Source organism: Artibeus jamaicensis, unplaced genomic scaffold, assembly GCF_021234435.1.
Source record: "Artibeus jamaicensis isolate MK-2021 breed Jamaican fruit bat unplaced genomic scaffold, CSHL_Jam_final scaffold_537, whole genome shotgun sequence".
In the NCBI taxonomy this organism is placed as follows: domain Eukaryota; kingdom Metazoa; phylum Chordata; class Mammalia; order Chiroptera; family Phyllostomidae; genus Artibeus; species Artibeus jamaicensis.
Window position 1 is genome coordinate 24,096,053 of NW_026522047.1, and position 72,089 is coordinate 24,168,141.

General features: G+C 39.2%; 3 protein-coding genes across 3 annotated transcripts; 1 reads left to right on the forward strand and 2 right to left on the reverse strand.

Moving 5' to 3' along the window:
- Positions 1 to 1,008: 1,008 nt before the first annotated feature.
- LOC119045726 (tripartite motif-containing protein 75-like) lies at positions 1,009 to 2,433 on the forward strand. The gene has a single exon (XM_037140518.2). The coding sequence runs from the start codon at positions 1,015 to 1,017 to the stop codon at positions 2,431 to 2,433; it is 1,419 nt and encodes a 472-aa protein (XP_036996413.2). The 5' UTR covers positions 1,009 to 1,014.
- Positions 2,434 to 12,701: 10,268 nt separating this feature from the next.
- Positions 12,702 to 24,717, reverse strand: TRIM60 (tripartite motif containing 60). The gene is made up of 3 exons (XM_037140514.2): positions 24,297 to 24,717; positions 21,888 to 21,967; positions 12,702 to 18,733 (listed from the first exon to the last, which is right to left on the reverse strand). Exon 3 carries the CDS (start codon positions 18,727 to 18,729, stop codon positions 17,308 to 17,310), a length of 1,422 nt encoding a protein of 473 aa, XP_036996409.2. The 5' UTR covers positions 18,730 to 18,733; positions 21,888 to 21,967; positions 24,297 to 24,717; the 3' UTR covers positions 12,702 to 17,307.
- A 6,365-nt stretch (positions 24,718 to 31,082) lies between these two features.
- APELA (apelin receptor early endogenous ligand) lies at positions 31,083 to 43,171 on the reverse strand. The gene is made up of 3 exons (XM_037140515.2): positions 42,941 to 43,171; positions 41,529 to 41,618; positions 31,083 to 32,124 (listed from the first exon to the last, which is right to left on the reverse strand). The coding sequence occupies exons 1-2, from the start codon at positions 43,014 to 43,016 to the stop codon at positions 41,530 to 41,532; spliced, it is 165 nt and encodes a 54-aa protein (XP_036996410.1). The 5' UTR covers positions 43,017 to 43,171; the 3' UTR covers positions 31,083 to 32,124; position 41,529.
- Between the last annotated feature and the right edge of the window lie 28,918 nt (positions 43,172 to 72,089).

Here is a 72,089-nt window from a genome sequence, read left to right on the forward strand (position 1 = left end):
GCCTCCACTAGTATCAGTGGCTGATTGTAAGGGAAAACTGAATTCTCTTCTCAAAAATCTTCATTAGATGCAGCATATACAGGTTAATGTGTATATGCTTCCCAGTTTTTTTCTCACATTGAATTCCTGATCTTGAATTGCATTCTGTGCCTTTGATAATCAGTTTTCCTGCTTAGTAAGGTTTTCAGAATAAATCTAATTTGGTCCAAACCCTGTCCACTTAGGTACCCACTTGGGCATATTCTGCATTTGAGAAGCATAAATGAAAAAGAAGTACATTTTGATAATATCATGAATTCAGTGCTATCAGAAATAACTGTTTTAGGCCAAAAAAAGTGCCAAATCTTTTTCTCAGGTTTTTAAAAAGTTTGAAATGATTGAAGTTGGAATGTTTACACTTGTTAGTCAATCTGATTTTCTTAACGTTAGGGTTGTGAAGTGCTTTCTCCAAGTCCCCCAGGTAATAGGTGACTAAAGCTGAAAGCTAACCAAGGGACAGAGGATCTAGTACCAAAAGTACTCACACTTTCTGTGGTCCCATGTAGCCCCCATGTGGCTAATGTGGGTGTAGGTGGACTGTGGGGCTGGGGAAAATAAATCAGTGGTTCCCTCAAAGGTGACAGTGGGCAGAGCCACAAGTCAAATAGTATACTCAAAAAAATTTTTTACATGAAACTATATTTTCTCATCCTCAGGAATCAATAGGTACTTAAGAGTCCTGACTGTTTTCTGACCAAGAAAATTGCTAAACTGGAACTCATATCCTTTGAGCTGCCAAGGGCAGCTAGTTCTCCAACTACTCTGATTGGCTATTGGTGGACAGTAGAGCTCCTCTGGGCACCTGCCTTTATAGCCAAGGACTTTATAGGACACCAAGGGCTGCCCTTAATTGACAAAGAATTTGGACAGGAAGGACAGTGAGATCTGAGTGTGCATCTGCCTCTCACTGGAGAGATCTCACAGAGCCCAGCTTCCTGAAGAAAACCTACTTCAGTCCATCCTATTCAGGACCCAATGGAGGTTGAAGCAGCTTTGGCAGGACTCCAGGCAGAAGTCAACTGTCCCATCTGTCTGGATGACCTGAAAGACCCTGTCACCATTGAATGTGGGCACAATTTCTGTCGTTTCTGCATCCAACAGTCCTGGGCTGATCTGCGGGACAAGTACCCTTGCCCTGTGTGTCGCCACTCGTGCCTAGAGAGGCACTTGAGGAGCAACACCCAGCTGGGAAGGATGATTGACATCACCAAGCTCCTCCAGATCACCAAGAGCAAGAAGCAGCAGCAGGAAGAGAGGCACTTGTGTGAGAAGCACAACCAGGTTTTGACCCTCTTCTGTGAGGAGGACCTGGAGGTGTTGTGTCCCCTGTGCACTCAGTCCCCCAACCACCAGGGCCACCAGGTGAGGCCCCTGGAGGAGGCTGCTGCCCATCACAGGCAAAGGCTCAGCAGTTACATTGAGCCCCTCAAGAAGCAGGTGGCAGACGCTCAGAAACTAATAACCACCCAAGACAGGAAACTGTTGGAACTGAGAGAAGAAGTGCAAAACCGGAGAAGGAAGCTAGCCACTGAATTTGAGCACCTCACACAATCTGTAGAACATGAGCAAGAAGCCGTTCTTTCAAGGTTAGCTGAAGAAGAGAAGGATGTTCAACAGAAACTCAGTGCAAACACAACTGCATTTGCAGACCACATTTCCAACCTGAACAGTCTACTAAAGGTGGTGGCAGAAAAGAGTGTGATGTCAGATGTGAAACTGCTGACTGACATCAAGTGTGTCCTCCACAGTTGTGAAAGCCTGAAACCCCCAGATGTATATTGGGTCCAGTTACGGGGAGAAGGGTGCAGTCTTCCCCCTCAGTATTCAGCCCTGCAGCAAATTATAGAGAAATTTAGAGAAGAAGTTACTCTGGATCCTGGGACAGCACATCCTAATCTGCTTGTGTCTGAGGATAAAAAGTTGGTGAAATTTGTGAGGAAAAAGCAAAGAGTTTCTCGGAATCCAGAGAGATTTATGACTTACCCAGTTGTGCTGGGTTCTCAAGAGTTTGATTGTGGCCGACATTACTGGGAGGTCCAGGTGGATGACAAGCCTGAGTGGGCTGTGGGCGTTTGCAAAGGCTCCCTCACCAGGGAGAGAAAGCAGTCCCCACCAGGACAGAACAGATGTTGGACAATTCAGCTGCAGAGTGGTGACTATGTGGCACGAGGGCCCATTCCCGTCATCCTTATGCTGAAGGAGAATCCCAGAGGGATTGGCATCTATCTGGACTATGAGCTGGGGCAGGTTTCATTTTACAGTTTGAATGACAGGTCTCACATCCATTCTTTCATGGATAAATTTTCTGAAGTGCTAAAGCCTTACTTCTGTATTGGATATGACCCTAAACCTCTTAGAGTCTGTTCTGTAAGAGATTATGAAGATGACCTGTGATTTTGTCTCATTTTCTTGCTATGATTTTTAAACAGTAGCTAGAATTTTGTAAAAACTATTTTGCAGTGAATCTAGCACCAAAAAATTTATTTCAGTACCTCCATGTCTTGAACATGGGATGTTTTCTCTCTCTCTTTTTTTTTTTTGTCCAGTTTGGCTCAATAGTAAGAGATGTGAGAACAAATGGAGGTGTGGAGAATAACTGTAAAGTGTTTCTGAAGGTCTTAGAATGCATGCATTATAATTCATAGTATAGAAAGGGAAATGTGTAATTCACAGTGAAATTTAATAAATTTTTAGTACATATATTAGAAATTTTTGTGCCTGTCAGGCCTGTAAATAAGTTCCTTACATTTCAGGTGGAAGAGAAGGTAGACTTGTGGGTTTCTCTCATTTTTGTATGTGTTGGGAGTAAGGCGTTGATTGCTTCAAACTATTTTTCAGGATGTTGTTACAGATGGTGTCTTCATGGGATTTTTAGGACTCACCCTTCTTGTATCCTCTTTTCCTCACACCTGAGAAAGCTGAAGAGAAAGCCCAGGTGCTCCACCCTTTGCAGGTGGGAAATTCAAACCAAGTAAGCCTTTATTGGTGCCAGCACCCTCCCACTACCATCACCCAGTACGTGCTATTATACCCCAAAGCTTGTCTCCTTTCCCAACATCTGCTCTCCCTGTAAAACTCATTACAGAAATAATAAACCTTTTCATATCCTTCTGGTGTGTGGCACCATCAATCCTGAAACATCCATATTTTGGGTGGGGATCTACCCTGGCTATATAACCTGGTCTTAACTTTTGGAATTAAAGTACCATGTCTCTTTCCAGAGTATGGTAACTTTTCCCCAAGATTACAGTATGAAAAAGTCAGGGAGAGGGAGCAGGAGATGTAACTGTAGAGTGGAGAAGCTTGTAAACACCACCTTAATCAGATGACTAAGGTTCACATCATCAGTGATAGGTTGGTAGCCATTACCTTTGATATGCTGTGATAAGAATGGCAAATATTCTTATGATAGTCTTGTAGTCTTTTCTGGTGTTTGGACATGAAAAATGGAAATTCAGTACACATCTAGTGATTTCTAGTAGTAGTAATATAGATACAGAATAATTTCTTGTAAGTTTTATTACTGGTACAATGACAAAACCCAATAAATTTGGAAAACTATATTTTGGTTGCCTTCAAATCACCTTCCTACAAACAAGAATGCCATCTGCCATGCTTACCAACCCTAGTAAGGAGTATTTTCAAGTTTTACAAATCTTTATAACAGCCTCACATCTCCAACCTCATGCTTTATTACCATGTTTGAACATAATTTCGAACATTGACCAATTCTATCTTATTTTTGTGTCCTTTAGTTTTGAGTCATGTATTGTTTTCTTATGTTGCTGAAACTTTACGGATATGAGTCATAGTCTCAAATGGAAATATTTACTCTAATATTGCAAATTTTTTGGCACTTTCATTTATGTTCAAACTTTTGGCAGTATTTTATCACTTTGGTGTTTAAGATAATGCATAACATCAGAAAATAAATACATTATTTTAAATCTCCCTAAATACCTTTAAGTGTTTTTTATGCTTTAATTTTTAAAGTGGAATTCAGCACTCTGTGAGACATAAAAAATAAGTTATCTCTAAGTCATCTATACAGATTAATTCCTTAATGTTTAATACATCAGATTAAAATCAAAGGGAAAACAAGTGTCAAAATTGAACATCAATTTGAAAGTATATTATGTGCCTAAGCTATTCTAGTTGTTCAAGGGCATATGTGCCAAACGCCGTGATTGGGTTTATTTGAAATGTTCAAAAATCCCAAGGAAACTGAAGGAGCCGTTACCATGGTTTGCTGGTATCTCTGACAGTCTGGGAAATTTAGTAACCTGCTTTAGGTTAGACAAGTGGAGCCTGGAATGGAATGTTACACTTGGAGTGTCTCACTCAAAAAGCCAGTGCCTTTCCTTGACCTTCTTTGGGTGACAAAGGAGACACGAAAGAAGATAGACAGCTAGAGGGGTCTGCTGCGTGGGGGTGGGGGTGTCCACTGTGGTAGTCTGCGACTTACAGGTCGGACCAGGAATCTGCTAGGCTCAGTGGTGGTAGAGAGCATGCGCAGTCTGGTGGGGTGCGGATGGCAGCAGAAAGCAAACAACCAACCATCCTGAGTTAGCTCTGTCACTGTTACAGGAAAATGAAGCAACCAGACACTGAGGGATTCTGGGGTACGAGGTTTATTATTAACGTGCACGGGCCCAGAGGAGTCAGTCTCCAAATTCTGAGCCCTGAACAAAGGATTCTTGGGGTTTATATAGCCTATAGAGTCTTCCTGTCTATGTAGCAAAGCAAGATACAGAAGCAGAATGCGGTAATTAGTTCTATCTACGGGGCAGAAGCAGAGTACAAAGGCTAAATGTGAAAATTAGTTCTATCAGCGGGGGTGCTAGTCCCAGTCCTTGTGACTATCCTGCTGTTTGCTTTTCCCAGACGGCCTTATCACTCTCCCAGGGTGCCTGGGGTTTTGGGTGAACAAAGGTCTTCCAAAGCTTCCCACATCATTCCCTCCTTTTATGCTAAACAACATTAGTGCTTGTTTTAGCATAATAATATTCTTGTAGGAATAAACAAGTCCCCCCTTTTCCTGGATTCAGAGCATTAATGAGGTTTCTTTCCTCATCATTTTTCTCCTTTTGGACTATTATATACTTCTTTGTAGAACTACTTACATAGTTCTAACAAAGCAGTCAAAGTTTAGAACAAAAAATACAGATGGTGTAAAGACCAGGTATTTCCCTTGCTATTACCTATAATTCTAGTTCTATTATTGCAAAAGAGCAGTCAGAAACCAAGTTTTTTAACCTAAAATACTTTCATGTCTTTGCTCTCTACTCGCACTGTCCCAACTCCGGGTACTGTAAATCAGGAAAGAGTACACATCTGTGTTTCAGGTCACTGGCACCGTCAGCTGTATCAGGCAGGATCTCTAGTTAATCTAAAGTTATGTGGCATTCTTTCCCGGTCTACTGGCAAGAGTTCTTTTGTACCAAGTTCTAGTCAAAGTCTCTCTTGCTTTCTAGGCCACACGGCCAAAGGGGGCACCCCAAAGCCACGTGGGCTTCTTCTACTAAAGCTGCAGGGGTCCTCACTCTGCCCTAAACCGAGTGGCTCCTTCTTTCATCTGGGTAGTTATCTCCTCATGTCCTGGAGCTGATCTTTTCTAAGCTCTTATACAGGTCTCCCCCCTCAGGGGCTCTGCTCCTAGTTACATCCTGGGTAAGTGACTTTATTCCCCCAGCTCTAAGCCTGGCTACACTATTTAACACATCCACGAAACTCTGGATGCAAAACAGCTCTCAATGGCCCTGCTCTATTTGTCCCTTTGCCCTGGGGGGGGTGAGGACATCTCAATATTTCTTGGACACCCCGAACTTTGGACCCCATCCTAAATCCTTTCTGGGCCCCCCCCTTGGATGCACCCTGTATCAACAGTCCTCCTTTCAGATTTACACCCACTTTATAATCATATAAAGGAAAATGGACGAAGGTTTCATCTTCTTTTAACTGCTTCCGGCTGGAAATGGACGCTGTCCTACCTACCCTTGGGTCAGGGGTGCCCTGAAAGGGGGTTGCAGCATGGAGGGAGTCCTTCCTGTAAGAGGAAAGACCATACAGGGTCCTGGTCAGTTAGCTGTCACCAGGAAGTCACAGGCTTGGCGTCCAAAGGCTGGCATTACTGGACTGTTGGCATACTGGTCAGGTTGTATTCTGGAAGTGACAGATTAAGCAAGAAATTGGACATACAATTAAATAATAACTATTAATTGAGAAAGGCAGGGACTTCAGTAAAGAATGGCTTGTCTAATGGAAGGTGCACAAGGCATGCTATACCTATCCAAGACTCTTGTGGCTTACTGTACTTCACTTGGGCTGAGGGGAATACATTAAGATTTCCCTCCTTTCAGATTTCTGAGCCCTTTCTCTCCAAGCTATCAAGACAGAAAAGGGAAAATCAGTTCTAAAGTGAAGCCCACAGACTGCCCCAACCTTTTATTAACTTAACTACTTAGTTCAACCAAACTGTTGGTTCTCAGGAGGGTGATGACAAAGATGAGTTCTTTAAGTGAGGCTTATATTGCTACTAATTACTCATAGGCATAGGCAGGTCATAGGCACACGCCCTATGAAAACAGAACATAACACAACAATCTCCAAACCAGTCTCTGCGCCTATGAGACTGTCTTTTGCGAAGACATTCCATTGCAAGGTCCTTTGCACCTCTAAATTGTACATCTTTAGTAATATCACAAACCTGGTTTCAACTCTTTAATGAAAACAAACTTTCAAGACAGTTAGCTGCACCATTCTGATGTCCAATACTGAGTATTGTGATTTTCTTTGAACTACAATTTTTCTCCTTAAGATCACCCTCACTGTTATTACAGGGACTACTTTGGGTCCCACTTTGATTTTGACTGTTCGTTTGCATAAACACACCAAGAGCAGCCTGGATCACTTTTGATCCTTAAGTCTGCTTTGCTGGAACTCACACAGGGAACTCTTATATTGACTTCTCAGTCCGCCCCTCAGAGCACAGAAGCAGAGCCACACATCTGCCATCTGGCTTCGCCTGTACCAGTTGTTTCACTCAAATCCTTGAGCCTCCATTGTGCTTACAGGTTCCTTTTTAGCCATCTTTCAGGAAAGCAACCTTCATTCCTTCCCTGGAAAGACTGGCATGAACTGCACAACCAACTAAAGTACCAGGCTTTTCTCGTGGGCTTTCACTAACTTCACAGGTCAATCCCAGTTCCTCAGGGCTTTCTGGTAATGACAAGAATCTATATATGCCTCCTTCAGGCGTGACATTCCAGTCAAAGTCCTGGTTAACAAAACTACTATTAATAACTGGTCTTACTGGTTTTATGCAAAGAAACCTTACATTATCATTATTCTTTCAGAATGCCAAATTCTGGAGGGATCAGGTAGGGAGAAAACACAAAGCGTGATGGAAAATCCTTTTCCTTCTGATACCTACTGAGATTGCATTTCCATGCCTTATACCTTCCATTACTAACTCCACATAATTTCTCTCCAAAACTTTTGCAAACTTCTACAACCTTTTATATACCCTTTTCTATCTGCACAGCTTTCCACAGACCTTCAGCAACATCCAAAAAACTTTTACATCCTTTCATATACTTCTTTATTTACAAATCTTATACTTTCTATTGTTGATTTTCTTACAGAGTATGACGTTTCAAATTTTTCTGGAATCCTCAATTTCCTTTCTCAGAGTAGATACAGAGCAAAACCCGAAACACAGAGTTCTGAAACAATATACAGGTAGAGGCATTCTCTTGCACCAATGCATCCACTGGTGCCTCACAGAGACATGCTCCTTCAGGCCCAGTCTCAGGGCAGAGACATGCTGCTTTGCCTCAGGCTGAAATACTTATCAGCCCCTAATGACCCTTCCTGGGTCCCGAGTGGCAAAGGCATCCTTTCCAACCGGCTACAGTGACCTTTTCTAGGTCTTCAGGTACACAGGGTTTCTGATCAGAAACAACCAATGGCAGAGAAATTCGCTCTTTTCCCACAAAACCAGAAAACAAGTAGTTGAGGTTTCCTTTACTCTAGGTTTAAAACTTTCATATCCTTTATATATATTTCTACTCATCTAGATTTAATCATTCTCATTTAATCTTGGTTCCTTTCCCACACTGGGAAAGACTATACTTAAACTCAGTGCTTAAAAACTCAGTATGTGGCAGCTAAAAGTCCCTAGCACTTTAAGTATCTTCTGCTAAAAGTCCCTAGATTCGCAGGGACATTTTGCACCTTTCTGAAGCTTAGACATTGTAAATACCCTATAAATCAGGTGGTCACTCTTGGACCTCAGTTCATGACTTTCAAAACCACAGCCATTACTATTAGAACCAGTTACACAGAGAACTTGACTGCTGCAGTGCCCACACAGCAGTAGCATGCAGCCTATAATCTAAAGAGAAGCCTTATCCAGGTCCAAGATGGCAACGCCCGTGCATGCTCTGTCCTCCAGGTGGAGCGCTCATGTGGCTCATCTATTTTACCTACAATGGCAGTACCCTGACTCTGGTTCCACTTACCTGGGAAGGTCTCAGGACTCCGGTTTCAGGAGCCCAGGAAGCCCCCAAGGCCCTTTCCACCGCAGGCCTGGGGGCACCACAGAGCTGCCCTCCATCCACTGGGGGTGGTGCACTGAGGCTGCAGTCACCAAAGCAGCTCCTGGCAACCCCTGCTGCAGTGGATGAGGAGAGCCTACTTGCAGAGGCTGCAAATCTATGGTAGAGACTTCTCCCACTTGCAGGGCAGGAGAAGCCATAGTGGGCCTCACCTCCCTAGAAAGCAGTGTCACCACGCAAAGTTCCTGCTGTCTGGGGTTCCCCATTATCTATTCTGAGGATGGGAGGAGGTGTCCTAAAGACTAATTCACACGGGGCACAGCCCGAAGGGCTAGGGGCACTCCCAACCCTAAGCAGTGCCAGCAGCAGCAAATCAGTCCAGCCTCCCAGTGGAACCCAGCCAGAGCTTCCCCGAAAGTCCCGTCCACGCACTCCACCCTTCCCGAGCTCTGGGGTCAGCACGCAGTGTGCCCACCCTGCCCCAACCTGTGCCCCTTCTTCATGGGCACTCAGCACCCTGTCTTCATTAGCAGTTCAAACAGCTGGCAAGGGCCTTCCCAGCACCGGTCTCGGGTTGGTGCGGCTGAAAGGTTATCTACACACCGATAACACTGGGTCAGTCTCCTTCTCGGTAAATGATTTTAGATCTCTGGCCAGGGCCTCTCCTAGGGGAGTGGGAGAGTTTCTGAAGCCCTGTGGCAGTCTGGTCTGGGTCTAAGCCAGCTAACCTGAGGACTGTAGGTGCTTGTAACCCTGGTCTTTGTCACCCACCAGTGGGCTTTTCTTCTTTCCTTTTGGGGCACTCTCTTTTCTAGTACCCCTTCTCTCTGCAGTAGGTGCACTGGTCTCCTTCCGTGCTCCTGTGTGCCGGTCTATTTCTTTTCTTAGGCAATCTGGTGGCTCCCTGCTCCCGAGAGGTATCTGGTTTCTTAAAGGACCCACTGCCAGGGCCGCCAGCACAGGCCCAGGAGGCCTTCACAGCTCGTTCCTGGCTCAATCACGGGGCTTGGATGGGGCAGCCCTGCTTGTCTCCCTGTCAACCCCTGTAGCAGGACCAGGTGCAGGGGGCCATGTGGGCCTCAGCCACCTCCTGTCCCTCCAGCGGAGGGGGTGGGTCATTGCCTCTGCCTCACTGCTCTGTTATACTGGGGCATATTTTAGAGAGGCCGACCCCTTTGAGCAGGGTCTCTACTCTGCCGCCAGAGACCAGCAGGAGCCGGAATCTTGGTCGCAGATGAGAGTCTTTGCTTCCCCGGGTCTGGCCAAGAGTTTCCAGAGCATATAGGGGAGGCAGACTGATAGACGGCTCTTCCTCTGGCTCTCCTTTGAAAATGGGGGGCAGCGTGTTCCTCTTGACCGGGTGACTAAAACACTGGATTGCACCACTTTTCGCCTACCGCCAGCCTTTCCCATTGTCTTAGGCTTCTGACCTGCACCCTGACAGCATGTCCTGCACTAATTCCTGCCAGTGGTCTATATAAACATACTGACTGGGGTGTCCTGGCTTGCCTGTTACTAATAGGTGGACTGTCCTAATTATACCTAAGTTTAGTGTTCCTTCAGGGGGCCAGCCTACTCCAAATGCTGGCTACTCAGAGGTGCAAAAGACCTCTAACTGACCGGCATCTATGCTCGGTTCCTGGCCCCGGAATCAGTCAGAGTTTTGCAGCATGCAATCTAACACAGTGGAAGGTCCCCCGCACATGGTGATCCTCCCAGAACGACGCAGACAAACAAAGGGAAGGGGGTTTCATTTCGTCTGCCTGGCCTGTTCCCTCGCGGGACAAAGTCGGTCTTGGCTAAGGTTGCCCCAGCAGAATTTGGGGTTAGCTGCCAACCGTTATGCCGTATGACCTGACACAGGAACGGCAGGTTGGGGCCCACTCTTGCTCCGTAGGACAAGCCCGTGGAGCCACAAACACAGTCACGCACACTTTCACACTCAAGCACTCCGAGTTTAAACAATCCCTCCCCGGGTGAGGGTCAAGCGGTCAGACTCAGCATGAATCCAACCCAAATTCAGGTCCCTCCCCAAGTGAGGGTCAAGTGGTCGGACTCAGCATGAATCCAACCCAAATTCAGGTCCCTCCCCAAGTGAGGGTCAAGTGGTCGGACTCAGCATGAATCCAACCCAAATTCAGGTCCCTCCCCAAGTGAGGGTCAAGTGGTCGAACTCAGCATGAATCTGACCCAAACTTCTGATTTGAGGTTATCAGCCTTTTTCTGGTCTCAGGTCAAGTCCCTGGGGGACTCACCGATCTGGCGCCTTCTGTCAGGTCGTAGTCCGAAACCCTCACTTTCTGCCTGGAGTGCGGGCCGGTGGCCGTCGCCCCAACCAGCCGGGGCCTGAGAAATCTCAGGGCATGTGCACCCCCACTTCCCCAGTTGGACCTCCGGCTGCCTCCCCGCTTATCCAGTCGGTGGCAGGTCGACCCGAATTTGTATAAGGTCGCTTCCCAGTCAGGGAACCAAATGTTATAGGAAAATGAAGCAACCAGACACCGAGGGATTCTGGGGTACGAGGTTTATTATTAACGTGCATGGGCCCAGAGGAGTCAGTCTCCAAATTCTGAGCCCTGAACAAAGGATTCTTGGGGTTTATACAGCCTATAGAGTCTTCCTGTCTACGTAGCAAAGCAAGATACAGAAGCAGAATGCGGTAATTAGTTCTATCTACGGGGCAGAAGCAGAGTACAAAGGCTAAATGTGAAAATTAGTTCTATCAGCGGGGGTGCTAGTCCCAGTCCTTGTGACTATCCTGCTGTTTGCTTTTCCCAGACGGCCTTATCACTCTCCCAGGGCGCCTGGGGTTTTGGGTGAACAAAGGTTTTCCAAAGCTTCCCACATCATTACCTCGTACAGCCTGAGGCGCTGCTCGGACCAGCAGCTCTCCAGAACCGAGGTAGAAGTCGGAGCTGCTGGGTTACGACTGGCTGTGCTGCATGCAGGGGGCTCGTGGGTTTGTCCTGCCCCGTAAAGCCGAAGGAGGTCTGGGTGACCATGGAGCCTGTCCATGACGTCAGGCACCAGGAAGGTGTAAAGACACAGGTTATGGGCAGGAAAAGCTGTTCTCTTCAACCTAGCCCCACCATTTGGAGTAAAGGCTGTGCAGTCAGCTGGGCGAGCACTGTGTTCTCTGCTCAGGGCGTTGAGTAGGTCACCTTGACAAACTTTACACTGAGGCATGGCAACCCTGACTGTGCGGGTTCCCAGAGACCCAGTGATAACCCTGTGGCCCAACTGCTGTTGCTCTTGCAATCACCAGTCCTGGGGAGGGCTAAATGGTTTCTTTCCCTGCCTGGTCTGGTGCTGACTCTGTTGGCAGGTATTTTAGTATTAATACCCTGATAGATCACTGAACTTGCCAACCAACTCTAAATAAGTAGCACGAGCAAAAGGCTGCAATGGAAATACTATAATGTTCAGCCCTCCGCTCCCATTCATTCATTCATTCATTCATTCAGTGAGAAGGACCTAGAAAGTTTGTATCTATAATAGTGTCCCACTGGGTCACCTGTTGTACCATAGAGCAAGCTGCCTCAAAGAGGAAGCAAAAGCCATTTAAAGGTTATCATTACACTCTATTATATATACATTAAAGCTACAGAATATTAGAGGGAGAGATTAAACTCTGGTTCTGAGTAATGTATGCCCTTATTGGAAAATGAACAAGCTGCAGCCTTGAGTATAAAGAACAAGATATTAGACACAAAGTAAATGAAAACAAAATTTTCAGACACGTTTTCATATTCAGAGCTCTAGTAAGTGAGCTAGCAGAGAAAACGGTATCAGTCAGACTGACAATCACTAACTGGTATTAAAAGTATCCACAACCACTATTAAATGATAAAAACTCCAGGGCAAGCCCATTTTAATTAAGGAATGATGATTACAGGCTTTTTTCACAACTTGGTTCCAGAGAGGAAATGGAATACAGCTAAGGTAGGGTATGGGGGTCTTTTACATTAAAGGTATATGAAGTTGAACAGTTCAACTAGTCTTTTCCTTTAAACATGTAAAGGAATACCTCTACATTATTTACATAGGTTTTCCATCATGTAGGCTAAGAAATGACCTAAGCCAATTTGATTTGCACAATTATTGCTCCTCTCAATAGATAACTGTCAATAGTTCTTTGTGTGTAAAGGTTAACAACTACTGGGTAATAAAAAAAAAATCAAGTCTCAGTCAAAACTTTGCCCTACATGTAGACATTTTTAAAATTGTCTATATATTTAGCAGGCAGTCACTATACATTGTCTTGTTTGTAACTTCACTGTTCCCAGCATTCTGTCCTTTGGGTGCTTTGATCTTGTAAATGGTTCACTTGAAGCAAACACAATTCCATAAAGCAAGATTCATCTAACATTATATTGATAGTTACTATGAGGCTACCAGCACCCTCAAAAATCGATGACTGGACAGATGTTTTTGGAGTTCTAGGCCCATGTTTAATGAGGTACAGCCTGCAGGGTTCCTTCCCTGTACTTTATTGTCCTATTCCGGCTACAGTGTGGAGTGACTCAAACACTTTAGTCAATCCATGTATGTCCAGTTCCACCAATGCCATCCATTTTTTGTCCATTGTAATCCATTATTTTAATTATAGCTTCAGAATTTGTAGATTAAGATAACTGAAGCAATTGTAGCACATGGGGCTTGAGGTTCTTCATGGGAAAGCCAGCTGAACATCCCTGAATATGAATTCCTTGTCAGGTTAACCGACCAATTCTGTATACAGTATTGAAAGTTGTGCTTAGGCTCTGGTTGGGTAGCTCAGCTGGGTAGAATGTCATCACAGTTTGCCAAGGTTGTGGGTCCTATCCCCAGTCAGGTCACATAATCAACCAATAAATGCATAAATAAGTGAAACAACAAACTGGTTTCTCTCTCTAAAATCAATGAATACAATTTCTTTAAAAAGTTGTGCTTATAGCATATTGTCTATGCTGATGTGTTTTATACACTTTAGATACCACAATGAAAATGCTAAAAATGAGCAAATTATTTCAAAACTAGAATTTTGTACCCTGAGGAACGTTCAGTTAAATATCAGGATAGCCTAAAGACATTTTCAGACATACAGTCCTCATACAATTTATTTCCCATGTACTCTGATTAGGAAGCTACTGAAGGACATTCTCCAACAGAATGAGACACTAACTTCTGAATGGACAAAGATATGGAAATAGGAAAAACTCAAGAGAAGCTAAGGGTATCCACCCCCAAGATGTTATCTGAGCAGTTGGCTTAGTGAACAACCTGCCTGCACTGGGGTTGGTAAGATGGCTCCTCGGGTAATCTGCAAAATCAAAGTGGTAGAAAGCTACATGTGCTTAAATTGACAGATTTAGACCACTGCATGTAAACATCAGAAAATATAAAAAAATGAAGAATTCTATTTGGAGAGGGCCAGGGTGAAATTCTCATCTTCCGAAGTAGGACATCAAATGATACCTCAAACTAAAAAATTCATAAGTATCACTATTAGCTTATTTAGTGACTATAAAATACCCAGAGAACATGAGTTGAAAGGGGTTGCCTCTAAGTTGGCAATGGTGATTATAAAGCAATGGTTGGTAATTCTAATAAATCTTGTAAACAATGAACATTAACAAAAACATTAACACTGGATTAAAGATTCAGTTGGAATCAAATAAACTATTCTTAAAGCACAAAATGCTTAGCTGCATTGTTTAATCGAAATGAGAAAGGGGAGACTAGGTCTGAAGTCATGGTATTATTGAGGGTGGCAGCTGGGAGCACTTAAGTCTTTAATCAACTTTATGAAGTTGATTATTTTTCTATTTTAAAGGTAAGGAAACTGGTTCCAAAACCTACAAAGTTCAAACTCTAAAACTTTTGCTACCTTGTATATGTGCTTCCTCCGGAGATCACTTAATAATCTTTAGTAAAATTTCATAAGGTCCTTTTCGATCTATGGAGCCCACTCACTTGTCAGGAAATTAAGATTTAGTGGTCTTCTGGACTGTGAAGCTTTTGTCAATGTCTCATTTATGTCCACCTGAGCCATCTCATAGGGAACCCAAGGAAAGTACTCCTGGACTTCTAAGCTATATAGACTACAGCAAGGATTTCCATAAAAAGGAAAGCTGCTGGCAAGCTGATTACACTGTATCATTCTGAGTAATCTTGATGTCATGTGAATTATAAAGTTTAATTATAACCTAAGGCAGCCAACTGGTAGATGTCATATAAATTTTTAAGAGACACTTAAATAGATGTAAAGGTGTATTATGTTCAGGCAACTCCATAAAGTGGAGATTGTCTATTTTGTCCAATTTGACTTACAGCTTCAATGCAATTTCAAATTAATTCTCCATGGTTATGTTTAATTTAGTAAACTGATTGTAAATTTACATGGAAGAGGCCAAGAGTTGCCAAGATAACCCTGAATGGATGATGAAAATTTCCACCAGATATCACGAACGAGTGAGCTGTAATATTTGAGCATGGTATTGGCCCAAGGATAGACCAACAGACCAGTAGAACAGATTCTATGTCAGATACAAGTAGCATTGCAAATCAGTTGAAAAAATGATGGACTGCTTAATAAGTTGAGTTGTGACCACTGGTTATTTATTCATTATATATAACTAAATATCCAGGCGGGCCCCATCCTATTCCCCCAAACACTATCAACTCCAATTATGTTTAAAATGTTTAGAAGCATGCAGAGTATTTTAATAGCATTAGTGTAGGATAGGATTTCTTCAACAAGAATTCAAACCTTGAAAGACCAATATAATCAACTACATCAAATATAAGAAATTCTGTACGAGACACCATAAGAGATAAACTTGAAGATACCTGCAGTGACTAATTTCTACAGGACTAGAACCCAGAAGAGTTGATATCAATGAGACAAATAGACTAATTGAAAAACAAGGAGCACTAGTCAGATAGTTCAGTTGGTTATAAGCAATGTCCCAATGCACCAAGGTGTGGATTTGATCCCTGGTCAGGGCACATACAAAAGATCAACAAATTAATACACAAGTAAGTGGAATAACAAACTGATGTTTCTCTCTTTCTTTTTCTTTTTTTAAATATTTTCTTTATTTATTTTTCGAGAGAGGGGAAGGGAAGGAGAAAGAGTGGGAGAGAAACACCAATGTGTGGTTGCCTCTCATGCGTCCCCTGCCGGGAACTGGCCTGCAACCCAGGCATGTGCCCTGACTGGGAATCAAACCGCGATACTCTGGTTCGCAGGCCCGCACTCGATCCACTGAGCTACGCCAGCCAGGGCTTTCTTTTTCTTCTCTCTCTCTAAAGTCAATTTAAAGAAATGAGTTCATTGCTGATCTTAGCAAGACCATTAAAAAAAAAAGGAAAAAAAAAAGAACAGGTACTTTATAGGGAAGAAACAGGGATAACTTAAACTTATGGAAATATACTCTATTAGAAATCATAGAAATAATTATAACTATAGATAACATTTAACATCCTGCAAACTAGTAAAGAATTTGTTAGAATTGAACTGTTAATGCAGAGCAATGAGGACATTTATACACTGTGTAGGAGTGTAATTTGGCACTAACTTTGGGGGAAAAATTGCAGTATCCAATCAAGATGAAGGTCCATTAATTTACACTACAAAGAAACCAGATGTATAATTTTCATAGTTTCAAACTGAGTATCCATCAGAAGTGGAGTGAAAACAAATACTACCTTAAGCAAAAGCATGATTAATCTCATGAACATGGGGGAAAAAAACCCTGACAGAATAATCCAGTGTTGATTTTATGTAAAACTCAGTAGAATGTCAAATTAAGAATGGTGGAGAGAACTGAATAGAACCAGGAAGAGATGGGCTGAGAAGAGGCAGAGTTCAAAGGTGATGTTAGTGTCAGGTCATGGTTATGTATGTGGGTGTCTTCTTTTTCATTATGGTCCACAATGGAAAAGTATAAATATATATTCAATGTACATTATTTGCAAAAGTTAGCATGACCTTAATATATACCCATCAGTGGGGAAATGGTGAGGTAATATTGAATTGACAATATTAAAGATCATTTTAAGCGAAGACTGAGAGCTATCCAAGTTAGGTAATAAAAGTAACAACAAAAAAAAGAATAGAAATTGAGTAAATGTGAGCAGTAAAATGGGGGATAAACCCAATCAAAATAAGAATCAACCCTGTGCTGGAGGTCCTAGTCAGTGCAAATAGGCAAGAAAAGAAAAAGAACTTAGGCTGTAAATGAAAAAGTGGAAGTCTATTTACAAATGGCATGAGCACCTCTACAGAAAATCCAATGGATTCTACTTAGGGATAAATCTACCCCAAAATGTGAAAGTCAGATATACTAAAAACTATAAAAATTGGAGAGAAGTTAAAGACCCAAATAAATGAGTTCATGGATTAGAAGTCCCAATATTGTTAAGATGTGATTCCTTGAATAGAGTAAACCTAAAAAGAAAAAAACAACTAATCAACAGGGATTTCAAGAAGAAAGGTCAGTTCCCAAACGAGGTGAGGGATGGCAGCTGAACAGAGAGGGTACATTGCTTAAAAAGAAACAGAGGGAAGATTATCTATTGATTGTGTGTGCATACATAAGTATATATATGGTGAGATCACCATTTCATTTTTCATTGTATTACGTCAAAACTGAGAAAGACAAGAAAAAGAACAAAGCACATTACAGAGTTATTAAGGTAAATAAACAAGTCTCCCAATAGCTCATTATTCAAAATCTGTTACCGTACAGATTTTAAGAGGTTTTGAGTCAGTTCCAGTATGGAAATAGGGCCAAAGTGCTCCTGTAAAGTAATCACTAAAAACATGAAGCAGAGATCTATCACTCAAGTTGTAAAAGGAAACCTCACCCAATTCATAGTCTAAAAAAATGCCAATCTTTCTAGGTATTACTTTTGGCAGAAAATTAACCTTTTCAGGACCCAGTGCAGTGTAATTAATTGGACCACCTCGCCTGATACACCACAACCCATCCTCTAATAAAATCGAAGCATTCTGACTCTTTCTTCTTCTGGGAAGAGAGTCTTTGCAGACGCCCAAGGCCCATTCAGTCTTGTCTTTCACTTCTACCTCCCAATACTGTCTGCCTGAATCATATCCCTCAGAACCCAGAACAACTGGGCAGAGATAAAATCTCTTTGGGTTATGGGGTACGTTTTGCATTCTATTTCCATATTGTACAGTTTTTCTATCATGTGAAACAATAAGTTTACGATGTGCTGTTTCGGGATCTAGAAATACATCAACGTGAAAATGCTTGATAATTTTGTTTAGGCCAGAATATTGTGGAGGAAGATGGTAACCATATTCTTTTAACTGGAATGAAAAAGGTTCAGGGGCCTTTAAGGTTTTATATCTATGGTAGATGCTTTTAACATCTGTCAGGAATTCCAGTTTTGACTTCACATATTTGCTGTCTATCTCCTTTAATAAATATTTTAATGTGGAAACATGATCTGAAAAATTTGTTATGTTTTCATTTAGTTTTGCTAAAATATTCGTTTCTTCATCTTGTAATTGCCGAAGAACAGTCTCTTGCTCGTTTTGAAGAAACAACAGAAGTTGCTCAAATTCAGACCTTATTTCTTCTCTCCTATATTCTACCTTCTTCTTCAGTTCCAGTGATTTTCTGGTTTGCATAGTTATCACCTTTTCAATTTGTTCCACTCTATCTTTCCATGGTTCAAGGCAATATTCCAATCTTTGCCGATGATAGGGGGCGGCCTTCTCTATGGGCCAAACATAATGTTTCCGGTGATCATCAGAGAAAGTGCACTGTGCACACAAAACCTCTAAGTCCTTCTGACAGAAAAAGGTCAAAACCTGATTGTGCTTTTTACATAAAAGCTTCTCTTCTTGTCTCTTCCTCTTGCTTCTTCTTATCTGGAGTAACCTAGCAATTTCAGTCAAATTGCCCAGCTGGGGGTTGCTTGCAAATTTCCTTTCTAGACAGCAAAATCGGCAAAAAGGGCAGGGGAAAGTATCAGTTAGATCCTTCCAGGACATACTGATGCAGGAGAGACAGAAGTTATGCCCACAGTTAATGGTCACTGGGTCTTTCAAGTAGTCCGAACAGATGGGACAGCTAGCCCCTGCTTGAAAGTCTGCCAGGGCTGTCGCAAACTCCATTGAGCTGTGAACAAAGGTGGTGGCAGGTAAGATAATGTGTCCTTTAGTCCTGGCTCTAGCTTCAAGACCCAGTAAGCAGTGGATATCCTCCCCCAGACCTCATGCACTGACCAGCTCCTACAAACCTGTTTATCCCTCTGCCCCTTAGCTGAGCTTCGTTGCTAAGTATATACCACAGGCTGAACTCTATGATCCCACAATCACCAATGTAATAAAATACCCACACAGGAGTCATCCATGAATGCTAAAATCACCGAGTGGAAGTTCTTGGAAAAACAAGATTTCATAGTTGTAGAGATTCACCTTTTCTATTAATCAAAAACAAAAATAGGGAACAAACTGACCTTACGTGCTTCCTGATATGCTGCAATACTGAGCACATAACATTGCCTATAAAATATTCTTGTCAAAAATATTCCATTTCAATTTAATCAAAAAAGTTCTAGGCCCTGGCTGGTGTAGCTCAGTGGATTGAGCACGGGCCCGTGAAGCAAAGAATCACGGGTTCGATTCCCAGTGAGGGCACATGCCTGGGTTGCAGGCCAGGTCCCCAGTAGGGGATGCATGAGAGGCAACCACACACTGATGTTTCTCTCCCTCTGTTTCTCCTTCCCTTCCCCTCTCTCTAAAATATTTTTTAAAAAGTTCTAGACTGAAGACTATAGAAGTATGACAAAATGTGCAAACCTGGATCGAGTCTGGTATCTTAAAAGTTAAACTGAAATTTTGGGGACAAATGTGAGAATTTTAATACCGATATCATTATTGTATCAGTATTAAATTGTGCTTAATTTATCACATTAACTTATCATAGGTAACAAATAAAATGTCCTTGTTCTTAAGAAATACATACCGATAGCCCTGGCCTGATAGCTCATTTGTTTAGAGCATCATTCTGATACACCAAGGTTGCAGGTTCGATCCCTAGTCAGGACACATACAAGAAGCAACCAACGAATGCATAAATAAGCGGAACAACAAAGTGATGTTTCTCTCCCTCTTTCTAAAAAATCAATAACTAAAAAATTTAAAAAATGGTGACTGCAACTTACTTCCAGAAGGTTCATTAATTAAAAAATGTATATGTAGAAGGTCCTTGAATAACACTGTTTTGTTCAATGTTATATTGTTATAATGTTGATGAGATGTCAGAAGAACTTAATTCTTGTTTCTATCAATTAGCTGATGGTAAAACTGGTTTTGTTATACAGCATTTTCCTTCAAGTCATAGAACCGACAATGATGTTAAGTGAGGACTTACTGCATAAATATAAGAGAAAAAGCAACTATGGAAAAGGTTGACAATTGTTAAATCCGGGCAAAAAGTATATACAGTGTATTTATATTTATTACAATCCACTCAACTTTTCTGTGGGTTTGAAAATTTCCATATAAAAAGTTAAGGAGAAAATTTCCTGACTTGTTTTCAAGATAGCCACCAACAATCAATTTTAAGCATGGTTTTGACATTTGAAATTATCTTGGTGACCTAGCAAGTTTTTACTACACAGACTTTCTGCCAGCAGAATAGGAAAACGGCAGTAGTTCTACAAAGTCTCCACTGATAAATTATCCCCAAATTCAAAGCTTGACTCAGTGTCTTGGGCCTGCACAAATAAAAGCTATTATACCAACATGCTACGGGGGGCAGTGTTTCAGGGCCAACATTATGCAAAGGATACTAGGTTTCACTTCTGATTATTTATGCTGTATTTCTTAGGAAAAATGCACATATGTTTTTTGAATGCCATTTGTCTGACCTATAAAATGGGGATTAGGACCTTTTAAAATAAGGATATCATATAAATGCCAACTAATATATGCCTACTGTTCTTGGCCAAGGAGGAGCTTTTTTACTTTAAAACATTTTTTTAAAAAATTTATTTATTTATTTATTTTCAGAGAGAGGAGGAGGGAGGAGAAAGAAAGGGAGAGAAATACCAATGTGTGGGTGCTTCTTGCACGCCCCCTATTGGGGACCTGGCCCGCAACCCAGGCATCTGCCCTGACTGAGAATCAAACCAGCGTGACCTTTTTTTGCTTTGCAGTCCAGCACTCAATCCACTGAGCTACACCAGCCAAGGCAGGAGTTTTCCATTTTAGATTTATTTGCATATGGATCCAAATATAACACACACACTGAATTTGATTAGTTCTCTTAAATATTCCCTGCCTCTCTACTTTTGTCCTATTGACTATCTCAAGTTTTTATATTGCGCGCGCACACACACACTCACACTCGTACCAAGGCACTTGTTAATTCGTTCCAGAACTTGTGATGAGTGCCGAAACCAATGAGTACCAAGTGATGAAGCACTTTCTCCTGTGGGGTGGTGTTGTACTCATACAACTTCTAGCAAGTACGAGTCCTGAGCAAGCGCCAAGTGTCCATTTTTTTTCTTGTCAAAATGCAACAAGTACTGGGTTTGATGAGGCCTAAGGTTGACAAGTACGAAGTATGCCTTTTATATGTATATAAAGTTAAGAAAAATATATAAAGGCATATACACACACAAACTTTTATATACTATCTCAAGTTTCTTATCTTTCAGATACCTTCATAAATTATCATCTTCATCTGGCTATGGCCCTCACTAAAGCACTTGGCCTTTATTTTTTAGCAACTGTTTATTTTTCATCAACCTTATTTCCATTCATGTTGTTCTTCCTCTTTGCAAAGCACACTGCTTATTCTTTCCGAGAACTAAATTTGCTCCTTTGGGAGACTCGGACCAAGAGACATGTTCTCTAGGGGTGGCTTATTATGTGTTGGGCATTAAGCTAAGAACCTTTCATACAGTCTCTGATTCCAGTAAGCTCTCAGAACAACCTTCTAAGTTAAGAGCTATCATCCTCAATGAGCTATAAAGCTGAGTCTACAATAATTTGGATACACTCACAACATTACATTAATTGGCATAACCACTGGCATGATAGTCAGTCACTAAGTTATACTGCCCCTTCTTCACTCCCTCAGCATTCTATTCATCTCTCTACATCTAGTCCAAAGACCATATAATTTTTGTATTGATATGTTCATATTTATTCACATTTGATAACATATTCCAAAAAAAGTTTTAAGGGGAAAAACAGGAGCTTATTGATTGCAGGAATATGACAGTGAGGCAGATATAACACAAATTGAGATGCAGCAGTACCTGACAGAACTGAATTTTCATCCAACTTGGTCACTTATCTTGGCCAAATTTCTCTGAGCTTCAGTTTTTCAGAGTGATATCTATCATTGAGAAAACAAAGCAAGGCACATGTCATGGAGCTGGCATTTAACACATGTACAATAAAAACTATTGTAAGACTACCTCATAAAACCTCAAAAGCTCTAAGAAATCTAGCTAAATCCACACCTTATATTATCCCATAAAATGTTACACTTTATTACATTATATATTACATGTGTGTTTATTTACTTACATATAAAAAGCACTACTGATATTTAACCTAAAACTGCTGTCTGGTTAGTTGTTAAATCCCCAGGGAATATTAAAGACATTAATTCTCAGCAGGCTCACCGTAATAGCATGATGCAGAAAACTTCCTACACTAATTTCGGAGGTGCAGGAGACAAGTTTCAGAATTTTAAAACACATTTAATTTTATCCAGCTTTTAATAAATTCCAATACAGAAGTACATCAAATAAAGCATAAGTCTCTGCCAAGCTACTGTCCCTATCTGCCCACACTATGTATAATGTTTTGGTAACTTCTAATTGTCGAATGGTACAGTCACACCCTGCTTAACAATGTTTTGATCAATGAAGAATCACATATAACTCTGGTGGTCCCATAGATTATTACAGAGCTGAAAAATTCCTATCACCAGAGCATGGTACATTTCAATACATTACATAAGTATCATTGCGTCACAACTGCCTATAGTCTTCAATACAGTAACAAGATGTACATACAGGTTCACAGCCTAAGGGCTCTAGGGGAACAGAATTTGTCACCCCAAACATGCCTCTTTGGTGTAGGATGATAGTAGACTAGTTAATTTTAACAAAGAGTACGCTAGGGAGTCGCTCAGAACACCAAATAAAAGTTGCCCTTTGTAAAAGACATTTACATTTGTAGGAGAAACCATTTGTAAGTGTATCTCCCTAGGCAGAACCAGGAAGAGGAATAAAACTTTAGGAACTCTTATCAATGCAGAAGGCAATGACTCAATCTGCATAACAATCTTACCCTCATTTATTGTGCGTTTTCCAGTAATTCTTTTACTGCACCCTCCCATAACTGACTCTCCCACCCACATCTTTTTGTCTTGAGTTTAAGATAATATTTGAGGCGGTGTTTTCTGTTATTTTGGTGAGTTTTACTCAGTTTTCCTGGGTCTCTCCCCTGTACGCACGAGGTATATGCATTAAGAAAGATGGGGACTGCCTGGGATTGGGTGTGAGGTTGCAGAGAGTAGTGAGAGATTAGAAAATTGAGGCTGAAGGGTGTTTTATGAGACTTGCCCAACCAATATCATGCAACTAGTAAATTGCAGAGTATAATGGGAAAACTAAAATCAAAAGAAAAAATAAATAACTGTTAAGAAAATACGTACAAAAAAAAGGATTCTAGCGCTGTACAAGGAACATAGTAGGTACTCACTCCAGGTATCACTGTGCCTTCCATTTCCCAAGCACTTACACAAATCAGTCTTCCCTGCTTTTCAGAATGAGGCCATTAAGAAAACAGACCATGAACTGAACACAGCTAGTTTTACAGGCACTGCTACCATTCCAGTTCAAGCTACCCACATCTCTTGCCTGGATTATAGTGTGAGCCCTTTTTCTACCCTAAAACACAATGGTGCCTCCAATCGATTGCCCCACTGTGGCTAAATTGATCTTCTGTTTGCTGGGCCACATCCCCAGTTTCTAATTCGGTTGGTGTGTAGTATTCCCCATAAATTTCCAGGTGATGCTGTTAATCTCAGAACCTTCCTTTGTGAACCACTGGTTACACAAAACTTAAAAAAAAAAAAAAAAAAACCCCAAAAAACTTGTAGATTCCTAGGCCTCCATTTCAACCTGTGTTATACAGGATGATTCCTAACTTGCCTGAGCCTAAATCAGCTCACTTGTAAATTTGTAATAATAATCCTCAACTGTAAAATACTTGCGAGAATTAAGAGATGTTTAAATTGGCCAGGAGGTGTAGGCAATGTAGGAGGGAATGTAGGAGGGTAGTGGGTTCTCAAATGGTACCAACCACTCCACTCACTCCCTTAACCTCCCACCCCTTCTCTCTCCTCCCTGCGTTCTCCCACCAAACACAGTCATTCTTTGGAAATAACAAGGCAACCCTCAAATTCTTGTTCAGATCAGTATCTTCTCGAAAACTTGTAAGGCCCGCCGCCCCCAATCTGATACCACAGGTCTGGGACCAGGGAGTTGAGCCTTCCCAAGACCTTTGCCTGACCGAGGAGACCCCCTCGCGGCCAAGCCGCGACGTCCCGGGGTCCGGCGCACTGGAGACGCTCGGGAAGCCTCCGCGACGTGCTCGGCTGAGCCTCAGCACAGCCCCGCGCGGCCCGGTTCGGCAGCCTCCCGGCTTACCTGGAACCGATGGCCAGGAGCGACACTGCAGGAATCTCAGAGCCCGGTCTCACCTAGACCTCGATCCGACTGGCGGGAGCGGCGTCTTTCCCGGCCGCGGCGCGCTCTCGGCCCGCGCGGCGAGTGGCGGTTCCCCCGGAAACGAGCAGGTAACAGACGGGCGCGAACCGACTGAGCCCGAGTGGAGGGCGAAGCGTGGCCCGAGCGCGGGAGTACAGCTGCGGGCGTTTCCCCGGGTGCAAGGCCCTTTTTGGGGCTTCAGCCGATCATTCCGTTCCCAGGGGCAGACTTCTCCGATTCCTACTATTGAGCAACTGGAGGGTCGAAGTAAGGTTTCAGGGTGGTTTTAAAAGCTTCGCCACCACACCCTCCTCCTCGCAGACACAAGGCGAAGGGGAACTTTGCGGCGGCAGAGGAGCCGGTTCACTCCGTCTGTATGGAATGGGAACAATCGCCTCTATGGATCAGTTTGTATCTCAGTAGGTGAGTGGGAGGGTGTGACCCACTGTAGAATTAGGCCAATCCCATCTCGGCTCACTGAGAGCTTCTAAGGAAGTGACATTTAAGGGAAAAGTTGACTGATAAATTTGAGTTAGTTGGACAAATTCGAGGGTAAAAATCTAAAAGGATAAAGGGAGAGCGAATGAGAAGGCTCTTTAAGTTTGAAGTTTGAAGGTGGAACCTGAGTGACTGAAACAAGTTGTTTTGGCTGACACCTCGAGAAGAAGTGGGGAGATGCGGGGAGTAGAAAAGATTTAAAAAGTGGCTTTTGTGAGGCTGATAAGATAGGCAAGAATTGCTGCTGCAAGACCATTCGGGCAGTTGAGGATTTCGGTCTTTATCAGGTGCAAAGGAAACAAGTGGAGCATTTCAAACAGTTACCATAATATACAAGCTCATCTCGGAGATACTGTGGATTTGGTTCCAGACATCGTAATAAAACACGTATTGCAATAAAGCGATCTTTTTTTTTTTTTTTTCTAGTGGAGGGTCTTGCCTTTCGTTTGTAAAAAAAAAAAAGCAACAGTTAGGAAACACAATAAAGCAAAGCGTGCCGGTAATAAAATTTGAAATTTTAATGGATCACTGACTGCAATTCAGAAAACAGATCTCTTGGTGCCTTTAAAAAATCCAAGAAGTAGTGGTGCATGCGTAGAGCAGTTAAATAGAGATACCTCAACAGACACTGTTAAAGTTATATGTCTAAACCTTTTGAATTGCTGGTGGCAGCAACTTCCTCTTTTCATTGATTCTTTTACTGTGGGGTGAGTGTATGGTTTTAATTTAAATACTTTAAGATACAAAATATGAGTCCTTCCTATCATGGTTTATGACATAAAAAGTTACTTAAGACAGGAGCTCCTTTGTTATGAAGCTGGCCTTGCTTTTAGGCTATAGCATAATTCAACAGGATGGAGCCCGCCTACCTGCTGGATGCTAATTGCACTAATGAGTTGATTGTTATACATTGGATTCTTCCTCTGGACCCACGGAGTTTTAAGAATTGTTACTTTCTTTTCTACAAGACTAGTTCAGAAGCAATCTCATTTTCACCCTACTCCTTGTATAAGAACTGAAACTTTTAATTTTTCAGGAATTTAGTTGCTTAGTCAAGGAATATATTTCATGCCTGTTACTGTCTGAGATGTTATGTAGTCTTAGTCTCTACTCCCTGGTTTTGGCAGTTGCTACTCTTTCCCTGTCTTTCATGCTTACATGTCAAAGTCTGCAAGGACATCTGACAAACTTTTAAAATGTAGCATGAAACATGTATATGGATGTGCATCTGTAGGCATACCCAGTCTATGTCCTGCTGCATATATAGAGGAAGCTTAAGAGCAGTGGTTAAAGATTCCTGGCTTTGGAGTCAGGCTCCTGGGAGTTCAAATCCAAGGTCTACCCTTTTTGTGTGACCTCTGGCAGGTTATCTTTTTGTGCCTGTTTTCTCATCTACAAAAAAACGGGGTGGGGGCAATAACAGTACAATTGCCTCTTAAGAGTTGTACTAAATGACTTTTCATATGTTAAACACCTGGAAGAGTGTCTGGCATGGTAAATGCAATATAAAAAAAATGACAGGCACTGTGTATATTTGTGTATGTGTATATGAACACACACTTTCTATAAATTCATTTAATGTCTGTTTCAGAGCAGAAGGGAGATTTAGAGGGAACAGGTGTGTCACATTGTTTTATATCACTTGTAAAAGTTTTTTGTTTCAGTCTCTTTTGATGTTATGTTGTGTATTGGTTTATGTGATTTTAAAACTGCTTTCTTATGACTTACATGAAGTTGTTTTAATCCACTTGTTTATGACAAAGAAAAAAGTCACTTTGATAGAGGAATGCAGTAAGTTGTGCCAGAATGTCATAATTCTACATCTTAATCATTGATAAGCTGGGCTGCTGAGGGGCCCTGCTGGGGGCTTATCAATAAGAACACAGGGAGAAAGAAGCCTGTGTGGCAAGGGGACATTTAGAGTATAAATACTGAGTTTGTGGGGACTATTTGAGTTTTAGTTTGGGTAGGGCAACTGTTCCCCAACCTAGAAACTTTCTGAAGATCTTTGGGGCCTTTGCTCCCGGCCTGGGGAGATACTCCTCAAAAACATTGTTGATAAACCCACATTGGCCTGGTGAGTGATCAGACTACCTATGGGCACTGGCATCTTTGACCCTATCAACCTGCTCTAGCAATAGGGATCTTTTACTTTAGTGCTGGCAGCTGGCCAACCACCAACCCTTTGGTTTGGTTGGTGGTTGCTGACTCTCCAAGTGCCTTAGCCTTGTATAAAATATGCACCTCATATGAAATTTAGACTTCATTCCTTCACGTCGCCTTGCCTGGAAAAACTGTAATTAATCTGTTATTTGTTTGGACTGTTATTTGTCTATTTAGTTTTATTAAGAGATATTATCCTGGAGGCTATTGACTTGTGAAATTATGACTCCCACATCAAACCTGTGCTAAATTAGTTGCTGGCAAAGATAAAAAATAGTTTCTGGAGCATAATTTTGCTACCTCTCCAAAACAAAACAAAACAAAACAAAACAAACAAATTATTATAATTGTTTGAAATATTCTGCTTCGTACATATGATAAACAAAAAGTAATTTTACTTCGTACAAGTACTGTTTTTCTCTTTAAAAATAGTTAAAGCAAACAATAATTTCTAGGTTTCCTTGAGAGGAGAAGGAAGGTTGGAAGGGATGAACCCTAACTTTGTTCCGTGGAGTCACACACAAAGACCGAACAGGTCTCTGGCCAAGAGAGCTCAAGTGGTGATGCTACACCGACCTGCTTCTAGAAGGGGCCTGAAACTATAAAGTTTTTTCCTGTTTTTCAGGTGCAGGTCAGAAAACATTTTTTTAATCCCATTGCAAAATATCTGGCTTTAGTAAATAACTTAAAACTCCTAATTTAATAGTCCTTCTGGTTAAGAGCACATTTTGGAAGGCACGTGGAGTTGTATCCCAAATATATCAGTTTACTAGCTGTGTGATTGCAGATTACTCTTACTTTCTAAGTCCCTGTTTCTTCATCTAAAAAGGGGCAAAGTGATACTTAATCCCACAGAATTATTGGGGAACTGCTTTGCAAAGGCCAAGGCCCTTCTTTTCTAACAAGTGCCTTTTTTTTTTACATTAAGCAAGCACCTGAATAATTGAAAAAGAGACCTGAATAATTTAAAAAGAGAGGGTCAGATACTTTAAAAACATAACTCCAAAAATTATAATATGGACAATATCATCCACAATCTCATCATAGGGAAGAGTATCTTAACAGAAAACATCATTTTTTGGTCAAATTTCAATTTTAGAACTTTTTTCTTTCATTTTTCAAAGCTAATTTATTTTTTAAAGATTTTATTTATTTAGTGTTAGAGCGAGGGGAAGGGAGGGAGATAGAGAGAGACAGTGATTAGCTGCCTCTAACAGCCCCCAGCTGTGGACCTGGCCTGTAACTCAGTCATGTGCCCTGACCAGGAATTGAACTAGCAACCTTTACTTTTGTGGGATGATGCCCAACCCTCTGAGCCATGCTGGTCAAGGCTCAAAGCTAATATTATAAAAAGTTTACCAAATGCTGAAGAATTGGAAATATTTTTGTTTTGGCTTAATTGTAGTATTTGCACTTTTTATGACTTATATGGCTTAGTTTCTAAGAGGCATAGTTAGTTAAGCGTTAACACTATTTGAGTTATAAAACACATTGTCTAGGACTCACTGGAGGAGAAAAAAGAAGTGTGGAAACTGACATACTAACACATTCTACCGGGTAATGTTACATTAAAAAAAAAACAACCCGAGAAATGGCTGCAAACCAAAATATTCCTTTACTATTTTCTATTAGTTAAAAACTTAGAATAATATTATATTATAGTCACTTACCTAGCAAGTGCTGAAAAACAGTTGATATAAGGTATGAGTGTTGTGATAATATTTCAAGTATAGTCAGGAGATATTCTAAGTAGTTCTTAAGTATACAAGCAGATTATTCTAAGTAGTTCTTAAGTATACAAGCAGATGTTAAACTTCCAGATGAAATTGACAGGACTTTCCTGTGGAACAGCTGGCAGGGGCAGGAACCTTTACCAACCTCACTACTTCTCTTACCGAGACTCTTTGGAATCCAATTATATGATTTTATAGTAAGACATGAATTCAGATGAAAAAGCCAGGGCTAGAATTCAGTGTTCTTTCTACAAACACTGGCCGGGTGGAAGCCAAGTATGGAAAACATCATACAGATTTAGGGTTTAGGGAGTGAGGTCATTTTTGGAAGTGAGAAGGGAGGAATCAAAGGGCTAGAACTCAAGCTTCAATATGCTTAAAATAAGGCTCTTTTTACTGACAGGATTAGGATTACTAATCTTTTCCTTTTGCCTCAGGCACTAATATGGCTCAACTGAGCCTGTCTTTTTAAAAAAATGGTTTTAGAGAGACAAAGGAACACAGAGAAAAATTCATTGGTTGATATTTGTATGTGCTCTGACTAGGAATTGAACCTTCAACCTTGGAGTATCAATCAGGATGATGTTCTAACCAGCTGAGTTATCCGGCCAGGCTGATCTTGTCCTTTTCCTAATAGTTTAGTATTTTGTTCATCATACTTCTTTTTAGTATTAAGTTTTATTTGTTTTAAAAAATGGTATAAAAATATTACTGATGTTGATTACTAAGGCTTTTGGCACACCCTTAAATTTGGTAACTTCATTCTGCCCCTGCAAAGGAGTAAAAATGATGTAAGAATGGGACCAAAGACTGATTTCAGAGTTTGGAAAGGAATGAGCCAAGAAAGAAGGGATCAACATTTACCATTGTTCTTTGATCTACAATCCATCTGTTCTACTTCACTGACCCACTCCAGATCCCCAAGTTGGGGTGGCATCATTATTTCTGATCCCCCTAACCATCTTGGTTATACTGTGTAAAATCTCTTCTGTATTCTGAAAATATTAGAAATTACAAAGCACCTTTACTAGAAAAATAAGGAGACAAACACTAAATCATAGACATAGTTAAGTTGTAAGTACAAATATTTAACATTCCTCTGGTCTGCTGCTCTATCTCGCAGTGAATATGGTTCCATTGTCATGGTCTTGTCCTGGTTCACCACTTTCAGCATACAAGCCACTGGTTGTTGAGTTTTTATAGATTTTGAGAAACTTTTCCTTTACACTGATAATCTAGAATGAAGTAAAAGATCTGCTGTAGCAGGGCATACAAGGAGAGAGAGCAAGGAGATTCAGGCTGAACTGCTTCAATTAAAAGGAACAAACCATGCAATAGAGACAAGTGTTAGGGAAATTTCTGTTATACTACACTCAGTACTCTGAGTATTTCTTATAAAAACTGGGGACAGCTAGATACTCAAATCCCTGAGTGTTTTATTGAACAATTATTCAAGTGGTATGGGCAGAAATGTATAACCGTTCAATTACTTTACAATGGTATGGCTGGATTTTAACATTCTGCAAATGTGAGAATCTGTACTTGAAAAAGTAGACTTGTATTCATTGAGATGTATCTGAACTATATATTGTTTCTCTTTTCTTTTGTACAAGATATATAAACATAACAGGTATGTGCTTTAAACATAAGTGATAATAGCTGATGTTTCTATTGAAATGCACTTGTGTAAAAGAATTATAATTTATGCAGAAAATCATTTAGAACTCCCTAATATCCAATGGAAATAATGAAGTAACACATTTTATAAAACATCTTGTTTGAATGTAAATTTAATTGCAGTGCTTTACGTAAAGCGCACTTTTATTTACAAGACACCACTAATGAGCTATGAATAGGAGACAAACTCCATGATGTCAGAATATATCTTTATATCTATCAAATTCTTTATATATCAATCCCAAACTTTTATTTTGCAAAATAAGGGTTAATGGTTTATGGCTTCTCCTACTCTTTCACAATGTAAAATTTTCAGTCATGGTATGAATTGGTAAATTTTATATCTGAAATTAACTTACAGTACAATAATGTAAGCTTTATGACACTAAGCTAAAGTTTTTCAATAAATACAAATTAAGAGCATATTTAACAACTTGGGAGCACCTAATTATCAATACAATTTAGATTTAGACAGGATAGTTTTCTTCTTGGGTAATCCTTAAATTCCTCCTGACTTTTTAAACAAGTCTTACCACTGCAGGTTCAATAGCACCTAGACAGAGCCTAGCAGAATGATGAACACTCATATATTAGATAGAGCTCTTGACCAGCTTAAGGTTTCATTGACATAACACAACACACACACTCTCCCCAAAACATAAAGTTTATTTAGAAAGTTACAGAGGTAGTAGAAGTGAGCCAGCTGGGCTGTGTAGGCTCAGGAAACAAGTTAGAGGCAAAAGGATCCTTGGAGCTTCAGAGAGAAAAAGGCAAAAGTAATGAATGGGGTGGGGGTGGGGGGTGGCAAGTGGCGGGAAGGACAAGAGGGGGAAGGGAAAGGTGCTCCTGAGAGTGCTCAGGAAAGAAAGGAGAAGGCACAGGCATTCTCCCAAGATAGACAGTGACGGCATAACTGTATTTTAAACGTCACCTTTATGCGGGCCTTTCTAAGAAACTGCACTGAATCAAGGACGTGAAACAACTTCAAAGAAACTCAAACGTTGGTTTCTTGTAATTACATGATGAGAAAAAGATTCAGAGATGAACATTTGTTTTAAAATAAAATGAGCTACAATTAGTATTTCAAACTTTTTTTACAACTTTAAATGAATATTATTCAAAATAAAAATACTTTTATAAACATTAAAGCCTATAATATAAAATTGGTAGCAATTAATAACCTCTTTCTTAGTCTTTCTATACAAATAATTGATGAACCAATTATTTTCTCTCAATTCTGCAAAGCCAAATAGTCATTAAAATTGATTCCAGATATAGCATTTTTTAAAATAACTACTCAAACATACATAAATTTATTTTAATATTTTAAAGAATTTTAGGAATATGAAAGGAAAACATTTAATTTTTGTACTTTTCACTATTATAGTCTTAAGACCTTACTAAGTATTTTTCTTTTCAATCCACATAAGAATTATAATGTACAGAAAAGATGAGATATTTGTTGTGCAGGTAAATAACTGTGCTTCACACTGTCATTGCTTTTGAATTTGTTATTTTCCCTTTTGAAAGAAGAGAAGAGAATCCTGTGAAACTAAGAAGACATCCCAGGTGCTTTCAAGTGATTTCTTTTCAAACAGGAACTTCTAAGCAAGCACAGTAGTTTGTGAGTGGGTGGGCATCTTTCCTTGGCTCCTCTTCTTCATCGGGCAGATGGGGTGAAGTTAGCAAGAGACGATCTATATTTGAAAGGCAAAGGAGAAAGAACATACCATTCATCAGGCCAATTTACCAATGCTTAATTTTTAAAATAGATAATGAGTTATAAAAATTTCAGAATTTCAATTGAATAAAGGACAAAAAACACATGATAATCTCAGTAGATACAGAAAAAACAGTTAACAAAACCCAACACTCTTTTTTCATGATAAAAACACTCACACACTAGGGATAGAAGGGAGCTCCTTCAACTTGATAAAGATGTCTCTACAAAGACCTATAGCTAGCACAATGGTGAAAGACAGAATGCTTTCCATCTAAGATAAGGAGTGAAACAAGGATGTCTGTTCTCACTTCTACTGAACATTGTACTATAGGTTCTAGTTAAGGCAATTAGGCAAGGAAAAGAAAAAATATATCCAGAGTAGAAAGGAAGAAAGTAGTAAACCCCTATTTGCACATAATCTATGCTTATATATAGCAAATCCTGTGGAGCCTACTAATCAATCAATGATTTCATTATGGTTACAGGATATAAGATCAATAACCAAAAGTTAACTACATACCTATACATTAGTAGTTAATAATTCAGAACTGAAAATTTTATCTATAGGCCCTGGCCAGGCAGCTCAGTTGGTTAGAGCATCATCCTGATAAGCCAAGGCTGTGGGTTTGATCCCCAGTCAGGACACATACAGGAAGCAATCAATGGATGAATAAGTAAGTGGAACAACAAATCAGTGTTTCTCCTTTTTCTTCCTCTCCATCTCTCTAAAAAATCAATTTAAAATATTTTCATTTATAGTACCAGCAAAAGAACAAAATACTTAGGAATAAATTAAACAAAAGAAATATAAAACTTTTATTCTAAAAATTATAAAATGTTGTTGAAAGAAATTAAAGTAGATATGGATAAATGGAAATACAGCCCTTGTTCACAGATTGAAAAACGTAATTGTCCACATAGTGATATTTCCCATATTGATCTACAGAGTCAACACAATACCTATCCAAATCACAGCTGGATCTTTGCAGACACTGTCAAGATGACCTTAAAATTTACATGGAAATTCAAGGGAACCAGAATAATCAAAATAATCTCAAAGAACTACAAAGTTTGAGGATTTACAGTCTTAGTTGGAAACTTGCTATAACGCTGCAGTTATCAAGACATTAAGAGTATTGGCACAAGGATTGACATATGGATCAATACAATAGAACTGAGAGTCCAGAAACAACCCCTCACATTTATGTCGATTGATTTTCAACAATAGTGCCAACATGATTCAATAGGGGAGAGAATAACATTTTCAACAAATGATGCTACATATTTAAACTGAGTACGTGCAAAAGAAGTTGGACCTCTATTTCACACCATGTACAAAATTTAACTCAATATGGATCATAAATATAAGTGATAAAGCTCTTAGAGAAAAACCTAGGTGTAAATATAAGTATAGAGTTGAAAGTTCTAACAGTTTCAATATAAGTGTAATGTAAAACCTAAAAAAGTACAAAGTTCTCCCCACCCCCGAAATTACTGGGGCCAGTGTAATGAGAGAAGTTGTATGTGGTGTACACACACCCACCAAATGAAGTGACAAGTGCTCAGAGTCTTGATTGAGTAGGAATAAACTAGGTAAAGATAAGAAAGAACAGCCTAGATTCTGGGCTGAGAAAATAATGTGTGAAAGTCCTGCAAAGGAACAGGATGCCTTTGATAAACTCTTATAGCCACAGTGAGTCAGATAGGGCTGGAGAGAAGTGCTTGACTGTGCAATTTTATAATAACATTAAGAATTTTATTTTAATCCTAAGTGTAATGAGAAACCACTAAAGGGCCTTAAGTAGGATGAAGCTACAATATAAAGAATGGATAAAAGAGAAGCAAAAGTGGATGTGAGGAGGTTAGTGCAATGTAGACAGTAGTTAAGTTTGGGTGCTGTGAACTAGAGAGGAAATAAGTTTGGATCTGGGGGACAGAATATACAAATGGACAATGGCCAGACCATAGATGAAAATAAAACCCTGACCCACAAACTCTAACTGGCTCAGGAAACCAAATTGTAACCTCTGCAGCAATTGGTTTCAAATGATCAGGATCTGATCAGTAATGGCCAGCTTTCCTAATCCTTGCTCCTCCTTTCACCTGAAGTGGGGAATGGGTTCCTGGAGGAATGGTCATGGCTTCCATGGCACCAAGAGACAAGAAGAGGATAGGAGTGGGCAGGATAAGAGGTGGCTTAGATGAGATTCTAGTTTGGTACTGGGAAGTTGAGGTACAAACCACCTGATGATTTTTTTCTCTCTTTGATATAAGATACAAGTTCATCTGCTGGAAATGAAAAGAAAGGTCTAAAATTTGAGGCGAGTCAAAAAGTTAGAAAGAGTTACTATGGAATACATGGAGCAAGTTGCCTATAGGAACGTAGTAGGTTTGCTGGGCACTGTGAAGAACTGAAATTATAGATAAGAATTTAAAAGTGGCTCCAGCCCTGGCTGGATAGCTCATTTGGTTTGAATGTCATCCCCATATGCCAAGCTTGTGGGTTCAGTCTCTGGTTAGGGTACATACATACAAGAAGCAATCAATGAAAGCATAAATAAGTGGAACAGCAAATCTGTGTTTCTCCCCACCCCTCCCTCTTTGTCTCTCTCAAAAATCAATAGATTCAGTGGATACAGAAAAAGGTGGTCAATATTCTGCAAGGCCCGACTGTAGTGGCAATGGCTGACCAAGCTCTCAGTGCGACTATGGGTGTGCATGGCTGAGACCTAGAAGAATATCGTGGGAAAGCTTGTGTATTCTACCTATTTTTCTTCTCTAATAAAAGTTTTACAAAGCAGCTGATATGTGGTTTGTATTATTATTTTATTTATATTTTTAAATATTCTATCAAGGATTTTAATTATAAATTAGCAATGTTCTGAGGAATTGTAGATACACTGACACAAATATAAATGTTTCTGGTGATAATTACTTCTAATTTTATTATGATCAAGAAGTTTACAATTCATCTATATATATTGATATTGATAGTGTTGGAAGAATTGTGGCATTCAGTAATATGTACTACTATTAAAAAATACATTAAAGTATTAAATATGTTGACATTGTTAATTAGCAATGATTTTGTTTTTCAAGTCACCCACAAAACTATAAATATTTTCCTGCTATTATCTAAGAATAATATATTTTTCAAATGTGTTAAAGTTAACTTCATATCCCTAGGTCACTAATTGAATATATAATTGAGAATAAACTGAAGACAAAAGATTTATGCTAAAAAAATTTTAGACTTCTGAACATGATAGAGAGCTACTATTTAAGTAAATATTTAAGTAAATATTTGCAGAAAGAATTATTCAGACTTTGTAAATGAAGATCAGTTTCCAAAGTGAAGAAACTCTGAAGTTGGGCTTTAGTTCATCATATACACATTTAGTTCATTGTATACATCAGTACATATGGGGGAATATACATTTAAATCATATAACTATATTTTGTATATTTATGTATTCAATATATAATATATAATTATCATTAAGGCATCATGACCTTTATAGAAAAGTTCCACTTCTTCAGTAAGTTAGAGACATTAGGGATTTTCTGAGCATGGTCCTTGGACACTGGGCTATGACTGAGAAAACAGTAGTTTTTTATATTTAATTTTAAGCAGGACATCTTGCAGATATTATAGTCCATGAAGGAATCCTTTATACTTAAAGGTGCTTTCAGGGCATTCACACATTATAAAGGTATATACATGAAACTTTAGGGGCCCTATCTTGTTTTCAAGGCACTCACATGCAAATATGGATAAAATCTGATGAAATAAAGATGAATATGATAAATAGCTTTTAAAAATCTGCTGCTAAAAATAAAATTTAAAAACCTCTACTGATAAAAATGCTGTGATTGTTAAGAGAGTGGAAGGTTATTTTATGACAATTGGGTCAGGGTGGGCCTCATACAGAAAACGGAATTTGAGGGGAACCCTAGGGGAGGGAATGGGCTTGAACTTGATGAGGGAAGCAATCAGTTCCTGGAAGACCAAACACTTCCAGCACAGCTATAGGAAACTGAAGTTTAGTTTGGCAGTTCATGTTAGAAAATAAAGATGAAAATGTGTGATGGGATCTGTGGATGGCAAGTCTTAAAGGCTAAGATAATAAAAGTTTCATTTCACTTCTTTTAGCAACGTTTGTGGAATGCCTGCTGTATTTTGGGCTCTCTTTTTTGGCTGAAGACACAAAGGTAAATGCAGCAACCCATTGTTGAGAATTTAGGTAAGCCACTCCATGGTATTCCCGCCTCAGCATTCATTTCATTTGGCCAAGTGGCCTGCAAAGACCTTAAACTGATACTAGCCCCCTTATGCAAACACATGCTCTGGACAGCAGTCACAGAGTCGCAAGCAAATGTAAGTTCCTGATATGACTTCTCCAGCAGCCCTTGCGATCAGCAGTCTCCGGGGCCTTCCAAGGCCTTTATCTTCCTCTTAGATAAAAAAAATCCCTGTGGAGCCTACCCAAACCCACCTATTTTGGTTTCAATTTACCAATCCAGCCCTAAGGCCAGTAATGCAAAAGCGCTCCACCCACAAACTCTAATACAGGTCCCATTATCTTTCTCTCCTTCTCTGTCACTATTCTCTCTCTGTCTCCATTCTGCCTTGACCTCCCCATGTGGCCCCTACAGGCATGCCATGAATAATAAACTTCTCTATTGCAATTTATCTGTAGTCAGCTGTTGGATTAAGGCTCACCATTATGCACTCTGGGTGCTCCACTTAACAAATGTTAATTTAACAGAGTCAGAATACCCCATTCAGCCTTCTGCCTTCAGGAAATGTATAGCCTGCAGGGGGTGGAGGGGAAGAGTACAGTCAGTTCACACATTTTTACAATGCAGTGAGTCAAGTACTTTGACAGAAGTATACAATTGGTGCTGAAAAAAGTGGGCATCTAATAATACAAGTGGTAGGGACATCAAAATCAGGGAACATTTCCTAGAGAATGACTTGAGAGTAAGCAAAAAAATACAGAAAGGTCATTGCAGCAGATGTGTAGCAAGAGGTGAAGAATTAACTGACTTTAAAATAATGGTAATAATAGTGCTAGCTACTCTCTGTTGTATTTAGCATTTATTATGTGCTGGGAATGGTTATTATAAGCTTAAGTATCATTACCAGCTGCATCTTACAGGTCTGGAAGTGGAGGGAGGCTTAGACAGGGTAAGTGACTTACCAATGATCACCAGTGAGTAAGCTATGTAGCCAGAGCTTAAATCCAGAAGTCCAAAGTCTTAATTCTTATTCCCTCCATAAGGGGAAAGGGGGGAAGGGGTGATAGATAATGCCGAAGAGGTACAATTTGTAAGGTGCTGTTTATTAAACTATGGGAATTCTCACTATCCTGAAGGCTACAGGGACAGTTAAGGGTTTTGATCGTGTTGTGATACGATTGGATTTAGTTTGGAAAGACCAGATGACAGCTAAGGTGATGCTGAGAAGGCATTTGGACACCATTACAGGTCCTGAAAAGGACAGTAATTTGTCTCCAATATAGAGATGAACAGTCACAAGGGAGGATGGCGTCACTGAAACCAAGGACAATTCATTCAGTGATTTGACCTATAGCAAGATAACCGAGATGAGGGCCAAAACGTGTTCACTGGATTTGAGAAGTCACTAGGGACCCTTCCCAGTATGTATAGGGGAGCAGTGTGTTAACAATAGCCGAGAAGACAGGAAAGAGCCATCTTTTCAAGAAAATTGGCTGTATATAGAACATGGGTTGTTCACTAGAGAGCACAATAAGGTCAATAGTGCACTTTTTTTCCTTTAAATATAGAGTAGAATAGAACAGTTTTGACTGAGGAACATTCTAGGGAGAAAAGGGAGTAATTGCCGGATCAAAGTTCCTGAAGTGTAGAAAGATTAACCTTACCCAAGAGAGGAATCTGTTAGTGAAAGACTAGCAAGCGAGACTAGAAGTGTTGCAGATGTAGATGTTTGTAAGTTTGGGCAGGGTCTGATTGTGCAGCTTGGTTATCTCCATTTTCTGTGGAAAGAGGAATTAGCTCTTGCTGTGAATTAGAAAAGGAGGTGGAGAAGTTTAAGGAGCCCTGACTCGTGTGGCTTAGTTGGCTGGGCGCCATCTGACAAACTAAGGGGCCACTGGTTCCATTCCTGGTCAGGGTACATGTCTGGGTTGCAGTTTCGTCTTGGTAGGGGCACAAAGGAGACACAACCAATGGATATTTCTCTCTCATGTCGATGCTTCCCTCCCTTTTTCCCTCCATCCCTTATTTAGCTAAAGATATAGAAATAAAATCTAAAAAAAAAAAAAGAAGTTTAAGGAAACTAGAGGTCACTGAATATTTGAAATATATAGGTGAATGGGACTCAGAAGCACCAAAGAGTAAACGGAAGAGTACTTTCTGGAGAGCGCTGCTGAAGTTGGAGATGAAGTGCTGCACTAAAACGTGGCGATTCTGTGACAAAGGCAAACTTGGCTTTTGGTTTAGCCAGAAAGGCAGAATGGAGTGTGAAGGGCTAAGGCAACAGGACATTTGTGGAAAGAGTTGGGAGGTAGGGCAGAGATTTGGTCATTCTTACTTTGAAGGGTAAGAATAAGACAAAAAATAGAACTTAGGTTTTGAATGGCAAGGGTGGCATATAGAATTGTATATCTGAAAACTGTATCATTTACCTAACCAATACAATTTTTTTAAAAAGGGTGGCAAGAGAATATTAGCTGGTCTCATTTATAAAAGGCAACTTTACCAGAACTCTTTTTTTCATAGCCATTACTTCTGGTAAGTGAAAATGGGCATGAAGGTAGGAAGATTTACTTCTGACTTTACATACCTCCATACTGTTAAAAAGAAGTTACACACCATGAAAATATATTACAATTATAATGAAAAAGCTAGGGGATGTACTAGTAGGATATATAGTTATCGGGAGCACACATTTATATGTAAAAGCATTGATGTAGTAAGATTCACTGTTGGAAGAGAGAAATCGTTACAGTCTAAAGGCCCCTACCCCATTTTCCACTCTGGAGCCCTCACATGGACCTGCGAGCTTAGAATCCCCCGACAGCCCTTCTCCTGCTTCCCTCTACTCCAGCTCACTTAGCACTGAATGTAATGCCAAAATACTTCAGTGAGAAAAAAGAGATCAAGAACAGGAATTGCATGCAGCCTAAGTTTTCTATAGGATTAAGTCAATTTCTACTTAACTGTTAGGGAGTTTTACTGAGGATCACTGAAGAGGACTCTAGAAGCTGAAAACATTGATGTTCAAGGTGATAGAACATTGCTGTGAAGTGAGTTAAAAGTCTAAGCCACTCTAAAGGGTTAATCTGGAAAAATTCCAAAGTTAACTTTTTACCCTTCCTATCCTTTTACAGTTTTACTTGACTCTAACTGAATCAAGTAAGCAGAAGTCATTTTATCTAAAGCATGCAGGAAAACAGAGGGGAATAAATGAAGGGGAGGTTCTGCCTCAGAGTTCCACTACCTAGGTCTATGGGGCCGGCATGCAGTTATCAAGCTGACAGGAAGTTTTGTGGCCAGGCATATAAAATATGTGCAAATTTCAGGCCAGTGAGAATTATGCTATCAAATTTGAAGGAAGCACTTGCTATTCTAGCACTGGTTCAGCGAGATCTTAGAACATTATCTAATGTGTTATCTTGCCTTGGTTCTTTTGCCATCTCCAGATTCCAAAATAAGGTTTTTATACACTCTTCAAAGAAGCGTGGCTAGGATGTAGAGCTAGTCCAAAGACTGACAAAATGAATGCTGTAAGCTGAGCAGTTCTTTAACAGGTTCCGCCTAATTTTGTGCAGGATTCTTTTTATTAAATGGTCTATATAGCCTTCACTTAAATTTTCCTTTGGTTTGCAAATTTGGTTTATAGGTCAAAACTTTTCCTTAACTTTGCAGATTCAAATTTCCTAACTTTATCTTGTTTGCATGCAACACTAGCTTTTATGGCAGGTGGTTTGTGGAGAAAGCCAGTAAAGCCTGAGGCTCACTGAGGGCTTTTATTTAGTTATGTAAGGTATCTCGCTCTGTGTATGCAGGAATTCCCTTGCTATTGTGAAATGCCTCCTCTCCTCTTTGTTATTTGTGGAGGAGTGCTGGGAAAATCCTGAACTTCTTCCTCCTCCTCAGCACAGATTTTACCATTATTTATTTCTATGTGAGACTAAAATGCATGATCAACACACAGCAAAGGACTTTTTAAAGACATATAAAATCCTTTTAAAGCATAGTTGAGCCTCTACTAATTCTCTTCTCAAGAACTTCTTATTGCATCTTTCTGGATTCTTTCACCAAATTTATTTTTCATATGTTGATAGCAAAGAGTAATTTGTTACAGGTATTGACATAGAGACTTTGGCATTTTTGTCTCAGTCCTCGTGAAAAGTGCTTGGTACTGAAAGCTTATTATCGAATTGCTCTTCCCTCTTTTAATGTCCTATGCAGGGCTTTCACTGGGTTTGAAAGCACATATTAAATAGGTATAGCAACCATTCTTTCCTCTGAATGAATAGTGCCATAAAAGCTACAGTTCATAGGCCAGCTGAATAAGCCAATTCAGCAATTGTCTGTGTATATTTACCAGCCCAGGAATATTTCTATGGCTTTTTTTTAAAGGAAGATACATTTTATGACTTAACAGCTTAAAGTAATTAAATGGAATGCCAAGTTAATTACTTATTTCATGCAAAGTAACTTCAACTTGGGCAGTGTTTGAAGCTAATTGATTTAGACAGTATTACTGCTTCATGGTGATGTAAAATCATTGGTCTTTTAATTTTTTTTCCAACAAAAAAGTGGAGGAGGAGCAAAATTCCACTCAGAATTTGTTCTTAAAGATGCAACCATCAAGAATTCCATGGGTGAGGCTGTAAAAATGCTATGCCATTAAAATTAAGTTGATTTTATATATTAGAAGAAATAGTACCAGGAAAAAGAAACTATATTAAGGCTATCACATCATTCATACAGTGTAGTTGGGCATACATATCCAAACGCTTCCAATAGGGAGCGATTCAGTGTTTTTCGAAACACATATTTAAAGGTACTTTCTTAATTATATTCTCCTGGTGCCTGATTTTTAATTATAATTGTCAAACACACAAAATAGTATTAATCCCCATATAACTATTACTCAGATTCAACAATTATCAAGATTTTCCTACATTTTTTTCATCTACCCCATTAAACTATTTTAATCATCATGTCATTTCACTGTTTCATCTGTTAGCACGCATGTCTTAAACTGACATTACCATAAAGCCATTGTTGCATGTTGCAAAATTGGAACAGACATTCTTTGGTAAGTCTATCGGATATGGACCTCTGCCTACATGTAGGAAAGCGATTTTCCATCAGAAATACCTCAGGGGAAGGGCACTCGTGAATGGAGAGGAATGCATCTCCTCTGGTGGCAGCTGAGTCTATGTAGTTTCCTTCTCGTGGCCAAATTAGCTGAGGGGAAAAGAGAGAAATATTAGGAGCATTTTTATCAGAAAACGAACTGTTTTTTCAGTCTGGGGGATGCCAGGGAAGATTTAGGATTTTTTACATAAAAAATTAACGTGATGTAGAAATACAAGGTTTATTCCCAACAGTTCACCTTAATAGAAGGATCTAATAGTAATATCCCCCTCTTTCTACATTTCTTCGTCCTAAATGCTCCTGGAGCTTTTATTTTATGTCGTGAATTAATCAGAAATATTTTACAAGAACATTGTCCAAGATGTTCCATATTTCACAAAAGGGGAAATGGTTTGAGGAGCAATGGATGTAAACAGTGAAAAGGAACGCTTTCCAAGTCGCTAGTTGGGGACTTTTTTCTTATTTATGTAAAAGGACACACCAAGGGACTCTATTCGAAATAATAACCTCAGTGATCAAACTTCCGATTAACTAAAGGGCAGACTAAATTTTTAACCACTGATGTACCATTTTCTGTTCTAAATGGAGAATTATATTATTAAGTGAACAATATAACACATTCGAATATAAATATAATCACCCTTCCATTTAAATTTGGGTATGCATTTTCCTGAGTCAGAAAATTTTCTGTTTTGTTTTCACTTGCAAGTGCTTAGAAATCTTAGATATTTGGTCTTGAAGTAAAAGCACTTTAGAATAACTGTTTACTAAATTCCTGTTGGATAAGGACAATACAACTGATACCAGCTTTAAAGAATATGCCAAGTAAATGAATATTTATCTTAACCATACATACTTTTGGCAATTTTGGCTTTATAAACACAATACTAAAATTGTACTTTTCTTTTTAAGTGACACATCTAATTATGTGTAACTGGAAATAATGCTATTGACCAAGTCTAAGAATTCATCTACAGTTTGATACATTATGAATTTTATATGTTGTTAGTTAAGTCAACATTGCCTCATTTTAGCTGGCTACGTGCTCTTTTAATAAATTGCTTTGAATTTTGCATTTATACCGAAAAATCTTTGTTTTGTTTACCTCCGTAATGAATGGACTAATCATTTTCATTCCTTTAACATATCTACAATAGCTGAAGAATCAATATTTTAAAAAATTAGAAAAATAGTAGTAAAGTATTTACCATCGTTTTAATATCCATTTATTTAAAAACCAGCGAAATAATAGACCTAACAGGTTAAATAGCGTACCTCTGCAGTCCCGCACACCCCCGGCGCCTCCACGCACACCGAAGTGATTTTCGACAGAAGCACAACTGTGCTCAGAGAAACACTGAGACAAACAGGCGCAAAAACAAGTGACTTGCGACAAATAATGTCAGTCTTACCTGGTCTTTGTCCATTGATAAGAAGAAGACTCATCATAAAAACTAAAAATACAAAAAAGAATTGTTGAAATCTCATTTTTCTGCCACACTGTAAAGGAACAGTAGCTCCCAAAGGGAATCAAACTTCTTTGAACAGCCTGTGCAGTGTCTGTGAGGCTCTTCTCACATTCTAATGACAAACCTCAGAGCACTGCCAGCTGCCGTTTCCAGAGGGTTAATGATCACATCAGACAAGGTTACTGGTGTGTTGTGCTGCGGTCAGAGCCTCCCTCAGCCCCAAACCCCGCCTCCGCTCCCCTCCTCCTTCCCCTCTGTCACTCCCCTTCATTTCCATAAGCAAATATTGGTGAAATAAACCATTCAAGTGTGCAGTAACTTCAGTAGAAGTCTGCTCTGGAAGCTTTTAGGAGAGACTGGCCTAATTCAATCTGGATTTGGAGAAATATGTAAAACGAGGCATGGCTTTGCCTCCTCCCCTCACCATTTGCATCTGTTTAAACTTTGGATTGCCCATATTGGTCCCACATGCAGAAACCAGTGGAAATGACAGGAAGTCTCTCTTTTGTCCTTTTCAGAAGGAATTCTGAAGCTCTGACTTAAGACTCCCAAATGCTTTGTGGCAAAACCTGTGCTAAAATGCTTTCTCATTACCCAATCTACTGCAATGTCCTCCCTGTTTATCTTAAATCTCTAAATTGCTTCATCCATATCAATAAACATTCCTGGGGTTTACAGTGTTCTGAAAAGTGTTTTTATTTTTATTTTGTAAAGTACAATTTAAAAAGCAACGGAGATCATATTTATCTGCACTATGTTTGGGATTTTTAAAAAGGAAGCTTAGACAAACCACAAATTCATGAAGTCTGTGTTCTGTTAAAAACCTATTTTATATGTGGTGGAATACCAGACTAACAGTATCACAGTCACAGAAATTAGAGGTCTCCCAATGAATTCAAAACCCATCCAGCCTTGTCTTTGGCACACATACACTAAGATCTCTCTTTTTGTTGTTGTTGTTGTAAGTGCTTCCTTCTCTGTTATAAACGGAAATTACTGTACTTAGTATAAAGTAAACCAAAAGAATCATGTAGATACACTTGAAATGCATGTAGAACCACATACCAGATCTAAAACACATGCAGCTTTTATGAACTACCAGCAATTTTGTTGCATTTGGTTTCTCTAGATTCAAGTAGTTGGTACACAGCCTTGGGCTTCCTGAGGTTTGAAATTAATGCATGATTTGTTTTGATCTTACAAGTCAGTTTGTGAATTTCCCTGCCTGCTTCGTGTGAATGAAAAAGGGGCCATGTACTAAACCTGACAAGCTTAAGGGAGGCCTGCATTGTGGCTTCACAAACTCAGAGACTTGAAATTAAAACTGTAACTAAAAGCAGTTATATCCTAGGCCAGTGTTTCTCCCTAACAAAGGTCAGTTTTGACTTAACGGAGCCTGTCTGTTGTGTGTGTATGTGTGTTTGCCTTTTTGTTTCTACAGTAACATAACTTTGGAATATCAAAGTAATTTCCTTTTTTCTGGACCCCTCAAAGAACAACCAACCACCAGAGCAGAGACCACAAATTCCTTTGTTGTTGTTAGTTGTTGTTATTATCGTGTGAATGGTTAGCTGTCCTATAACTGCTCACATAAAAGAACTATGTGCCTATTTGTTTTACTTTTTATCCAATCCCAGAGATTTCCCTGCTTTGCTTTCTCCTTCCTCCCTAATCTATCACCAGTAAATTTCATGTAACCCACTTACATCTTCCCCTTTGATTCTAAGGTGTAAAGCTGACATTTTCTGGAGCATTTTCTCAGTCCGTTGAAATTCTGCTTCTGGGCAACCGTTGTTGGTTTGGCTCATATCGACCCCTAAAATTTTCTTAGAGGTTTGGCTCCATCTTAAATGGACACTAGTTATGCATGCACCTTACAACAGGCAATAGCATTCAGAAATTCTTAAAATCCAAAGAATATTGGCCTGTTTGGCAAATGGAAGCTCAGTGTTAAGGGTATTACATTTCCATGTTGTATTTGTGCATCGCTCCATGCAATCAGTTGAATATAAGAGTTTGGATCCATAAAAGTGTTTCACAAATGGCAAAAAGTGCTTCAAATTGTTACTTCTTCTGCTAGCTTCTCTGTCTGGCACAATGGAAAACAGCAAGCCAACCAGGTTGAGGGATAAATCAAGCAAACCAACAGAAGACCAATGTAGATTTGACAAATTAACATCAAGTTTTAAGTCTATTCAAAGGTATAGTAGCAAGTTTTCTCTATGGATAAAATAGTGACCACCAAGACTGCATATGTAGATTAAAATGTTCACATTTTATTATCAGATGTTCAACAATAGAATAAGGCCAATCCATATAAGCAAGTACATGGAAGATACATGTATGACATTTCCACTGACCAGGGTATAGCAAAGTGCTGTATTTCTCATGTTACTACTTGAATATCAACTTACTCATTAAAGAAATGAGATAAAATACTTGGTTTTCCATTTCCAAGAGTTCTAAAGGTTTAGTGAAATAATGTATTTATGAAAGTTAAGACTTTATTTATATATATATTTTAAAATAATTTCAAAAAAACAACTTAAGGAAGATGATGGTGATTGTGTTTAAACAGTTGCTTTTGGGAATATAATAGTGAAGTGTTATAAAGTTGATGGGCAAACTGAAATTCTAAACATTGAAGGACAGTGATGAACGATCCAGCATTTCTATGGAATGTGAGTCAACAAGGGTGGTGGTCCATCACTCATGTTAGTATCAAACAACCAGGCATGGAGGAATCTTGGTAGCAAAGTGGTAAATCAAAACAATGCAAGTAGCTCTGTAAAGAGGACCATCAGCTGCAACTATATGGAAATGATAAATTATCTTTGTTTATGTGAACAGAAACACTCATTTCCACCTCCTTACAGCAGAGGTCGGCCTCTGTGGAGTAAAGAACTGTTTCTCTGGGCCAGGTACCATGCTAAATGCATTACGCATATTATATCACTTAATCCTCCTCAAAACACATGGAAACATCACTCCCTGTTTATTCAATGAGAAAACTATCAACTGAAGAGGTAACACAACTGGGAAGAGGAACAGATGGAATTTAAATCCTATGACCTGAGCATCCAATCATTTTCCTATCCTCCTGTGTAAGGTTAAAATTCTAGTTCTTATAATAATAGCCTGTTGAAGCTATTATAAAAATAAGGGTAAGAGTCCTCACCAATGTGGCTTAGCGGGTTGGGCATCATCCCATAAAGCACAACATAGCCAGTTTGATTCCTGGTCAGGACACATGCCTGGTTTTGGGTTTGGGCCCCAATGCAGGGGTGGTGTATGACAGGCAACTGATCCATGGTTCTCTCTCACGCTGATGTTTTTCTCTCTCTCTTTCTCCCTTCATTCCCTTCCCTCTAAAAATAAATAAATAAATATTAAAAAATAAAGATGAGTTAGGAAAATACTTATACTGGGTCAAATACTGTCACCCCAAAATGCCAACTCAGAACCTCAGAATGTGACTGTATTTGGAAATAGGTTTTTTATAGATGTAATTAGTTAATATTGAGTTCATACTGGAGTAAGGTGGCCTTTAAATCTAATATGACTGGTGTGGTTATAAGATAAGAGACACAGAGACATAACAGGGACACACAGGGAGAATGACATGTGCCAACAGAGCTAGAGATTGGAGTTATGCTGCAATGAGTCAAGGATTGCCAGCAGCCACTAGAAGTTAGGAGAGACAAGTAGAACACATTCTCCCTCTAAGTTCCCAAGAAAGAATGAAACCTTCTAACACTTTGGTTTTGGACTTCTGGCATCCTGAATCTTTCTTACTTGTATTTTGATCTTTCCTAAAATTTCTCTCCTTTTGCGCATTTTCATTCAGCCACTATTCAGCCAGATGTCTGAAATGAAGATTGTTAGTGGCCCTTACCACCTTCTCGGGATACATCTCCTTGATAATGAACTCCAGCCTTTACCACACAGCTGACACTGGTGTGTCTCACATAAAATCATTAAACTTTCAAATAGAGCCTTTCTGTGAGAACTTTGATCCATCCAAATGAGGCTATTCTCTGCCCACATTTTCCTCTTTTTGTTCAGGCTTTATGTTTCTTTTCTTTGCAAACATCGGCTCTGTTTTGTCCCAGTTTTACACAATTGAAGTCCTACTACTTGTCATTCAAGATCAGTTTAACAGATATCTGTTGAGTACTTAAAATGACTACTATGTACCAGGCTCTGTTCTAAGTATAAGGTAAAAAATGAAGACTCAGAAATGGGCCCTACTGTTACAATGGCTGGTGTGGCTCAGTGGATTGAGTGCCAGCCTACAAACCAAAAGGTTGCCAGTTTGAGTCCGAGTCAGGGTTGTGGGCCGGGTCCCTAGATCAGGGCACACAAGGGGCAGCTGATAGATGTTTCTGTTTTCCTCTCTTTTTTCCCTCCCTTATCTTCTCTCTGAAAATAAATAAAATCTTTATTTTTAAAAAATTATATTTTATTGATTATGCTATTACAGTTGTCCTGATTTTTACCCCTTTGTCCTCCCATCCAGCACACCCCCCTCCCTCAGGCAATCCTCACACCATTGTTCATGTCTATGGGTCATGCGCACAAATTCTTTGGCTACTCCATTTCGTATACTTTACTTTACATCCCCACAGTTATTCTGTACCTACCTATTTGTACATCTTAATCCCCTCACCTCTTCCCTCATTATCCCACATCCCCTCCCATTTGGCAACCATCAAAGTTCCCTCCATATCCATGGTTCTGTCTCTGTTGTTCTTGTTTGCATAGTTTGTTTTTAGATTCATTTGTTAATAGATACATATTTATTGCCATTTTACTGTTCATAGTTTTGATCTTCTTTTTCTTAAATAAGCCCCTTTAACATTTCATATAATAATGGTTTAGTGATGACAAACTCCTTTAGTGTTTTCTCATCTGGGAAGCTCTTTATCTGCCCTTCAATTCTAAATGATATTTTTGCTGGGTAGAGCAATCTTGGCTATAGGTCCCTACTTTTCATAACTTTGAATATTTCTTGCTAATCCCTTCTAGCCTGCAAAGTTTCTTTTGAGAAATCAGCTGACAGTCTTAAGGGAACTCCCCTATAGTAAACTAACTGCTTTTCTTTTGCTGCTTTTAAGATTCTCTCTTTATCTTTAACCTCTGGCATTTTAATAATGATGTGCCTTGGAGTGGGTCTCTTTGCATCCATCTTGTTTGGGACTCTCTGTGCTTCCTGGACTTGCATGTTTATTTCCTTCACCAAATTAGGGAAGTTTTCTTTCATTATTTTTTCAAATAGATTTCCAATTTCTTGCTTTTTGTCTTTTCTTTCTGGCACACCTATGATGCAAATGCTGGACTGCTTGAAGTTGTTCCAGAGGCTGCTTATACTATCCTCATTTGGGGGGATTACTTTGTCTTCTTGCTCTTCTGATTGAATGCTTTTTTTCTTCCTTATGTTCTAAATCATTGATTTAATTCTTAGTGTTTCAAAATACCCACTCTATTGGTGGTTCCCTGTAAGTTGTTTTTAATTTCAATTAGCGTATCCTTTGTTTCTGACTACATCTTTTTTATGCTGCTGAGGTCCTCACTAATTTCCTTGAGCATACTTATAGACAGTGTTTTGAATTCTGCATCTGATAGAATGTTTATCTCCTTTTTATTTAGTTATTTTTCTGGAGTTTTGGTCTGTTCTTTCATTTGGGCCATGCTTCTTTGTCTCCTTGTTTTGGCAGCCTCCCTGTTTGTTTCTGTTTATTAGGTACAGTTCCTTTGACCCTGTGTCTTGGTAGTCTGGCCTAATATAGTAGGTGTCCTGTAGGGTCCAGGGATGCAGTTTCTCCTAACACCCAAGTTGGGTACTTGAGGTGTGCCCTCTGCATGACCTGAGTACACCCTCCTCTTGTAGCTGAGCCTTGATTGATGTTGGTAAGTCAGTGAGAGGGATTTACCCAGACCAGTCAGCTGCAAGGAGTGACAGGGTCCACTGTCCACCAACCTCCACCCTCTGTGCGGGATCAGCTGTTCAGGGGCAGGCTGGTGGTGCTATGATGTGTAGATGACCACTGGGTGTCCACTGAGTGTTCAGGCTGTGCGGTTTCCCAGGCGGGGCAGGCCAATGTTAGCCCCCACCTGTTTTCTACCCAGGACCACCCTGCCTGAGCTGTAAAGCAATCTGAGATGGCTGCTACTTGTGCTGGGCTTAGAGGTTCCCAAGTGAAGCAAAGCTGTAAATCTAGGCTGGTTGCTGCTAGTGCCTTGCTTGGGGCTACTTAGCAAGAGGTAGGGGGGCTGGGAGCTCACTGAGGTCTGCTGTTGCTTGTTTGAGAGAATTTAGAAATTATAAAGCATAATCCTATGGAAAAGTTACTTACATAAGATTTATGTAAAGCATAAGCCCTATGGACCAGCCATTCATATAGAAAAGTTACTGTTAACAGCTTGGATGGGCCTGTAAGTTGGGTAGGATGGAGTCTCAGGGCATCTCCAGGTTGGGGCAAACAGTGTTAGCCAGGTTGATTGAGTCTCATAGAGCCTACTGGCTCTATGGCTCTGTGGGAGGTAGGACCCGAAAAGGGACAATGGCCTCTGTCTTTCATCCTGGGAGAAAGCTGACCCCCAGCTCTTACATTGATGCCAGATACTTCAGTTCCTCCCTGTATGCGACTTGTGCCTTTTAAGCTGCTACCCTGGTGCCGGAGCTCAGAGGGAGTGAGTAGAGTAAGTCTGAGTGTGAGCTCTTTAAGAGGAACTGCTTGGGGCTCCAGAAGTTTCTTCCACTGACTCAATCCCCACTGAGTTTTGCAGCCAGAAGTTATGGGGGTTTATCATTCTGGGAATTATCCTTCTGGGTTGGGGATCCTGGTATGGGGCTCCTCGCTCCTGAGATATCTCTTCTGAATTTTTGTCCACCACTCATGGATGTGGGATCAGTGCATTTTGCACCTCCACCCCTCCTACTAGTCTGGATGGATGTGGATTCATCTTTTTTAAAAATTATTTTATTGTTGTTCAATTACAGTTGTCTGTGTTTATCCTCCACCACTCCCCCGACCCCAGCCAAACCCACCCCCCTCCCTTGCTTCCATCCCTGGATGTGGATTCTTTAATTCTATTGTCAGACTTCCGTTCAACTCTATTTCCGACAGTTCTGCGTAATGCTTGTTCTATAGTCTAGTTGTAGTTTTGATGCTGTTGTGTGAGGAGGCAAACTGTGTTTACCTATGCCACCATCTTGATTGGAAGTCCAAATAAAATCTTTAAAAAAAAGGGAAATAGGCCCTACTCTTGTATTTAATGCTTATTCATTACATTTTATCTAATTTAATTTTTAACTAAATTCACTAGGCTTCCTCTATAAGATTTTCTTCATTCCTGCTAACTGGAGTGATTTTGATTCTGTTTTGGAGGTCTGTAAAATTTCCTCTGTTATCATGGCCTTTTCATCACTGTGGCACTTACTTCCTCCCTTGTGGGCTGTAGTACATTCATCCTGGTCTGCCAGCATCTTGAGGACACATGGACTCATGGAGAAATAAAAACTTCTTAAGTGGAGAGACTTGCCCTTTCTCATTATGATGTTTTCTCTGGAGCCTAGAAATACTGAGTTCATATTGAATTAAATATGGAAATCATGAGATATTTAAAAATGAATGGGTGAGAACTTAAAACCAGTATGGCACCGGAAGTGATTATTGGATAAAGAGAAGGAATTTGTGAAAAATATTTACCTGGAAGAGGTGAAGAAAAATGAGTAAATTCAGGAATTAGAGCATATACAAGGATCGTGGTTTATGAAACTTGATCTAGATAAGGATGGAAACTGAATTGCTCTTTAAGTTTACCTACCTCTATAGAATGTCAACTCCGTGAGGATAGGAAATTTTATGTTTTCCTCATTGCCATGTCTTCATTCTCTAACTTACTGTTGAATAATCGTAGTGCAGGAAGTAGATCTTAATATTATCAGAGTCTACTCTTGATTTCTGTCTCTTTGTGGTGGGACTATGTCCTGCCCACAGATGGAGACACTTAAACGAATCTGGTGGAGATATAGTATAGCTTAATTCAGAGTTTATGTTCCCAAGAATATTCCCTATTTGGTTCCCGATTGCTTATATGGTGTTGACTACCCCTTCCCAATACCTTGCTTTGACCTCACTTACCCGCCTGAGGCCTTATTTTCTTCTGACTTCCCATTCCTTGCATTTTTGCTTTCTGACTCTTTTTGCATTTAAAACAAATACATTCATTGACCTTTAATTTTGGTACATTCATCATAATTTTTCTTTTGATCCTTGGTTTTATTTTGCCCACTTCTAAGTATAGATCAGTCCCATGCTTTTTAGCTTTCATTTCCTACACTAGCTCCCCTAGGGCTCCCTTAATTATCTACTGCCATTCTTTGGTCCCAAATTAACACCAATGAGAAAACTAACAACAAGAATTATATAAAATTGAATCATAGTAAATAAAAAATTATTGGTTTTGAAAATAGGTGACCAGATTGACATTCTTCCTGCTTAGAGGGAATGGTAACTTAGATATGTTGGAGATATCAAATGTATAAAATTAGAATATTGAATGTGGTAAAGCATTTATTCAGTACAATGCGCATTCAAAAATTTTCCCAGGATCTTCTTGGGCACATGTACTGGTTGAAAAAACATTACTGATTATAAATGCTGCATCAAGATGATATCTGAGCCAAAATACATATTTTCACAAAAAACCATAACTCCAAAAAAGGCATTCACTTTTGAGAGTATGAATATCTCCCTAACCCTCATATGCCTGGCAAACCTGAAAAAAATAACATGGTCATGAGAGTAGTAGACTCTTATTTATATGAAGTACATAAATAACACAGGTAACAACATATGTGGAACATTTAGATACCCCCCTACACTGTGGTGATTCTTATACTGAGTTAAAGTGATTGACAATTGACCTAATGACATCAAGAAGACATTTTAAAAAAATGTATTTATTTTTAGAGAAAGGGGAAGGGAAGGAGAAAGAGAAGGAGAGAAACGTTGATATGTGAGAGATATATCAGTTCGTTGCCTCTTGCATTCCCCCAACTGGGGATCTGGCCTGCAATCCAGGCACATGATCTGACTGGGAGTTGAGCTGGTTACCTTTCAGTTAGCAGGCTGGTGCTCAGTCTACTGAGCCACACCAGCCAGATGAAGAAGACTTGTTATCGATTAAACGGGATATTGGGGATCTCTCTCTCTCTCTCTCTCTCTCTCTCTCTCTCTATATATATATATATATATATATATATATAAATTTTCATTTACTTATTTTTAGAGAGAGATGAAAGGAGGAGAAAGAGAGAGAGAGAAGCATTGATTTGTCATCTTCGCCCACCTATGCGTTCATTGGTTCATTCCTGCATGTGCCCTGACTCAAGATGGAACTCACAACCCTGGTGTACCTGGATGATGCTCTAAATAACTGAGCTACCTGGCCAGGACTACATATTTTTCTAATGAAGAACAACGTAGAGCCCTGGGCATTTAACTCAATTAGAGCGTTGTCCTGATATACCAAGGTTTTGGGTTCCATCCCTGGTCAGGGCACATAAAAGAATGAACTAATGAATACATAAATAAGTGCGACAACTAATTGATGTATCTGTCTCTCTCTAAAAAAAATGACAAATAAAAACAACAAATTAGGTAAAAATTGTTCAGTGGACATAGGAGAGGTCCTACTTAGTAATACTATTCTTTTTATTTTAAGATTTTATTTATTTATCTTTAGAGGGGAAGGGAAGGAGAGAGGGAGAGAAACATCAATGTATGGTTGCGTTTGTGCATCCCCTACTGGGAAGTGGCCTGCAGGGAACCTGCCTGCAACCTAGGCATGTGCCCTGACTGGTAGTAATACTATTCTTTAAAAGAAAAGTAAGTGAAAGATTTTGAGTTCATCTTTTCTACTCCTACCTTTAACCTTGTTTACATGCTTAATATTATTATTTATTAAAAACAGTCTCAGGAATTTTCATAATAAATTTGAATGGCTCCTGGCCAATAACTATGCTATACTGGATGAATTATATATGATATAAAACTGCTAGTAAACCTTGTGTAGGAATTCTTTAAGGAGGTATTTAAGACTTTGAAATTCATGGAATTTTAAATCACTTTTGAACTACAAAACTTGAATAGTCTAGAGTTTAACATTAAGCTAAAAGAATGGAAATCTGGTATTTGGCTTGTCATGATTTTGTCACTGAAAGTGAAGGTAGTTTTGTCTAATGGAAATAGCATGACCTTAGGAGTCAGGCAACTTGAATTTTTAGTCCTGGCTTCTGTCTCTAAGTCATATGGATTTGCTCAACTTATTTTTATCAGAGCCTTCATTTAAAACATGAGGTATTTAGTCTTTAAATGACAGATTCTTAAGTCCTCCAAAACTCTAACTTTTGGCTCTACTTCAATTTCCTTTGGTTGAAAATTTAAGAGGTTTCATTAGCTCATTTAATAAACATTAAATGAAAACACTTAGTATATGCAGGGGTTTTGTTGCACATTATGAGAAGGAAAAATATAAGCCCAAAGCATCTATATCTCAAACAGAACTCTAGGGTGGGTAGCATGTTAATTGGTATGTGGTTGACAAAGTGCAGAAAACTTTGTTGATCAATTTCCAAGCATTTCATCCTTTCAGCACTGACCTGTACTTCACTCCCAAGTAACATCCTGCAAAATATCATCTCTCTTTCCCAGAGAATGCAGTCCAATTAGTGTTATCCCAGGATGCTTAGTCCAGTTGCCTAACATTGCTGCACTTTGCCTGTCTGTTTTCCTGATAACTAATCAAGAACAATTTCCAACTCTCTCCTTTCTGTAGTGAGCACTCACATGGGATATTTCATACGAATGTTGGATATGGTTCTCTGTCAGCTTCTTGACCTGGCTGGAAGGGGTATTTTATTATTGTTTATTATTATATTGTTACCTTTGCAGTCCCCAAATTTGGCACCTGAACTAGAAATGTTTGAGATCAATTATTCAGCTACTGTGACTGTTAAGCCCGTATCATACACAATATTTAAACGAGATTATGTGCTATTGAAATACAATAAAGGTCCCAGAAATACCCATATGCAATGTTAAAAATGAAGTCCAATCTGTTTCCTTTATAAAAAAGAGGAAACTGCCATTAAATGGCTTGTTGAAGTCCAAAGCAAGTCAGTAATAGAACAAATGTGCACCAGTAATGGTTTTTGTTAGAAGCAACTTAATTTTTTTGTCTTAAAAAAAAGATTTAATTTATTTATCTTTAGAGGGGAAGGGAAGGAGAGAGGGAGAGAAATGTCAATGTATGGTTGCCTCTCATGTGTCCCCTGCCAGAAACTGGCGTGGAACCCAGGCATATACCTTGACTAGGAATAGAACCGTGATCCTTCGGTTCCCAGGCCTGTGGTCAATCCACTGAGCTACACCAGCCAGGGCTACAAGCAACTGTAATATGAAAGATCCTCTCTGTGTCACCTGCTATATTGCAAGTATTATTGTAAGAGCTTTACTTGAGCCCTGACAGAGTGGCTCAGCTAGTCGGAGTGTCATCCTGTGCACTAAAGGGCTGTGGGTTCGATCCCTGGTTGGGGCATATCCAGGAGACAGTAGATCAATATTTCTCTCTCACACAGATGTTTCTCTCTCTTCCTTCCTCTATTTTAAAAAATCAATAACATATCTTCAGATGAGGATATTAAAACAAAGTGCCTTGTTATTTTTTTACAGAATGTTTATTTTGATTTTTTCTAAAAATATCAGGAACTATTAAAAAGAAGCTCAATATTTTGCCATACCAAAAGCAATACAAGTAAAAGTAACATTTAGAAATCATGTTTAACCTTAGAGAAACATGTTTTAAAGTAGCAAGTTTAACACTCTTCCCTCCATAGAGCAAAACAAGTTTACTGAACCCAAACACTGAGGTGGACTTTTTAAAACTGACAAGATTTTTTAAAAGAAAAACAAAAGCATTCAATTCTTTTTAAAAAATTTTATTTATTTATCTTTAGAAGGGAAGGGAAGGAGAGAAGGAGAGAAATATCAATGAATGGTTGCTTCTGGTGCATCCCCTGCTGGGAACTGGCCTGCAACCGAAGTATGCGCCCTGATGGGGAATCGAACCGCGATCTTTTGGTTTGCAGGCCCATGCTCAATCCACTGAGCTACACCAGCCAGGGCCTAAAATGCTATATTATTAAAAAATGAACTTTACTTGAGTTAACTAATTTAATCTTTATAATAACCCCCTTATGCCTGTTTTATAAATTAGTCTACTTAGGTATAGAGAAATAAGATAGTTTTCCAAGACTGCATATCTGGTAAACAGACCTAGGCTTTGAACCCAGTCAGAGACCCCTGAGTTCCTGTTCTGAGTTGCTAGCTACCTTCAACAGGGGCAGAAAGAGACAATCCTTACCGTGTGTTACCAGGGCACCTCTGGGCCTCACTGGAAGAAGAGTTGTCTTGGGCCACACATTAAATACACAAACACTAATGAAAACAAACAAACAAAATCTTGTAATGTTTTAAGTGAATTTACAATTTTGTGTTGGGCCACATTTATAGCCGTCCTGGGCCACAGGCTGCGGGTCGAACATCCCTTTGTGGAGTCTTAAGATTTACAATGACTTTAAAATTTTATTCATGCTTTTGTCTTCACATGGACAAGCCATTGGATTTCTGACTCAGCTGAACTTCCAGTCAAATGCTATTTTTCAGAAATATAATGGTTATAGGGATATACAGAGAGAATGTGTTTGTGTATCTATATATATACTTATAGAAATTTAATTTTATAACTTAGGTACTATTTTCTTGTGAATAGCTTTAAATTACTCTATTACTCTATCCAATTACTCTATTATACCAGCACCAAAATCTGTGCTATAACATAAGCACAAGTCTCCATAAAAGATGGGTATACTAACTAGCCAGGAAGTAAACTAGACGAGTAATAGTGTGTCCTTTCTTACAGAGATCAGAACTCCACATTGAAGTTAACGTCTTTTTAAAATCCTGTAAGACAGCACATATGGATCCAATTATTTAATTGTCTGCAGAGTTGTAATGACAGGTACCTTTGCCCATTTCAGCCAGTCTGGCAGATCTCTACATACAAGCTGAAGGATGGCTCCTCTGACTGACCCTTTGTCCTTTTTGCAAGAAGCCAGTCAGTAGCAGATGCAGTTGGATGAATGATGTGTGTGCATGTGTGTGTGTGTGTGTGTGTGTGTGTGTGTGAAGGAAAAAATGTTTATGGTAATCTTGTCATTTGAAAAGGAAAAGATTAAAGTAGAAAGGGAAAGGGAAAATGGGAAGATGTAAAGAGAGAAAGAAGTGGAGGGAGTGAGACAAAGGGGAAGCTCATAAGAGAGAGGTCTTGTGTTAAGGAATTTCAATGGGATCTTCTTTTGTTTACTTTTAGGAAAATCTGTTTTGTAAATTTAATGACCACACAACGTGATCGCTCCTGGTAAGAAGGAACATTAAAGCCATGCAAAGTTAAATGCATTTAAGGAAATCGTACAGCTGGAGTTAGTATATCATGAAAACAACCTTGTATTTTGAAAATACTTTGCTAATGACACCTCAGCATGAGAAGCAAAGAGGGTAGTTAACATATCAATGTTTTCTCCTGATTGTAGCAAGGACAATAGAGTTATTTTTCTTAAAAATCTCACCTTAAAAATAAAATTGACAAAGACGATAAAGCTTTTCACTTTGTTTTCTGCTGAATCTCTGCACTATTTCTGATTTCTTTTTAGTGTTTCTCTTTTTTAATCTAATGCAGGAGGATTTTTATCAGTAAAATTGGGTGGAAGGAAAATTTTCAAGCAGACTTATTAAGGAGATGGCTTTCTCCTCTCTACCCTCTTGGGGACCATATTCCTTTACTCTTCATAATTTTTCAATGCTACCTACAGGTTACAAATGAGGGGCAGGTAATTGCTGGGAGTAGTAGTCCAGATAAATGATCTCTCAGGTTGTCGTCAATGTTTATGTTGTCCCTGCTCTCACTGGCCCACCACTGTTGATTAATGAAAGGTAATAAGTTTTCTATTCCAATACCAATGTTTTTTCTTTCTCCCACCTGGGAGAAAACTTGGATCCAATACTAGTCATAATCTCTTGAACAAAGACCAAGACCTATTTAAGGACAATATTACATATAATACGCAGATCAATGAATAACAATGCCAACATGACATTATGTTTAACTTCAACTAATAAAAGCAAATATGCTTTCTGAGTTATATAGCTTTAAGACAGTGACTTTCTGCAGGTGTTGCATACAGCTTTTTGGGAAGTTAAATCAACATCCTTGATATTTTATCATTTGATGGAACAGTTTAGTTCACTGATAACAGATATTTTAATAATTAAAATAGCAACCATTGATTGAGCTCATGATATATGATGTTAAAGAGAAGACCATAGACCCAAAATGGCGGCACTTATGCTAAATCCCATGATACCAAACCTAAATGTAATACCTAATCTCATAGATATTTCAACTTCTCCCAGAAACGTAATCTTAATCAAGAAGTCTGGAATTTCCTGAGCAACAGAAATGAAGGGCTCTGAGACATGGGTCCTCTCATCCCCGTAGAAAGAGGCAGTGTACATGATAAAAATCCATCCCCTCACCCCCAAAGATGTATGGGTCTAAAAATAATCTTTTCTGGTCCCAACCTTCTTCCTATAAAACCTTCCACTTTGTACAGCCTGTTGGGGAGCTCTTCTAGTTGTTAGATGGGATGACTTCCAGATTCATGAACTGCTTCATAAAGCCAACTAGATCTTTGATTTTTCTAGGATGAATTTTGTTTCTTAACAGTGACAAGCACCACAAGTACATACACTGCTTTACATTATCCACAACACTAGGAGGTAGAAACTATTGTTTCTCTATTTTACTAACAATAAATTTGAGCCACAGAGAGATTAATCATTTTCTGTCTCACCCCGAATCTACATTTCCAACAACTGTGCTAACCTGCAATTTCCAACTATGTAGGTGGTTTATCGGTATGGAAATTATTCTTTTATTTTCTTTCAATAAAATGGCTTTTATTGGAAATTATTCTTAACATAATGTAGTTCTGCCATGTTGGACATGTAAAAAGGATGAATAAATATTAGGCATGTCAAAAATAAATGTGTCATGAGGTCAGGTAAAACAAAGAATTCCATGGGAAGGGGAGAGGAGAGAAGAAGAAATGGCTTAAAGGTTGCCTAAGCTTGCAAAATAGCACAAGCTCACCTTGACAAGCAAAAACAGAGACAGACAAACATGCAAGAAAAACCACACCCTGTGTGTGTGCCTGTGTGTAAACCGGAGGGAGATGTAGCATTGTGCTGTGGTTTTTGGTGGCTATCTCTAAGTAGTAGAATTTTAAGTGCCTTCTTTTCTTTGAATTGCTTGTGTACTTAAAAATAACTTGTTGATCATTGTTGAAACTTGAGGCTTATTGTACTATTTTTTCTTCTTTTGTATATGTCCAGAATTTCAAAATAAGTAGTTTAAAAATAACTTTTAAAAATAAAAATAGCTCCAGCCCTGACTGGTGTGGCTCAGTGGGTTGAGTATTGTCTCACAAACTGAAAGGTCACTGGTTCTATTGCTGGTCAGGGCACCTGCCTGTGTTGCAACCCAGGCCCCCTAGGGGCGTGTGAGAAGCAACCAGTAGATGTTTCTGTCTCACACTGGTGTTTCTCTCCTTCTTTTTTTCCTTCCCCTCCCCTCTCTCTAAAAATAAATAAATAAAAACATTTGAGAAAGAAAATAAAAATAGCTTGAAACACAGATGTAGACTCCAAGTGGCTGCTGTGGCTTGTTGGGTAAGCGTGGCTAAGGGAGCAGCCTGAAACAAGTTTATAAAAAAGATGCCCTTCTTGAACGTAGGTTACCTGGAGTCTCGGAAGCAAAGAAATGAATGGTGGAGGCATTTTGAATGGATTTTCCACTGGGGAAAAAAATCAAATATGGCACCAGTTCCTACTGAGCTCTTTGTAGCCTGGCCTGTGTCCGCCATTACCTCCTTCTCCTTCTGTCCCCTTGCTATGTTCCTCTGCTTATGAAACCCACACATTTCTTTTTCCATAGGTTATTTGCACCTGCTGTTCCCCCTCTTGGGAATTCTCTTCCTCAGATCTTCATGTGGATAGTGATGGATTTTAGATACACTATCCCAAAATGTGGCACCTGGCCATATTGAATATTTTAAGCTGAGGGAGTCTGGGGAAATGCAAAAACACAAGGATCACTCTGATCTTTCCTCCTATTTCCCATGAAATAGGTCATAAAACCCTTATGTTGTATGGGAAGTGCCCTCCCTCTAACTGAAGGAAAGGAGCCTTCTTATCTCCTAAAACAAAGGGCTGCCAAGAAGAATCCTAACAAAACAGGCCTTGCTAAGTTTCCCCACTTTACCATACTTAATTCATAGTTTCTAAACTCACAACTTCCCACTTCTCATTAAACCTAGTGTAAGAGTACTCAGATCTCTTTCTTTGGGTCTTTATTTCCTTCAGATGGCTCCCGTGTCAGGTAAAACTTAGGCTAAATAAATATGTATGCTTTTCTCCTGTTAACTCTATGAGTTTAATTTTCTGACCCTCTGAGTGTCGAGAAAAACTTTTTTCTTCTTTACCAAACCTCTTTCCTTCTGGTTTCAGCTACACCTCTAGTTAGAGTCTCTCATATTGTTCTGATTCTTTATCTTTGAAATATTTAATGCAGTCTTAAGTTTGTAAATATATTTGTTTAGTGAGTCCTCATTAGATTATTAACTCTTTGAAGGTAGAGGTCTTGTCTCTTGCACTCCACACATTCTACTCAGAGACCCTGGAACAGTGCCCGGTACATAGTAGGCACTCAATAAATCCTTGGTCAATAGTGGGATGAATGCAAAGACAATCTCTGCATGAGCTCTCCTGCCTGTTGCCCTGGATTCATCTGTGCAATCAGACTTGAGCGCCTGAGCTTCACTGCAAGAACTCTGGAGAGGGGAGAAGGTGAATTTGAAGACTTTGTTATCACTGCAGGAACCCTGGGACTTTTGCTATACATGCATATAAATAATATTGCATAATGATATCTGTATCATTATGAATCTGTATTCATAAATGCTAACCCTTATAAGTCCCAAAAACTTAGCTCCAAGTAACAAAATATAAAAATGTTATACATGCACATGAGGGAAGTAATTTATGTTTAGTAAGGCAAAAAAACTGTTAAAATATAAGCAAAACAAAACAATATAGCCCTGGCTGGGTAGCTCAGATGGCTAGAGCATTGTCCCAATACACCAGGGCTGTGGGTTTGATCCTTGGTCAGGGCACGTACAAGAATCAGCGAGTGAATGCATAAATAAGTAGAACAACAAATCAATGTTTCTCTTCTGCCCTTCCCTTATCCCTTTAAAATCAGTACATAAAAAACCAATATAATTTATCATTTTTACAATAAACAGCTAACTTTTATTGCAAAAGGTACTTTTTGAGGTACTTTGCCAGACCGGGAAATGATATTTTCCAGAATAAATTCCATTTTCCTTGTATACGTCCTTATATTCGGACCACCCATGTGGCAAAGCAGTTTTACGACTCGACCACATTAAGTACAGGAGAAAATGTTTATATCGTAATGTAGATGGAAAGTTATTTTTCTTATTTTGTGAAAGCATTGAATTTGCAGGGCCTCCAGACAAACAAAGGTAAAGGTTAAATCTCACCAGAGTACTCTGTCACTGTCCACACTAAACAGAGAGTACAGCCCGGGGCTGCCTCTGCCTCATTGTATGCGGAAGACCTGTCTAGTGGATTGCAAAACGCCGGAGGAGGAGGCTGTTCAAACATACCGTCCCCTCTTTTTGTGTTCAGAGAATTAGAAAACATCTGCCCGCTGACAAAGGTCACCTCTGGATTAATGACTGGTAGGTTTAATGTATGCAAATATATAAATCTTCAATCTATGTGCTTTCCGCATTAGGTTAATAGTACCCATTTCAGGGAGTTTTGTAAACCCTGAGAAACAAAAACACCTTGGTCTAAAGGAATCAATTACTTCGAGTCTTGGGGTTCAAACACATGAAAGTATTTTAATTCAATTCTTATTATATCATGTAGGCAAAACTGTATTATTCTCCATGAAGGCTGCCTGACCAACAGAAGAGTCAAATGTAGAATGTACGACAGAAACTCACCTTACTGCTGCCCCCAGCCAATAACATCTGAGCTTCCTTTGTTTTGATTTGGGAATTTAAAACATAGTTCTTACTGCCCCAACTTCAAGCTTATTAAGTCCCATCAAATGTAGAGGTTCAAGGAAGAGGAAAAAAATCACAGTCCTACACACTTAGAGGCAGCTATGATGAACATATTGGAGTCCTTTCTTTAAAAATTTTTTCCCGTTTTTGTGTTGCCCCTATTTTCTAATGAAAATGTTACTCTACACATTTGATGACTGACTTGTTTTATCATTTTGTACTTGAGAGTAATGGCAATCATGAGAGCGCTACTCTAGCTGACTTTTGGCCTGTAATAATAAATAAACTTAAAACGTGTGCCTAGTTTTTAGATTTTTGAAAATGAGAGCTCAAAATAATTTGTAAAATAAATATTCTGCTATGGAATTATATTTCTCCAAATTAGGAAAATATGCCATAGTCATTTCTAAAGGGCGAGACAAAAACCTGGGAAAGGAACAAACTTCAGAAAGATTCCCCCCAGTTAATGGAGTTCCTTTGGGAAACAATCCAGGTTTTGAGGACAGGAATTCAGAAAGGACAGCTAATTGATATCGGCGCTCAACAGAAGGCTAGCATTCCCCTTCTCACTAGTTTTTATTTGTATATAAAAATAAACTTGTGAATTATACCTTAAATTATGGGAAAAGGGTCTATCGGACTGGCTTCATTTAACTCTGTAGCCTGCCCAATTGCAAAGCTGTTTCATTTGTCTTTGTTCTAGCACATTCTAAGATAAGTGTTAAGTGCCTTTTAGTGTACCTGGTGTTAGTTTCAGTCGTATTGGAAGAAACTTTTCCCTGATTTTATCAGAATATGTTGTTGACCATGTACTGATGATGGACAAGCCAAGAGTGCTTAGGGTGCTGATGGCCAGAGGTGAGTGGAAACGGGGACATCTGTAATAGTGTCAGCAGTAAAAATAAAGGAAAAAAAGGGCCTTAGGTGGTGTCTCTGTGTGTGTGCCCGTGTGAGCACGGGAGGCATAACCGAAAACTCAGGCATAACCGAACTGCAGGCTTCCTGTGACTATCACTCTTCCCTGCCCTTTGCTTTTGTGGAATTTACATATGAAAAGCTAATTTGTAACTTTGAGAATTTTTATTATTAAGACTAGTAAGGTGCTTATTGTTTTTTAAAGACTAGTGTAGATCTTGTGAGATGCAAGATGAAAAAAAGCGTCAATATTATTTCTCTATTATTTTAGGAGACAGAAATGAGGCATAGTCAAGACCTTTATTCAGAAGGGAAGTTTTTTATTTACCTCCTCAGGCAGCTCCTCACCCTGGGGAATATTAAAGGTACAGATCAGACAAAGATTTAGCTTTCAAAGTGCTTTATACTGATGACGTCCTTATTACCTTCCCAGTGTTTTCATGGGTTGTACTTAAAGATCTATCATTTCTTCTCAACTACAGTTTACATTTAATATTATTTTGTATTAGCTTCAGGTGAGCAACATAGTGGTTAGACGAACACATACTTTACAGAGTGTTCCTCCAATATTTCCCCGGCACTATTTGTAGTTATTGGCACTATACATAATTATTACAGTATTACTGACTATATTTCCTATGCTATACTTTATATCCCCATGACTCTTTTGTAACTACCAATCTGTACTTCTCAGTCTCTTCACCTGTTTCAACCAGCAGTTCGTTCTCTGTATCTGAGTCTGTTTCTGTCTAGTTTGTTGGTTTTACAATTTTATTTATGAAAGGCTCTGCAGTAAGGATGTTGAGTAAAGCATTTTAAAATAGACTTGACTCTTGTCACAAAATAGTCAACAAATATTCACTTCAAAAAACAGCACAACAAATAACTTTATACCTCTCTAAAATGCTTATCAAGGCTGCAGTATTTTTTAAAAATATTTTATTTATTTATTTTCAGAGAGAGGGGAAGGGAAGGAGAAAGAAGAAAAGAAACATCAATGTGTGGTTGCCTCTCCTGTGTCCCCTGCTGGGAACTGGCCTGCAACCCAGGCACGTGCCCTGACTGGGAATTGAACCAGTGATCCTTTGGTTCTCAGGCTGGTGCTCAATTCACTGAGCCATCCCAGCCTGCAGGGCTACCTGCAGGGCTACCATCCCAGCCCATTCCAGGGCTACCTGCAGTATTTTGTCTTCAGGTACTTTAAGGTAAGAACAGCTCATAAAGACATTAGCATTTCATGCTTTAGAATAATCCAGATAAATTTAGCCATCTGTCTAAGGTTTATTTATGAAAATTTTCCATTCGATCAAATGGGCTACAACTATCAATCCAGAAGTACCCAGTTACCTAGTGGTAGTGGTCAAACCAGAGAATAGAAATGAATTGCCTTTGCTTTTGCCAACAATAAGACCTTCTCACGCACTGTGCCTTCAAATCAAATTATCTTGTCAAGGAAGACTCCCCTGCCCCACAAATACTCTAAAAAGCAGCACTTTTCGGCTTTGGGATGTGGATGGTAATATGTATTATGACCCCCCCCCCCCCCCCCCGCCCGGCCCCAGAGGCTGAGGCCTGGGCCTTCCCAGCCCTTCCTGGTACAGTACCGATTCTGGTTCTTGTTACTAAACCATTAAAAACTGCAGTTTGCAGTGGAAAGTCAAATATCTATTTTCCAGTGGAAATCAAGTAGGGGAGAGCACTGGATGGTCTCCATCTCTTCCAAACCACCTGTGGCACTGTTCCCAGTCGGACGCCACATCACCCAGCTGCTGGGGTGGACGTCCATGTAGTGTGGAAACTGTGTCACTGATATCACTGGCAGTGACATCTTGTGTGTGTGTGTGGCAGGAAATGACATCTGCATATTTCACATGGGAATGGAATTTGCCTTTTTAAAAGAATGTGGATATTATCTTTTCATGCATTTCTTTCTTTTCTATTCTCCCTCTCTTTTTTTCATTTATTTTAACTTTTAGACAGCCCCAATTTATTTCAATAAAGGAAATATAATATAGTAGTTAAGAGCCCTATATAGTCTGATATCAGAAAGATTAGGAGCAAAATTTAGCTCTACCACATGTTAACTGTGTGCCCTGAAATGTGTTTTCTGTAAGAAGGAATAAAGTCTAATAGGAAAGAGGCGAGGAATCAATTAGCATGCAGGTGAAGCACCCAGGCAGGACTTAGCAAAATGCTAGCTTTTACTATTAATGGCAGTCCTGCTATATTTTAAATTACACTCAAGTTGAGGAAACAATAGCTGGTGAATGACATGATGTGGACACAATCTCTCAAGGTGTCCAGTTTCTTTAGTTCTTGATAACACCACCCATGAATCCCATCTCCTCTTGCTGTCCTGGTTTGTGGGATGTGTGAGGAGGAACACGAGATGGACAATCAGAGGGAAGAACAAAACAGAGGGATTTTTAACTGGAGGCAAAGGGAGGGAACCAGGCATCTCACGCCGAATTGAGCAACGTTAAGATCTTCCTGATTCCTGAGGTCTTTTGCAGGCTTGGTCCTTTGACTGCAAATGTCAAAGATTATCTTTCCAGACCTCCTACGTTAGTTGAGTAACAGAAATGCAGTGCGTTGGGCACAGCGATGTCTCTTTGAGACTCAGCAGTGTGACTTCCTTTTCCTCAATCCTCTGCTCCTGGAAACACCCAGGTCTCCCCCTTTTTCTCAGAGTGGTGGATGTTGAAGTCTTCCTTCTCTGTTTAGCAGGGATTTGACTCAATCATGGCAGAGTTTATCAATCCCTACGTTTTCCTCCAGTCCTCTCTTTCAGATTGTCCTCCTTAGAGGTAGATGGGGCTCAGGGTAGAAATATCAGAGACTTGCCACTCACGAAAAGGAAGAATTAAAGTGCTCCGGAACCGAATAAGTCATGGCAGCCCAAACACCCTATTATCAGAGATTTTTGTTAATAGTCCTAATTTTGACACTCGGCTGCCAAGACAGATCTGATATCATTTTCTCGTATGACCTCAAGAAAGTTATGAAATGTGTTTAAGCCCCACTTTTATTACCTGTTAAATGTGTGCATTACTTCTGCATATTCTTTTAAAGGGTCACTGTGAAAATACTGAGAAATGAGAAAATTGATTTAACAGAAATCTGTTGCCTATCTATTGCATGCCATGTTAATACATGCAGGTATTAATAGGCAGTTTGAAGAAAGGGATCCTATAAATTCTAAGTAACCATAAACATTACTTAGTACTTTCATTATTGTGTGCCTTATGTGTGTGTGTAATGAATTAGCAAGATGTGGAGAAAGAACATCTGTATGTTGGAATAGAATAGGACTCTTAAATGCAAGAAAGGAGAGTGACTGAGAGCGAAGGAGGAGACACACGCCTATGCCTCTGGTTGTATTTTAGCACCTGGGGTGGCTGGATTGGGCTCTCCTGTGTGCTTTGGTGGGTGCCAGTTTATGGTGGATGCCTACTTCCCCCTCTGCTGATGCAGCCAAAGTTCCTGCTTCCAAGGAGCTGATGACGATATAAATTCCAGAACACAAAACCCACACTTTTCATAATGGGTTTCAGGCCTCTTACTGGTAATAATTTAAAATTGTTTGAGTTCACGGCTAAAGAGAGATGCTTCTGCTTTTCATTAAATGTTACCAAACAGGTGCTGAGCTCTGCAGTCTTTAATGCCTTCCAGCCTCGGCTAAGTCAAATTTAAAAGTGAAGTATTTGAATTCCTCCCAAAGTTTAATAGTCACGTTAGTAAGAGAGTTCAAACAAGCACACATTTTATAACCTCACTCTGGCATCATTTGATTTCCATGATAAAATTCTCCTCTTCTTATGGAAGCCTGAGTAGAGATAAAATGGTTGGAAAAATATATCATTTTGTCTTTATTACATATGTGGTTGCACAAACATTTTGGGAACATTATGCCTTCAGTTTTTCTTTTTTGGGGGGGGGGGGCGGCAGTTTGACTGCACCGAGTTGTATTGAAAACAAGGCTGCTCTGCTAGGGAATGTTTGAAGCAGGGTAAATTTGTGCCTAGGAGATGGGAGGTAATTACAAGACAAATGACTCACACATCCGGCAGATTCTTGGAGGGTTAAACTAAATATTTCAAGCTGTTGTTTGGTCTGTTTACTCATGCTTATGTGAGGCTAACAACTTCCCCAAGTGCTCCCAGGTGTCTTCTGTTTAAGGTCATTCTCATCTGAATTACTTTATGAGGAATATTTGGAATAGAGAGACACAGGGGTGATCAAGGGTGACTTGGGCCTCCCACGGCCCAGTCCCAGGGAGAATGCCCAGGACCAGGGCCCGCTGGTCCTCATGGCAACTCTGGTGCAAAGATCGCTGTGGGCAACAGTGAAATCAGATTTTTACTTATGATTTCTCCAGATTCCTACAGGCTCAGTAGAAATTTTACAGGAGTTAAAAACTTAGTTATTGAAAAAACTCCTTTGATTGTGAAGACTTGGACAGGCCTATTTATTTATTTATTTACAGAATTTTAATGAGACAACAGAAACCTTTTCCGCAGTGGGGTGTGGGCGATATTTGAGGGGTGATGATGTTTGTGGACATATATAAGAATGTCCAGGTTCTTAGGAGATGCGTGCTAACGCATGCAGACGTGGACTGACGTGAGGTCTACAACATATTTTGAAATGTTTCAGCCAAAAAAAAAAGGAGATAAAGGAACTGGGACAAGTTGTTAAGATATAGTTGACTCATTACTTGGTAAACGTGCATTCCACATTCAATCCTTCCAACTTTTCTGTGTGTTGGTAAATTTTTATAATACAAAGTTGAAAGAATCTATTGAAACATCAGAAAATACTAAGTTAAGACTCAGCTGATGAACTTCGAAATTACTTGCCAAATGTATCTCATATATAGGATTATTGTCCTTAAAATATAAATCACTCCTATGAATCAATAAGAAGAAAGATGAACATGTCAATAAAAAATATGCAAAGAGCCCTAGCTGGCATAGCTCAGTGGATTGAGAGCGGGCCTGCGAACCAAAGGCTTGCTGTTCGATTCCCAGTCAGGGCACATGCCTGGGTTGTAGGCCAGTTCCCAGCAGGGGACGCACGAGAAGCAACCATACATTGATATTTCTCTCCCTCTCCTTCCCTTCCCCTCTAAAGATAAATAAATAAAATCTTTAAAAATACATATGCAAAGAAACACTCAAGTCACAAAAGGAAAAACAGAAATGCAATGAATATGTAGAAAACTATGTATTTAACTGTATGTTAACTCATTATACTTAAAAACATAATTCAAAGCAGATAAAAAGAATAATAACTATCAGGTGGTTACTCTGAATCAGGCATTATTTGAGTATTTTCCCTCTTTTCACATTTCACTCTGGCAAAAGTCCTAAGATGTGGAAATATTATCTCCATTTTACAGAAAAGGAAACTGAACACAGTGCTGAGGTTAAGTACCTTGCCCAAGACCACCTGGCATAAAAGTTTACGAATCTTTGTCATGATGAATTTCTTAAAGTTTTATTGCAGTAAGAATACTTCACATGAGATTTACCATCTTAGCAGATTTTTCAGTATACTTAAAAATTTCTAGTTATCTTCCCCGTACTCTAATTTAATATATTTATATGTGTGACTGTTCTTCAGTTGGTATTTGTACACGGTGAATGAGATAGACGAGTATTAAATAGCAGTTGTGGAAAGAATGCAACAGCAAATATGACCACTCATATTATAGTCAATATGGCGATCTGCAGGCATAGTGTTGTACGGCAGCTCTCTAGGACTTACGTGTCCTGCATAACTGAAATTTTATACCTTGCCTCTAGCACTTGGCAACCACAATTGATTCTTTGCTTCCATGAGCAAGGACTATTTGACTATTTCAGATACCTCCTATCAGTGAAATTTTGCAGTATTTGTCCTTCTGTGACGGACTTATTTCACTTAGCATAATGTCCTCAGAGTTCATCCATATTGTCACATGTAGAAGATTTGCCTTCATTTTTTTAAATTTATTTTTTTATTGATTATGCTGTTACAATTGTTCTATTCCCCCCTTCATTCCCCTCCACCCTACCCCCCGTCCCCACCATTACCCCCCCTTTAGTTTATGACCATGTGAGTCAAGTTCTTTAGATTCTGTATTTCCCATACTATTCTTACCCTACCCCCCATCTATTTTCTATCTACTGTCTCTGCTACTTATTTTCTGTACCTTCATTTTTAAAGCTGAAAATATTTCATCATATGTGTGTGCTACATTTTCTTCATTCATCTGTTAGTGTGCAGGTAGTTTTCTTCCCCATCTTGGCTGTTGTATATAGTGTTGCAATGAACGAGGGAATGCAAAAATCTCGTCATGATCATTTTTTTTCAGGAAAACATCTAACATTGTAATCCTGCCGATGAAAGACTGTGTGGTTCAGAGGTTATTTACCACGGTATGAGTGATCATATTTGATATTGCGTTCTTTACTCAACTTAGCTATTTACTACTCTGTTTTCTCATTCATAATGTAGAAATACTACCTGAAGAACAGTCACACATAAAAATATATTGAATTAAAATATGGGGAAGATAAATAGAAATAGTATGTCAAGGAAAAAAATATGTATGGTTCTGCTAAAGAAGAGTCAATGTATTTTTAAAATAAATGATTTTGGATTTCTAAATACAATGCTATTTTGATAAGATATAAAACATCTGAAATGTGCAAACAGGTGAAAGGGTGACCACATGGCTTTTTAATGTCACACTGGAGTGCTGTCTCAGAGGCTCAAACATGAGTTACCTAATTTTCTAAGGGCTTGTATTTTTTTTCACTTACTGTTTACTACTGATCAAAATAATTTATAATTCTTCAAAGGGCAGATGCTAAACTGTAGAAAACTACTGGCAATGCAAAGACTCTTTGTCCAGTAACATTGCAAATGAATTTTGTCTGGAAGAGATGTGAATGATTTTTGTCCAGTAAAGATGTGAATGATAAAAGATAGCTCAAAAGTTATATTTTTATTGCTGTGTTACAGTAACCAGTTTTATAGCTAATTTAGCAATTTTATTTGATCAGACGTCTTTTTAGAGACTGTGAACACTGTTTCTCTCGTATAACTCTTTGAGTCCGGTGCACCATTCTGCTTGTTTTCTCATAAATGAATTAAGTCTTGGACATATGCTCACTTTACACTCGTATGAGTCATGTTTTTTATTTTTTATGAATTGTACTTTGAGTAATTCCAGTGACTATATTAAAAATAGTATAAAGGCTTTATTTAAGATATCTATGTTAACAATATACCAAACACTATACTTATAGCAACTTTTAAAAGCCATAATGAAGAATCTTGAATGTTAACTTAAAAATATATGAGGAAATAGTTTTAAAAAATTATCTCAGAGGTTATCTGAGAATGAAAAAGTCCAGGGTGATTCTACCATTACTCTTTTCCCTCTCAAACTCTCAGCACCTTTCCCCCTTCCATCTAATCATTCTCAGTTTTGACCTTGCTTATATTCTGTTTCACTAATTAAAGTGGGGGCATCAGAAGAGAATTTCTGCCGCATCTATTCACCCACCATCAGTGGTCCTTGTCTACTCTGCCTTCCAGATCCCCCAATACCGTTGCTGTGCTCTGGTCGGGTTAGCCTGTTGATGTTCATTGTTATGTTCATGTAATGATGGCAGTCTTCATGATCTAGAGCTAACACCTTCTATACTGGGTATTATACTTTTTCAATACCCAGAATCCTCATTATATAATAATTCCCACTTATTACTAAGGTACTTATTTTTCAGACACGACAAATTACAGGTCATGAGCTAGAAGATTCATGAGAATGTGTGTTTCTGTGCCTGTGTGTTTGTGTGTGCATGTGTGTTTGTGTGCGTACATGTGAAAAAGACTCTGTGCTAGGGAGACAGCAAATGATAGCACACAGTATTTATTCATTTCTAAAGCTGTGGACCAGAGACACGGCAACTGTCTTTCATCCAAGATCTCGTGCTTTTTACTAAGTGTTCATGTTGGAACTGTAAAGGGAAAGGGAAAGGCAAAGTTGGCATGAAGAAGTTTCACCATCACGCCCTGTGGCCAGCCCCGTTCTGCCCTTCGGTTCACCAGGCTGTGAAATTTCCTAGACAGGTACGTTGTCTTTGTTACTCCCGGTGTCCGTCTAGCTTCAGTGCCTGACACATAGCTGTTCAGAAAATATTTGCTAAATAACTTAGTTTATAAGTTAAATTAACTTATTTAAATTGCTTTATATATATTATTTTATAAAGTGAGATACTTTATGTATTTTTATTTATTCAATATGTTTACTAAGTTTCTACTGTGCTTTAGGTTCTTATCAAGATCTTGGAGTTAGAATCAATGGTGACTGAAGACAAACACAGTTTAGTAATGTTCTATCTACTCAGGGCCCAGAAATGTTAAAAATATAGGCTAGGTTAGATATTTTATCTGTAAATCAATAGACTTGATCATAAAAACTCATAGGTGAAACGATGTTTATGTATACTATATTAAAATAGTGTTTTAATCCTAATCCAAGGATATTTTTTCATTGCTTTGAGAGAGTGACATCTGTGTGACAGAGAAACATTGATGGGTTGCCTCCCATAAACTGCTTGATCAGGGACCCAACTGGAATGGAACCTGCAGCGTAGTTATGTGCCCTGCCAGGGACTGAACCAGTAATCCTTCCGTAATTTATGGGGCAATGCTGCAACCAAATGAACCACACGGGCCAGGGCTAGGTACAGTATAATATGGCTTAATGGCCTTATTTTATAGATGAGATAACGGAAGTCAAGAAAGTTTAAGTGATTTGATCCAAATTACACAGCTAGCTCATAGTGAAGCTGAGAGCTCTATTTCCAGGGCTTTGTCCATAACCATTGTCTAGCTGTCAAGTAGATACATTAATATAATTAAAGACAAGCATTTGAATATTAGACAACCTTTTTATTTAACAAAGTGGATTCTTGAGAATTGTTTGCATGATTGAATTTAATATTACCTTTAACTTTCAGGCACACAGGGGGTCATCTGCTCTTTAGTTTGTCATATAGTGTATAGTATCTATGATACTATTTTCATCTGGAAAATAGAAGGGCTGTTTACCTTCAGAGTCCTTCAGAAATGCTGGTTCTTTTAAAAAAAGAAACAATTTGTTACAGCAAAGGCAAGCAAACTTCAGACTATGGCCTTAGTTTTGAACTATCTATGAACAAAGAATAACTTTTACATTTTTAAATAATGGGGAAAATATAAAAGAAAAATAGTATTTCATGACATGTGAAAATGATATGAAATTCCAATTTTAGTGCCCATTAATATAATTTATCAGAATACAGCAATACTTATTTGTTTAAGTAATGTCTATGACTGCTTTTTCTATACAATAGCAGTATCGAATAGTTGCAACAGAAACCGTATGGATTGTTATGCTTAAAATATTTACTACTTGGCACTTTATGGAAAAAATTTGCTCACCCCAGCATTATTGCAACAGATATATTATTCTTCCCTTTCAACTCCCAACACTTGGGATATATTTAGAGAGCTACTTAATAGGAACCATGATTTTAATATTTCCGAGGACTATACCAAAGGTTTATTCCAAAATTGCAAATAACCCAAGAAAAATCCAGATTTTTTCCTACTTTCTCATTTTACTTAATACTGTTAATATCTACATGCTACTTTTCTAAAAAAACAAACAAAACCCTACTTAAAGCTTACAGGTAATGTCTACATTTGGCAGAAATAAAAAGTTTTCTACAGCCTACCAATAGGTGAGCAGTGAAAGAAATACGCAGTGAATATAGATGTGAAAATGTTTGGTTCCATTAGAAGTTAAATAAATACAACTGAAAACAGTGGTGAGCCCTGACTGGTGTGGCC

What these genes read in the sequence shown, in the direction of transcription:
- APELA (XM_037140515.2), bottom strand. Translation starts at nt 43,016, where the DNA reads ATGAGATTTCAACAATTCTTTTTTGTATTTTTAGTTTTTATGATGAGT. An exon ending in TATCAATGGACAAAGACCAG is followed by an intron (nt 41,619 to 42,940) that starts GTAAGACTGACA and finishes TTTTCCCCTCAG; the next exon opens with CTAATTTGGCCACGAGAAGG.
- LOC119045726 (XM_037140518.2), top strand. Translation starts at nt 1,015, where the DNA reads ATGGAGGTTGAAGCAGCTTTGGCAGGACTCCAGGCAGAAGTCAACTGT.
- TRIM60 (XM_037140514.2), bottom strand. Translation starts at nt 18,729, where the DNA reads ATGGAGTTTGCGACAGCCCTGGCAGACTTTCAAGCAGGGGCTAGCTGT.